General features: G+C 45.8%; 4 protein-coding genes and 1 non-coding gene across 10 annotated transcripts; 2 read left to right on the forward strand and 3 right to left on the reverse strand.

Moving 5' to 3' along the window:
* Window positions 1–5,745: 5,745 nt before the first annotated feature.
* LOC123117696 (putative receptor-like protein kinase At4g00960) lies at window positions 5,746–17,711 on the reverse strand. The gene is made up of 8 exons (XM_044538397.1): window positions 17,120–17,711; window positions 10,956–11,159; window positions 8,938–9,004; window positions 8,462–8,616; window positions 8,104–8,359; window positions 7,165–7,387; window positions 6,945–7,065; window positions 5,746–6,220 (listed from the first exon to the last, which is right to left on the reverse strand). The coding sequence occupies exons 1-8, from the start codon at window positions 17,357–17,359 to the stop codon at window positions 6,059–6,061; spliced, it is 1,428 nt and encodes a 475-aa protein (XP_044394332.1). The 5' UTR covers window positions 17,360–17,711; the 3' UTR covers window positions 5,746–6,058.
* A 7,192-nt stretch (window positions 17,712–24,903) lies between these two features.
* On the reverse strand, window positions 24,904–29,055 carry LOC123114259 (shaggy-related protein kinase kappa-like). 3 transcript variants are annotated; one of them, XM_044535672.1, is made up of 12 exons: window positions 28,765–29,055; window positions 28,285–28,377; window positions 28,136–28,195; window positions 27,776–28,048; window positions 26,883–26,957; window positions 26,652–26,708; window positions 26,332–26,472; window positions 26,213–26,263; window positions 26,032–26,127; window positions 25,715–25,798; window positions 25,516–25,618; window positions 24,904–25,273 (listed from the first exon to the last, which is right to left on the reverse strand). In XM_044535672.1, the coding sequence occupies exons 1-12, from the start codon at window positions 28,921–28,923 to the stop codon at window positions 25,185–25,187; spliced, it is 1,281 nt and encodes a 426-aa protein (XP_044391607.1). In that variant the 5' UTR covers window positions 28,924–29,055; the 3' UTR covers window positions 24,904–25,184. The 3 variants fall into 3 exon arrangements, with proteins under 3 accessions (XP_044391607.1, XP_044391608.1, XP_044391609.1); XM_044535673.1 differs by lacking the exons at window positions 26,883–26,957; window positions 27,776–28,048; window positions 28,136–28,195; window positions 28,285–28,377; window positions 28,765–29,055 and having other exon boundaries at window positions 26,032–26,137; XM_044535674.1 differs by lacking the exons at window positions 26,652–26,708; window positions 26,883–26,957; window positions 27,776–28,048; ... (1 more) ...; window positions 28,285–28,377; window positions 28,765–29,055 and having other exon boundaries at window positions 26,032–26,143.
* Window positions 28,773–41,190, reverse strand: LOC123114258 (prolycopene isomerase, chloroplastic-like). 3 transcript variants are annotated; one of them, XM_044535671.1, is made up of 10 exons: window positions 40,897–41,190; window positions 40,564–40,795; window positions 40,249–40,359; window positions 39,913–39,966; window positions 39,336–39,623; window positions 38,379–38,570; window positions 32,162–32,320; window positions 31,803–32,039; window positions 31,153–31,508; window positions 28,773–29,060 (listed from the first exon to the last, which is right to left on the reverse strand). In XM_044535671.1, exons 1-9 carry the CDS (start codon window positions 41,064–41,066, stop codon window positions 31,194–31,196), a joined length of 1,758 nt encoding a protein of 585 aa, XP_044391606.1. In that variant the 5' UTR covers window positions 41,067–41,190; the 3' UTR covers window positions 28,773–29,060; window positions 31,153–31,193. The 3 variants fall into 3 exon arrangements, with proteins under 3 accessions (XP_044391606.1, XP_044391605.1, XP_044391604.1); XM_044535670.1 differs by lacking the exon at window positions 28,773–29,060 and adding an exon at window positions 30,678–30,773; XM_044535669.1 differs by lacking the exon at window positions 28,773–29,060 and adding an exon at window positions 30,678–30,777.
* Window positions 34,368–38,279, forward strand: LOC123114260 (uncharacterized). Of its 2 annotated transcripts, none has more exons than XM_044535677.1 (7): window positions 34,368–34,615; window positions 35,315–35,874; window positions 35,991–36,392; window positions 36,488–36,520; window positions 37,566–37,634; window positions 37,738–37,818; window positions 37,909–38,279. In XM_044535677.1, the coding sequence occupies exons 2-7, from the start codon at window positions 35,608–35,610 to the stop codon at window positions 38,047–38,049; spliced, it is 993 nt and encodes a 330-aa protein (XP_044391612.1). In that variant the 5' UTR covers window positions 34,368–34,615; window positions 35,315–35,607; the 3' UTR covers window positions 38,050–38,279. The 2 variants fall into 2 exon arrangements, with proteins under 2 accessions (XP_044391612.1, XP_044391611.1); XM_044535676.1 differs by having other exon boundaries at window positions 34,422–34,615; window positions 35,291–35,874.
* On the forward strand, window positions 38,860–38,931 carry TRNAH-GUG (transfer RNA histidin (anticodon GUG)). The gene has a single exon. It is a non-coding gene; the product is annotated as a tRNA-His (tRNA).
* Window positions 41,191–70,493: the final 29,303 nt, after the last annotated feature.

A 70,493-nucleotide genomic window follows, 5' to 3' on the forward strand; every position in this document is an offset into this window, starting at 1 on the left:
CATAATCACACTCTATTGGATATGGTGTGATCTATGATGTCTCTTACCGATTTACCGCTATCATTTTGGGGATACGCTCTAGAGACAGCTACATTCACTTTAAATAGGGCACCGTCTAAATCTGTTGAGACGACACCGTATGAATTATGGTTTGGGAAGATACCTAAGCTGTCGTTTCTAAAAGTTTGGGGATGCGATGCTTATGTCAAGAAACTTCAACCTGAAAAGCTCGAACCCAAGTCGGAAAAATGCGTCTTCATAGGATACCCTAAAGAAACCATTGGGTATACCTTCTACTTAAGATCTGAGGGCAAGATCTTTGTTGCCAAGAACGGATCCTTTCTGGAAAAAGAGTTTCTCTCGAAAGAACTAAGTGGGAGGAAAGTAGAACTCGATGAAGTACTACCTCTTGAACAGGATAGTAGTGTAGCTCAGGAAAATGTTCCTGTGATGCCTACACCAACTGAAGAGGAAAATAATGATGATGATCAAGGTACTTCGGATCAAGTTGCTACTGAACTTCGTAGGTCCACAAGGACACGTTCCGCACCAGAGTGGTACGGCAACCCTGTCCTGGAAATCATGTCGTTGGACAACGGTGAACCTTCGAACTGTGAAGAAGCAATGGCGGGCCCAGATTCCAACAAATGGCTAGAAGCCATGAAATCCGAGATAGAATCCATGTATGAAAACAAAGTATGGACTTTGACTGACTTGCCCGATGGTCAGCGAGCGATAGAAAACAAATGGATCTTTAAGAAGAAGACGGACGCGGATGGTAATGTCACCATCTATAAATCTCGACTTGTCGCTAAGGGTTATCGGCAAGTTCAAGGGATTGACTACGATGAGACTTTCTCTCCCGTAGCGAAGCTTAAGTCCGTCCGAATCATGTTAGCAATTGCCGCATACTATGATTATGAGATATGGCAGATGGACGTCAAAACGGCATTCCTTAACGGGCATCTTAAGGAAGAACTGTATATGATGCAGCCGAAGGGTTTTGTCGATCCTAAGAATGCTAACAAAGTATGCAAGCTCCAGCGATCCATTTATGGGCTGGTGCAAGCATCTCGGAGTTGGAACATTCGCTTTGATGAGATGATCAAAGCGTTTGGGTTTATGCAGACTTACGGAGAAGCCTGCGTTTACAAGAAAGTGAGTGGGAGCTCTGTAGCATTTCTCATATTATATGTAGATGACATACTTTTGATGGGAAATGATATAGAACTTTTGGACAGCATTAAGGCCTACTTGAATAAGTGTTTTTCAATGAAGGACCTTGGAGAAGCTGCTTATATATTAGGCATCAAGATCTATAGAGATAGATCGAGATGCCTCATAGGTCTTTCACAAAGCACATACCTTGATAAGATTTTGAAGAAGTTCAAAATGGATCAGTCCAAGAAGGGGTTCTTGCCTGTATTGCAAGGTGTGAGATTGAGCTCGGCTCAATGCCCGACCACGGCAAAAGATAAAGAAGAGATGAGTGTCATCCCCTATGCTTCAGCCATAGGATCTATTATGTATGCCATGCTATGTACCAGACCTGATGTAAACCTTGCCGTAAGTTTGGTAGGAAGGTACCAAAGTAATCCCGGCAAGGAACACTGGACAGCGGTCAAGAATATCCTGAAGTACCTGAAAAGGACAAAGGACATGTTTCTCGTTTATGGAGGTGACGAAGAGCTCGCCGTAAAGGGTTACGTCGACGCTAGCTTCGACACAGATCTGGATGACTCTAAGTCACAAACTGGATACGTGTATATGTTGAATGGTGGAGCAGTAAGCCGGTGGAGCTGCAAGCAGAGTGTCGTGGCGGGATCTACATGTGAAGCGGAGTACATGGCAGCCTCGAAGACAGCGCATGAAGCAATTTGGGTGAAGGAGTTCATCACCGACCTAGGAGTCATACCCAATGCGTCGGGGCCGATCAAACTCTTTTGTGACAACACTGGAGCTATTGCCCTTGCCAAGGAGCCCAGGTTTCACAAGAAGACCAGGCACATCAAGCGTCGTTTCAACTCCATCCGTGAAAATGTTCAAGATGGAGACATAGATATTTGCAAAGTACATACGGATCTGAATGTCGCAGATCCGTTGACTAAACCTCTCTCGCGAGCAAAACATGATCAACACCAGAACTCTATGGGTGTTCGATTCATCACAATGTAACTAGATTATTGACTCTAGTGCAAGTGGGAGACTGTTGGAAATATGCCCTAGAGGCAATAATAAAAGCATTATTATTATATTTCCTTCTTCATGATAATTGTCTTTTATTCATGCCATAATTGTATTATCCGGAAATCGTAATACACGTGTGAATACATAGACCACAATACGTCCCTAGTAAGCCTCTAGTTGACTAGCTCGTTGGTCAACAGATAGTCATGGTTTCCTGACTATGGACATTAGATGTCATTGACAACGGGATCACGTCATTAGGAGAATGACGTGATGGACAAGACCCAATCCTAAGCATAGCACAAGATCGTGTAGTTCGTTTTGCTAGAGCTTTTCCAATGTCAAGTATCTCTTCCTTAGACCATGAGATCGTGTAACTCCTGGATACCGTAGGAGTGCTTTGGGTGTACCAAACATCACAACGTAACTGGGTGACTATAAAGGTGCACTACAGGTATCTCCGAAAGTGTCTGTTGGGTTGACACGGATCGAGACTGGGATTTGTCACTCCGTATGACGGAGAGGTATCTCTGGGCCCACTCGGTAATGCATCATCATAATGAGCTCAAAGTGACCAAGTGTTTGGTCACGGGATCATGCATTACGGTACGAGTAAAGTGACTTGCTGGTAACGAGACTGAACGAGGTATTGGGATACCGACGATCGAGTCTCGGGCTTGTAACGTACCGATTGACAAAGGGAATAGTATACGGGGTTGCTTGAATCCTCGACATCGTGGTTCATCTGATGACATCATCGAGGAGCATGTGGGAGCCAACATGGGTATCCAGATCCCGCTGTTGGTTATTGACCGGAGAGCCGTCTCAGTCATGTCTGCATGTCTCCCGAACCCGTAGGGTCTACACACTTAAGGTTCGGTGACGCTAGGGTTATTAGGAAGACTTGTATGTGATTACCGAATGTTGTTCGGAGTCCCGGATGAGATCCCGGACGTCATGAGGAGTTCCGGAATGGTCAGGAGGTAAAGATTTATATATGGGAAGTTGTCATGCGGACACCGGAAAGTTTCGGGGGCATATCGGTATTGTACCGGGGCCACCGGAGGGGTTCCGGGGGTCCACCGGGAGGGGCCACCCCTCTTGGTGGGCCACATGGGCCGCGTGGGGCAGGGCACCAGCCCCTGGAGGGCTGGGCACGCCCCCCCCCCTTGGGCCCATGCGCCTAGGGTTGGGGGAAACCCTAAGGGGGGCGTGCCCCCTTTGCTTGGGGGGCAAGCCCCCCCTCCCTGGCCGCCGCCCCCCTCTAGATCCCATCTAGAGGGGCCGGCCCCCCTTGCCCCTTCCCCTATAAATAGAGGGGTGAGGGGAGGGCTGCAACACACAACCAAGGTGCAGCCCCTCCCCTCCCCAACACCTCTCCTCCTCCGTCATGAGCTTGGCGAAGCCCTACCGGAGTACTGGTTCTCCACCAACACCACGCCGTCGTGCTGCCGTTGGAGCTGTCTTCCTCAACCTCTCCTTCCTCCTTGCTGGATCAAGATGGAGGAGACGTCGTCCGTTCCGTATGTGTGTTGAACGCGGAGGTGCTGTCCGTTCGGCACTTGGTCATCGGTGATCTGAATCACGTCGAGTACGACTCCATCATCATCGTTCCCTCGAACGCTTCCGCACGCGATCTACAAGTGGTATGTAGATGCAAACTCACTCCCTTGACTCGTTGCTTAGATGAACTCATAGATGGATCTTGGTGAAACCGTAGGAAATTTTTTTAATTTTCTGCAACGTTCCCCAATAGGTTCCCCCTCAGCGTACGTTTGAAATGTGCATAATTTTTTGTATCGAGAGGTTCACTTTTGTCCCACAAAGAGGTTCACTTTTACTCGGTGCAGTGCACTATTTCGGAGCAGATGACAATGATGTAGAAAAAGAACAAAAAGAACATCCTGCTCACTTCATCAACATTCGGGGTAGTTTGCTTTTGATCGAGAGTGCACTTCTTCGTGTGGGGAAACTTTCTTGCAGCTCACTTGATCGTGTCGAAAAAGTACACTTTCAGTTTAGTGGACTGCACTCAGCCCTTGTCTCTGGTCGACTCTTGTTCATAAAAAAGGTAAGAAAAAGAACAACAAAAACTCATGAGGTTCACTTTGGGTAGTCTCACGGTTCACTTACCCTAGATGTGAAGTGCAGAAAAAATGTTAGATCAGACGTGAAGCATGGTCTACTTCCTCGTCTTGGAAAATTGACTTCCGACAGAAGAAATTATGCAGCTCGCTTGCCCGTCCGATGCAGTGCAGTTTTCATTTATGAAGCAGTGCGGTCGGCCTTATGATGTTGTTCATCACGTAAGTGCAAAAAAAAATGTTACGGAAGCGAAGAAAAGTAATGTGGTTCACTTCGATAGTGTTGTGGTTCATTTACACCCGATGTGAAGTGCACTCTACTTTCACGTCCTTGAAAAAATTGCGTTTGAATAAAAGAAATCATGCAGTTCTCTTACCCGTCCGATGCAGTGCGGTTTTTCATCCGATGAAGTGCGGTAGTCTGTCAGATGAATTACACGCGCCGATTTTGGTGTCGCGAAAAAACAGATTATCCGCATTTTAGTAATTTTAAAACTGCTCTTAAACCGTAAGGAATTAGAGAGCGTGTTCTACATGAAAAAGTTGCGCCTCGTCGATATCTTTCAACGGTGTATAATTCGAATCAGTTTGACCAGCGGTTTGCAAAAATTTCACGAAAAACGGCCGCTGCCTCCCGTCATCAGCAGCACGATTTTCAAAATTAACTAAAAGCTGTAAGGAATCTCAAAAACATTTCAACATACAACAGTTGCGCCTTGTCCATAGCTTTCCAACGGCGTATCATACGTCTCGTTTCAACAAACGGTTAGAAAACTGGAGCGAAAACAGTACGGAAAATTTCAAATTTTTTGAAAAACAGAGTTCCGTGATTTAGTAAATTTGAAACTGCTCTTCAACCGTAACGAATTAGAGAAAGATTTATATATGAAAAATATGCGCCTCGACGATATCTATCCAACGGCGTATTATTTGCTTCATTCCGACACGCGGTTTAGAAAAAACGCGAAAAAACGCTCGCTGCCACTCGTCATCCGCCGCACCATTTTCAAAACTGCTCTTAGACCGTGTGGAATCTCGAAAACTGTTCAACATGTCGAAGTTGCGCCTAATTCATAGCTTTTCAACGGTATATTATACGCCTCGTTCCGATAAACACTCAAAAAATTAGAGCAAAAACAGTACCAGAAAAACACTGCGTACAGTTTTTTCCGACGCGAAGTTCACTAGTCTATATTGCAGTGCTCGTCGTCCAGAAGATGCAGTGCACTTGCGTTTCAGCGTGCAGTGCGGAAGTGATGTGCAGAATAGTTATTCTGCTAATATTAGCAGAATAGACTGTTTTCTAATGATGTCACATCTAGATGTTTTCTAATGATGTCACATCCAATCTCCCACAGATAGCGTAGCAACAAGAAACAAAAAAAAGTTGGGACAAAAAAACGGACCACAAACATAATGAACATCAGGTTAGATGTAATATAACTATGGCACATCTAGATGTGTCCTAAACAGACTCTATATATAATATATAGAAGCTAGACTAGATAGCACCAAACGGACTTGGTGACTAAAACTACTCCTACTCGGTCACGTACATGCAAGTCCTATTAGGTAATGGTCAGTTATCCTATCCGGACACCTGCGTACCCATGTACTGGAGAAGCCCACGTCGGGCTTAAATCCAACATAAACTCCCTATAATGATCTTATATGGTGTGACGGAGGGAGTAGATATGATAGTGTGGAATGCCCACAGATGCACCAAAAAACTGGAGTATACACCAGATATCTATATGTGAACATGATCACATTTTTACAATGAATAACTATGGTGTTGGCTTTTCGAATCCCATCCTCTCTATCTCGTCGAGCTTTTGCATGATCTCACCAATTGTAGGTCTCTCATGTTGGTTAAAAGGCACACATTTTTTGGCTATTCCAATGCAGCTCTGTACCTGTGGGTCATCCACGTCTATAGATGTATCCCACTACAAAGTTCAAACACACAGTAAGCATAACAGTTTCGATATATGTTGAGCATAAAGTAATACATATGTGCCACTTCAGATAGTTCTTTTAATATATTAGTTAACTATTATAACGGTATAAGGGAACTATCATCTAGAGCACGTAGCTGATGAATATGAGTTATACAGTGTCATAACTAAGCAAATTTCGAACATATGTTTATAAGACATGCTGAGTGATGTTTCATATTGACTTTGAAATATAATCCATAAGAAAACATCATGGCTCTTCTAACTTGTGGTAGCAATATTCTGAATGCATTATAAGTGATGAAATACTAATTTTGAGTTATGCATATCTCCGAGTTTTCAATTTTGATAATCAAAGGAAATTCCTGTTATCACATTGTGGACGTGAAAGCAAAATCACATAACGAACATGGAAAGTTCCTTCACAGTTTTATATTTATGATCATGAGTGTCAATGTTTAAAAAAAAATTGCTGTCCACGGTGTATCAAATTATTATACCACCACTACAAAGCGTGAGTGATTCCAATAAAAATGACTTAATTTTCCATGCATATCAAGTTCATGGAGTGCTCTAAAATTTCTTAAAACTATTATCATAATTTCTTAAATAAAACCCACAACGTTATTGTTGCTTGTACTATATAGCATATAACTACAAAATTTTAGTTTATTAAAAATACATTGAATGAAATGGAAAAGTAAAATATTCTTACATTTTCAAAATCAAAGTTATTACGCCCTGTTAATATTTTCATGATTATGATACCCAAATCATACACGTCCGACTTGAAAGTTATTTCTCCACTATCTATGATCTCTGGTGCAATACTCCCCCTGCATGACAATAAAATGGCTAATTTTAATGTATGTGCATAAAGTAAATATGACATACTTATCAATATCAAGAAAAAAATCTTGATAGTCTAAGCTTACGGTGTTCCACGAATGATTTTAGTGTAAACTCTTGATATGCCTTCATCAAAGCATCTTGATAGCCCGAAGTCCGTAATTTTAGGCTCCAAACAAGCATCCAAAATAATATTGTCGGGTTTTAAATCCAAATGAGTAATGCGTTTGTTGTGAAGATAGTCTAAACCGTGACAAATTCCCCTAATCATTTGGTACTGTGTTTTCCACTCATCTTTGTGAGATTTATCTGCAACAACGAAAAATTGATACAAATCTGATGCTTATTTGTCATACATCTCCAACAATTATGAATGGATTAGAGGGAAAATCGACCGCCTTCAACAAAAATGAAAAAAAAACAAGTTCAAGATTGGCAACGTAAAGCAATTTTGTATGTCATTTTATCCAATCAACATCTTCAGATTGTATATTTCCTAACTTGAGATGGTTTTATATATATACACAATTCGTTCTTCATTCTTGTATTTGGATGCTAAAAAATATAAGGGGGTTTAACTACTTCATAGGCTAATGTATGAGTGACTAGAAATGTTCGGAAGATGGTTGTTGGACCGTTCAACTATAATTGGCTGTAAAAAATATCTAAGGATGGTTGATAGACAATAATGTAAACAAGAACTGATTGAAAAATTGGCGTCACAATGATCCGTTGCAATGCCAAAGGAAGCATCTGAAATGTTATGTTTGGGAATTAGTAATCAACATGACATAAATAACCGGTTTAAATTTGTAAAAAAACAAACAACCCCATTTAATTAAATTAAATGACCCAGGTTTAAGTCTACGTATTTAAGAACATGCTTGCATGTTGGAGAAGTGTTTGTAATGGACGCATAGTCCCATTATTTGTATCCAAGTTCTCATAACATGAATTGGTGTTCCTATTTGAAGTCAAATTTTAGTTTGCCTGATAGGAAGCAAAGAAAAAGTTGCAAGCTTTACCTTTGAGATACTTCTGAAGGTTCCCGTTAGGAACATACTCAAAGCATAACATTCTTTGTGGTACCTCTGCCATCACATGGCTTCCGTTGAATGGCACAAATTCTCCGTGTGTATCAGCACAATAACCTAGAAATCTGACAATATTGTTGTGCCTTATCCCCATTAAACAGTTAATCTCGTCCACAAAAGGCTTGTCAGAGAAGCCCTGCAATATGGAAAGCTTTTTCACAGCCACCTTCCAAGTTCCTACATGTCCCTGTTTAGTAATGTATTTTTCACTTATCATTGACACTAAAATTTTCTCCACTATAAACATATATGTACAATTGCCACATGCAACGCAATTAAGAAATCATACCAGATAAACAACTCCAAACCCACCACGGCCGATCTCTTGAGAGAAATTTCCTGTGATGGATCTTATAAATGTATATGATAGCCTTGCCGGCTTTGCATTTGCATCAATCAGTATGTCCTCCAGGGTTTTAAGTTCAATTGCTTGATCACTGATTTCTATAATGCAAAAATTCCTCGAATAAGTCCAACTGTAATTCTTCTGTCTACACAGAGGCTACATGGAACCATGTGTTCTTGGTATGAACTTGTATGGCAAAGCTATTGTCTTGGACTATTATATTGAACTTCTTACAGCTCAAGAAAATTTGGATTGTATATGAATCTTTCTTACAATTTAAATATACCTTGATTTGGCTATCAAACATTTATAATACTGTAACAGAACAAAATGCAGCATTATTATATGAATCCCACTTATAGTTTAAAAGTACTTGGATTTGCCATTCAGAAATTTTAAACCTTTAGGATGGCACTTACCAAAAGAAGACAATAAGGTGCTGATGCTCTCTGAAGTTTGGCTGCTGGATTCTCCATCTTCATAAGACTGACATGAAACAAGGAACATTATGTATTAAACCACCTCACGAACGAAGAAAGTGTTTTCAATAAGGAAATAAAACTCAACACTACTACAATAATGAGTTTTATTGTCAACTTGACTATATGACTCGGTCTGTATGGAGCAGAAGATAATTTGTTTCTAAAATCTAACTAACTTCATCCATCAGAAATATCACTCTTACTGTTAGGAGAAGATATTTTCTCCTTCGAGATATAATATGATACACTCATGTGTATGCATGCAGGATTATGTTTTCTCCCCTCATCTTATAGCCATTTGTGCTCCTTATGGATTATAAAACATGCCTTCAAACAATCCATATTGCAGAGTGATGTCATTTACCTTTGCCATTTCATTTTCGTTTCAGGGATATGGATTTTACTTGCGCACTGCCTTCTAATCGAAAAAAACATCACGTTAGCTTTCCCTTAGAGGTGCCAATTATAATTTGTGTTGAGTTGAAAGACATGAAAGAAGAGAGAGAAGGACCCTTAGAGGTGCAATTATAAAGGACGCATACTATTGCTGGAAGGACGGAGCCTTCACGCAAGGAACATGTGGTGGCTACAACCTCTCCTCGCCTACCTTCCCCTTTGCTCCTCCGCAAGAACAGAGTTTGTAATTCCTGTAATTGCTACCTAAGATCGCTACAGCTGAGAGGAATAGATCCAGTGCCATAGCTTCCCCGTCGCTACTCTAACATGACCCCTACATGTAATTGTATAAAACCCATTGCATCTCCTCGTGCCATCTTGGAGGCACCATTTTGGAGTCCTCTCTCCCATGTTGGTCGTCTCACATCTCCTCGGTGAATCATTCATGGTGGTGGTCTCCGTCGGCTCAAAGTGTTTCTTCTTTGCTAATCTGTAGTGTGCTTGGTAGTCGTTGGGGTGGTGTGTCGGCGCTCGGCACCTTTATACCTCGTCTTGGGGGTGTGTGTTGTGTGTGGTGGTGTGTGTTTGCATCGGTCTGCTCGAATGTATTGCGGTGATGGTTGCTTTATAATATATAAGGCGGATGAAATCCTTTTTCGTCATAAAATCTGTTGCATATATATGGGTATTATTCCAAACAGTTCCTAATGCCCTTCTTCAGTGGCAAGTCATGGCACCTCACAGTCTTATCTCTCCTGGAGCATCAATGATCATAAGCATATATCATATCCTTGTAGATTTAATAGATGAGTTCATTCTTGATGGTTGCCAAGGAAATGCGTGCTTGATTGCTGCTTACCATACACAACAGTGAATGATACAATCTTGATTATTGAACAAATGCACTAGCTACCTCACGTCTAGGATGTGGGTGTGTGTGTTGTGTGTGGTGGTGTGTGTTTTTTGCATCGGTCTGCTCGGACGTATTGCAGTGATGGTTGCTTTATAATATATAAGGCGGATGCAATCCTTTTTCGTCATAAAACCCGTTGCATATATATGGATATTATTCCGAACAGTTCCTAATGCCCTTCTTCAGTGGCAAGTCATGGCACCTCACAGTCTTATCACTCCTGGAGCATCAATGATTATAAGCATATATCATATCCTTGTAGATTTAATAGATGAGTTCATTCTGGATGGTCGCCAAGGAATGCATGCGTGCTTGCCTGCTGCTTACCATACACAACAGTCAATGATACAATCTTGATTATTGAACAAATGCACTAGCTACCTTACGTCTAGGCTGTGGACGTACAGGAAGACTTTAGACGTGCGATCGAGATTAGATCGCAACTATTTTTATATCAAATAATGCGTTGGCCAGGACTTGATCCCGGGACCTTGTGGCTCCGATGTCATATTGAACAGATGCGCTAGCCAAGTTACTTAAATGTCCGAACTGACGAAGAGGACTAGGTAACATATTTTTAACATTAATTATGAAATTAAAGAAGGCCACATGAAGAACATGGGAGGACTAGTCCTTAATTACCTACCTCCTTGCTGCAGGGTTCTTCAGAGAGGTCTTTCTGTTCTTGACAAATCTGGTTGGCGACTTCGATTTCCATTTCCCGCTGGCTCATCTCCAGCACCAGCTCCAGCTGGTATTTCTCGAGCTCCTCCTCCTCCTTCTCCCTCTCCCGCTTCCTTTCCTCCACCTCGCACGACTCCCTTATTATCGCCCAATCCACCGAGGAATGCTGCATACATGTATCATGTGCGTTAAGATTACATGTGCATATTAATATATTCCTTTTCTCAAAAAAAAGATTACATGTGCATGTCCGTGTAGGACTAGAACTAGCAAATTTGCCCGTGCGTTGCAACACTATTAGATTTTTTGAAGGGTAAAACTATTAGATTATACAGGTGTGATAGAATAAAAAAAGTCTGAATCAAATGCCCGGATGAGATAAGGACTTTTAAAATGTCATTTTCACGAACTATATCCGAGTGATGTCATGATGAGATAAGGTACTTTTAAAAAGTCATTTAAAAAAATGTGATGGTCTTATCACGACTTGATCTCCTAAGGCGCCACAACAAAAAAAAATCACTGAGCAAACTACATTGATGGACACTATCTGAGTTAGACTGATGAATGATGTGTCTCTCCCTGACCTAGCGTAATGGTGTTTCTCATAATCAGTATTATCATGCCAGAATAAACATAGTTGTAGTTTTATATAGCTTACAAAAAGTAACCCACAGAAAGTTGTGTCAATTTTGGGGGGCTCAACGTTGTACAAGATATGAAAACCTTTTTTTACCCGACGCAAGGGACTAAATAAAATCATAAAACGACCTCTACAGATGTTCTAATAAAACCTATACGTAAGCGACGGTTCGTTATGTTCATTATTTATGGATCTATTTCAATTTTTTGAACATATTCTAAATTTTATGGACATTTTTTAAACTCCTGAATATGTTTTGAATAATATTATTTTAGAAAGCATGAACATTTCCCATTTCATGACATTTATTTGAAATCGTGATCTTTTTTGTAAAACATGAACAATTTTTTGAAATCATGATCATTTTATGTTTTTTCAAATGTTTTTTGAATTCACAAACAATTTATGATTTCTCAAAAAAATAACTCACAGCTTTTTAAAATTGGTTCTTTTATAAATCAAAAATTAATTTAAAAAAGAAAAAACTAAAACAAAAATGAGAAATTAAAAAGGAAAAAACAAAATAGGAAAACGGTGTGCTACGACCTACAACTGGGCCGGCCCCCCATTAATTGCTGAGTGCGGGGAGGATGCGTGCTTGCGATAGAAAAAAAGGAGAGGGGCGGCGATCAAAGCCACTGAGCCGCTGGGGCGATGCTGTTATTATGAACGTAGCGACTTCTAATAACGTGAAACCGAGCGCGATTTTGAAATAAAAGCGAACCGTTTTTTCAACTTACAGGTGGCATAGTGGGTAATTTATGCCAACTTCAGGGGTAATTCTAATGACGGACGACCAGAAACCCAATTTGCTTTATTATTAGGTAAAGATAAAGATTAGAGACCTACTCGGCTAGCATGTGTTGGCTAAGCTGATATCCTTGATTCTCTATTTCCAATCAAGTTTCTTTTTTGTGGTTTCTAGAGTTTTTTAGTCTAAAACTGATAAATCAGGTGTTCACACGTACAATTACTGGGGGAGATACGGTGGGGTACAATCTTTGCGTGGTCGTTGCATTTTTCGTATATATACCCCCTCCCCTCAAATAAGTGTACATCTAACTTTTTTAATCATGATCGTTGCATTTTCGATCTGTGCCTGTTCTCTGTACTATACATTATTGATGAACAGGACTGAAAAAATTTCTCGCAAAAAATATTTGTGCACTGTTTCAGGGAATATCAGGAATCTAGGAGCAATACACGCACGGGTGCAAAGCTGATGTATGTGCGCTGTTTCCGGGAATACCGATCAAGCTGCTGGCTTGCTTGTAATTTTTATTATTTCTGTTGTTTTTTGTACTGCCATTATTAAAGATTAATAGATTAAAAGTTTATTGAAAAAAAACTAGCTTTGCACCCGTGCGTGTATTGCTCCTAAATTCCTGATAGGAGATAGCATTCTAAAATTATCAATTGGTATCTAGAGCCCCGACGATTGACGATGGTCGACAAGAGCGATGAGTCCGTCAACTCAAAGTCCGGTGAACCACTACTCCATGCAGCTCACTACCTTGGTGGGAGAGATTCGCGTGCTTGGTGCAAATCTCGAGGAAGTCCAGATTGTGAAGAAAAATTTCAGTTTGGTGTCAGAAAAATTCACGTACCGACATCGAGGGCATAACCGTAACGAAGGCGATCAGACGCGTGTGGACATGAGAAGAAAATGTTTGTATCTATCGGAAGGGCAATGGAGGAGATGATAACCATCTCCTATACTCGCATGCAGATTGGCAGCCACAAATAGCAAAGGAAGGCATGACAGTTGTTAACGCTCAAGCAACACAAAGTGCGGCGGACACACCAAAAAAGGAAATCCACAAGGTCATGGTAGGGTCGATCAATCTAACAAGCTAAAGCCATGGGACTTGGATATGTCAAAGGTTAGGTGCTATAACTGCAATGAGATGGGTTACTTTGCGAAAGAACATGCGGAGCCTAACAACAGGAGATCGAGGCAAGTTTAGCAAAACAGGGAGATGACGGTCCAGGTCTTCTAATTGCCAAAGTTTGCGATCTTGTCCAAACGGTGGTTGTGAAACCAAATTGAAAGGTTCTACTTCAGGAGAAGAACATAATACCGAATTTATCTGAAATCAAGAACGTGTCGTGGTATCTAGACACCGGTGCCGGTAATTAAATTATGAGGTGCAAGGAGAAATTCCTCGAGCTACAATACGATGTTGAACTATTCAGTGCTGGTTCAACTATTGATATTTGTGGACATCGTTCTGTCCTCTTCAAGGTTCTCACAGGTAAAAAACGCATACTCCCCGGAGTATACTACATTCCACTGCTTCGCAACAACATCATTTCTGTCGAACAACTTGACGAGAATAAATGCAAGGTGGATATCGAGGATGGAGTGATGATGATCTTCGATAAACTCCAACACATGCTAGTGCATGTAAATCGCACGCGGAACAGTCTTTATATCTTCACTCTTGATCAATCTCAACCAGATTGTTGGCTCGCCAATAGTGATGATGATTTGTGGTTATGGCATTGCTATATTTGGACACGTTAATTTTCACGCTTTGAAGATGTGGAAGATGGTATCTGTGATGCCATTCGTCGACCATATCGATCGAGTATGTGCAGGTTCTTGATTGGAAAATAACACCGGAAAGAATTCCCTGCTCAGTCAACTTACCGTGTAATGGTTGCACTTGTGCTGCTTCATGGTGACCTATATGGTCCGATCACCCAACAACTGACACAGGAAAGACACATTTCTTGTGGTAGATGACTACTCAAAAGACATGTGGATCGTTCTCCTACTTCCTTAATATGAGACGTTTCAAGCTTTCAATAAAGGTGAAGGCAACAGAGATAGAACACAAACTTGAGGTCCGCCTTTACAGACAGGTCGCAACAGAGAATTTACGTCGATCGACTTCAATGACTACTGAGAGAAGATCGGCATAAAAAGTTTCCGCGTGTGACCTTATACACTGTAGCAGAACGGGGTTATTAAAAGGCACAATCGATATGTCGTTGACATGGCAACAAGTTTACTAAAGATCAAGAACATGTAGGGGTCTTTACGGGGAGAAGCTCTCAAGACGGTGGTCTAACTTCTCAACTGGGCTCCACTGAAGTTGGTGATCGACAAGACTCCATATGAAGTGTTTTACAGACATCAGACGAGTGTGTCTCATCTACAGACTTTTAGGTGTGTGGCACATGTGAAGACGACAGAGCCATATCTCTCAAATAATGCCTATCGCAGCAGCAAGATGGTGTTCATCGGATACGAGAGAAATTACGGCACCAAGTCATACCTCTTCTATGACCCACAGACCATGCGTCTATAAATTTCATGCGGCGTTGTGTTTAATGAAAACCATGCATGAAACTGGGGCACGATAGTCGATGATAGTCCAAATGGTAAAAAGTTCACGCTTGAATTCCCAACTAATGATGATGTAAGGAGGGACGTCCGGGCGTATAGCTAAACGCCCAAATCAAGGATACCACGGTGGGAGCAATCACCATAGTGACGACATCAACGACGATGCACATGGGTCGCTAATTGATAGCAACAACGATGAGCACGACATTGGCGGAGGTCTCAATGACGAGAACAACAATGCGGCGCATGGTGATTATGATCACCACACGGTACATATAGATGACGATGTTCACGATGATGGTCATGGTCACGACGACGAGGATGCCAACGAACCGACATCTACCACTCCCAGGACTCTGTTGTCTTCCTCAAGTGCATCGACACCGACGCAATTTATGTCGCCTCCTTCACAAGTGAAAATGGACTCCTCTGGCCTTGTCACTACAAGACCCTCAAGAAATACTACATGTACGCAAAAGCCAGTTACGCCCGAGTACTCCGTACTTGTTTGCTAGGAGTTGAGGAGTTGACTAAATTTGTAAAGACGAGCAGAAGTCGTAGCTGGATGCACACCATAGATGAGGAGATAAAGGTGATTGAAAGCAATTACACATGGTCTTTGGTAACACGACCTTCGAACCATAAGGCCATATGGATTGAAGTGGGTTTATAAGTTAAACAAGGACACAAAGGGTGATGTTGTCAAGTAAAAGATGAGACCCGTCGCAAAGGGATACGTACAAAAGTCAATGAGTTGACTATGAGAAGGTGTCTGCATCGGTTGCTTGACTCGAGACGGTGAGACTGCTCCTAACTATGGTAGCATAAGAGTATTGGTAGGTTCATTATATCTATACCTATACCTACTAATTAAGTGTGGGGCATTTGTTCTCGTCTATCATTAAATTGCCCATGAAATTGGACCTAAAGGCATGTACAATGGTTGATAAGATAGTCTTATTTTAAGTCTTGCATGTAATTTAGAGATGCCAAAAAAATATATCTATAATGGGTCATCTCTTAGTCTTATCATTAATAACTAGCTATTCCTAAAAACGTGATGAGACATATTGTGCTAAGAGATCATCCCTTGTCTTCTCTTAAATAAGAGAAGACAAGCCTTTTTTTATGAATTCTCTTTCCTCCACCTCATCATCTATCCTACGTGGCATTGCTAAGATAGAACCATTTACATGCCCTAAATTGGCCACCAGCCTATCCATAAGTGATAAAAAACGGTTTGTTAAAAACTGGATAAATAGAAACTTACACAACAATGTACGCGCCCTGCACACACGCCTCCTATTGCACCATCGAGATCCAGCCTTGCACGGCATGTCTCGTGCCTAAGTCGACCCCTTTTAATTTTCTTTTATCTGTTAATAAATTAAAAAATATTTTTGTTTCTTAGCGGCCAGCGATGGATAACAGATGTATTTCATTGAATCCATGACTGAGATGGCATGAAGAACGGCGAAAGTAATGCTGATGAGGACTACGAGTACTCATATTTGATATCCAGATAGAAGAAAAAAGCATACCCGGTGCTTGACATCCGTTGGGTTGATGTGAGGAACGAGAGGAGGAGACCGTGGGGATAGAGCGGTTGTGAGGGAGGGGCTTGAATTGGTACGGCCGATGTTCACTTGGCGGTGGCAATCACGGGTAGTTTCAGTCAACTCCCGCTCCTTCGATTTCTGGGAGCTCGAGTAATTCAACTCCGCGACTCCCCTAATTTTACACTCTGCTAATAGCCAGGTTCTTATTCCCATAGCTAAGTTGAGGAGATGAGAAGCAGGAGGGCTAGCTACCGAACACGCCCTGAATCGATCCTATTGTTGTTACTGCGAGCCAGTGCTCGTATGGTACGTACGTCAACCTGGCTAGACGTGTGTGCACTGTTTCAGTGAAGAACGATGAAGCTGCTAGCTTGCTTGCTTCTTTCTAGCTTTACGCTTGTGCGCGTATTGCTCCTGGGAGGATACGAAGGATACGAGCTAACGTTCTAAAACCAACAACACAGCAGTCACTGATACACTCACGATGTAATCTTGATTATGAATACAGAAAAGGCCGAATGAAGAAGATGGGAGGACTGGTACTTAATTCTCAAATCTCAACTACCTACCTCTTTGCTGCGAGGTTCTTCAAAGGGGTCTGTCTGGTTGGCGACCATTTCCCGGTTGCTCATCTCCAGTATCAGCTGCAGCTGAAATTCTTCGAGATCGTCCTCCTCCTTCTCCCTCTTCCGCTTCTCCTCCGCCTCCGCCAGCTCCCTTGTCACCCTATCCTCCACAGCATCCTCCTCCGGCGACCGCCGTCTCTCACTCAGCAGCTCGTCCTCCTGCGAGAGCCTCCTCCGCTCCATTCCCTCCTCCTCGCCCGGCCCCGGTTGCCGTCTCTCGTCCCCCGCTGCCTCAGGGAGGGTCGGGGGCCGCGTCGGGACGGATTCAAGCCAGCTGGACACCACCGAGGGTTGCTGGCTCTGCTCCGCCACCTCGTCCTCTGCCCTCGCGGGGGGGCAGTGGGGCAGGCGACGACGGGCCTTCCCCGGACCCCTCCCCGATGCGGAGCTTCCTAAAGAAGTTCTTCATGCCGCCGGCGAAACGGAAGTCGTCGTTGCCGCTGAAGCAGCAGCTATTGCCTACTGGTGTTGGTGGTTGGAGGGCGGACGTGGATCGTGCATGGCCACTTACGCTGTCCGGAGGGATAACTTCAGCCAACTATCGATCGCCTCGCCTCCTAGATGAAGACTTTTCAAAATGCCCAACGCTAGGCGCCGGTGCGCCGGCCTAAATTTGGGCCGGTCCTGCGCTAGCTGTTGGATGTCATGTCCCTCAGCCATTGGATCTTCTTCTTCCACCTCTCGTTGACCTCTCTGTCGCTGCAAAATACACCCCGCGGGAGTCACGCGCCGCCACCCCCCTCCCCCTGGCCGCACTCGCCGTCCTCCTCCCCCGCCACACCTGTCTCTGGTCGTCCTTGCCGGCCACCGCCCCCTCGCCGGTCGTCCTCACGAGCTGCAAAAAGGCTGTTTGCAGCTCCCTGGAGACATCTTTTCCAGCATGGATGGCCGCCCCTCGTCGCGTTCTATGAACTACCTGTGAGCTTGTAGCACTCGACTCCGCGGTCGCTGCTCGCCGGACCGGTGGTCGCGGTTCATAGCCCTGGCCAGTCACCGGTTGCAGCACCTCAGCTTCGCCCCGTTGTAGCAAATTTTCTTGCCGGTTGTAGCACTTTTGGTCAATGGTTGTACCACACTTGGGGGTCGCCTGCCATGGTCGGGGAGTGGGCGCTGGTTCTAGCAAAACACAAAAGGCTGGTTGTAGCAAAACTGGCGATGGGTTGCAGCTTTGCCGTTGCCTGTTGTAGCTTTTCACGTTGTTTGTAGCTTATGTTGCCTCCGGTTGAAGCCTTTTCTGTTGCCAGTTGAAACTTTTTCCATCAATGGATGTAGCTTTTTTAGACGCCGGTTGCAGCTTCTATGGGGCCGACCCAGCTTTCGTCGTCCCTCCGGTTGAAGCTTTTTTTTTCTCGCTGGTTGCAACACCTGCGGTCGCCTTCACCAGCTCTGGCGGATGCTGGTTGTAGCACCTTCTTCAGGTGCAGCTCCGCCCATGGAGGCAACTTCGCCGGCCACGTCCGTTGCAGCTACAGCCGTCACGGAGCAGTAGTAGATGGAGGTGAGAGAGGGAACAGAGGGGAGGACCCTGGCTCGGGGGTTGGCTTCGAGGGTGCTCGCCGGAGAAGAAGAGGGGGGGGGGGAGAAGATGGCTCGTCGGAGGAGATCGCCGAGCAGGACTTCCATGGCAGCTAGGATGAGGGGAGAGAAAAAAGACCAGGTGAAAGGGAAGGAGAAGGATGCGGGAGATGGGAGGTAGGGAAAAAGATTACGTGGTGGACCTGTCCATCCCCACTTCCCCAGTTTCAGTCGTTGTAGCTACGCGCGCCTGGATGTGACCGGCCGAAGCTTTCGGCCGGTGCGCCGGTAGTAAACGTTTCCCTTTTGAAATAAATGGTATTTAACTCTTTCATGCTTACTTTAACTAGTTATTTCGGTTTTCTACTGACTGCTTTAACTATAACCCCAGCTCTATTTATTGGGTTGAACAAAAATACGCCTTATTTGAATTGACTGAATAACTATAATTCAAAAAAGAAAAATATATTTGGGATTCCTAGCATTCTACAACTCTTTTCCAGACTAATTAGGAATTCTTTCCTTCTTCACTGAGATTCGTGGATAATTTAGAGTACTACTATATTTAGTGATAGATCATACCTTTTCTTTATCCCCTTGAACAAATCGAAATGATTGAAGTTTTTCAATTTGGAATCGTCTTAGGCATAATTCCTATAATTTAGCAGGATTATTCATGACTGCATATTTGCAATACATGCATGGGCATCAGTTGGATCTTTGATTGAGTATGTTTTTTATTGACCTCCTCCAGACCAGTTTAGCGGCCTGTTATAACTAGGGACCTGCTACTGTGAACGTGTGGACACTACTGAAATTTTCCTATACGCTCGGTGCCGATGTCTTCGCGGAGAGCCAAATCACGGCCAGCCGACAAATATACACACGCCGAGTCACACTCGGCAACCATGGCTTCACGGCAACTAGCCAACGTTGTCGACACGGAGTCACGGTGAACTAACAACGCACGGCAAATGGCGCTGACGCAGAGAGCGTTTGCCAGTGGGATTTCTGTTGGTTTTCGTACTATGCGCAATAAAAGTTTCCAAAAAAGGAGAGCTCTAAAAACAGCGTTCTACGGCCACATGGCAAAGAGAAGCCACGTGGCATGCCAACACTGCATCACGGCCTTGTACCGCAACGTGTGTTTGACGTCGGAGAGTATCTTTCGGGCTGATTTCATGAGGGCTTTTGTCGCATTGTCTTTTTCATCATCCACACAAAAAAATACTTCCTACAAGAAAGCATATGCCAGTTAATTACAAGAATTCGGATATGGGACAAAGATACTCACGATAAGTCCAAATTATGAGACCTTTTTCATCGTTATTTTGTGCCTACTAGGTAGGCTTTGTGGAATTTTACCGTGTTCACGCACTTCTTTTTTTTAATAATCCCTCATGTTAAGGTTTATGGAGCAATATTTATTTATTGGAGAAAACCCCTAAAAATGGCAGTGGTATCGCATATTAAAGGTGCTAAACACTTTCCATAAAAGAATCAAGCAAGAAGGTTGAAGAAACCGCCGTCGCCCCGCGTCCAGAATGAACGACGACGTTCCATGCAACCTCAATCGCTCACATGAGCGGTCGTTTGGCTCGCCGCCGCCTCTGGGAGATCAACTATTTTCACCCCGTCGAAGTGGATCGTGGATCATACGTTCAGAGCCTCCAAAAACTCATCCCGAAGGTAGAACCCTAGCCACCAGAGCCCATACGATAAGGGGATCAACAAGGAGAAGGAGGGGGTTCTTATCACCGTGAGGGGAACGCGGTCATCATCTTCATCATCACCGTCTTCATCATCATCATCATCCACATCCTTATCATCTGCAACACCAAGATCCCTAGTGGATCCTTCGGTGTATCGGTTGATATATTCATCCATGTATTCATTTACCATTACCATGATGATTGTTGTTCCCATGTGTGAGTAGACCCTTTGCTCCCGGGGCATGGATGAACCCTAGTGCGTAATAGGATGTATTGATATTAGGATTCAATATCATCTTTGCATGTTTATGTTGATAATCTTCTTGACGTTTGGGTGAAGTCGACGATCCCACGTATGTCGAATCTGGATGGATGGTTATTACTATTGGCTAACTGTGTGGTTGTGGAGTTGGGTGACGTGACATGCCCTTTCTCCCTTTGTAGCGGATAGTTGCAACAGGGGGTTATAACGGAGACCACTTTGGCGGCGTCCACAGGGACCTTTTTCCCCTTAATCACGGTTTGATAACCGGAGTGGGGAAGAAAATGTTGGAAATATGCCCTAGAGGCAATAATAAATTAGTTATTATTATATTTCCTTGTTCATGATAATTGTTTATCATCCATGCTATAATTGTATTGATAGGAAACTCAGATACATGTGTGGATACATAGACAACACCATGTCCCTAGTAAGCCTCTAGTTGACTAGCTCGTTGATCAATAGATGGTTATGGTTTCCTGACCATGGACATTGGATGTCGTTGATAACGGGATCACATCACTAGGAGAATGATGTGATGGACAAGACCCAATCCTAAGCCTAGCACAAAGATCGTAGTTCGTATGCTAAAGCTTTTCTAATGTCAAGTATCATTTCCTTAGACCATGAGATTGTGCAACTCCCGGATACCGTAGGAATGCTTTGGGTGTACCAAACGTCACAACGTAACTGGGTGGCTATAAAGGTGCACTACAGGTATCTCCGAAAGTGTCTGTTGGGTTGGCACGAATCGAGACTGAGATTTGTCACTCCGTGTGACAGAGAGGTATCTCTGGGCCCACTCGGTAGGACATCATCATAATGTGCACAATGTGACCAAGGGGTTGATCACGGGATGATGTGTTACGGAACGAGTAAAGAGACTTGCCGGTAACGAGATTGAACAAGGTATCGGCATACCAACGATCGAATCTCGGGCAAGTACAATACCGCTAGACGAAGGGAATTGTATACGGGATTGATTGAGTCCTTGACATCATGGTTCATCCGATGAGATCATCGTGGAACATGTGGGAGCCAACATGGGTATCCAGATCCCGCTGTTGGTTATTGACCGGAGAACGTCTCGGTCATGTCTGCATGGTTTCCGAACCCGTAGGGTCTACACACTTAAGGTTCGATGACGCTAGGGTTATAAAGGAAGTTTGTATGTGGTTACCGAATGTTGTTCGGAGTCCCGGATGAGATCCTGGACATCACGAGGAGTTCCGGAATGGTCCGGAGGTAAAGAATTATATATGGGAAGTCCTGTTTTGGTCACCGGAAAAGTTTCGGGTTTTATCGGTAACGTACCGAGACCACCGGGAGGGTCCCAGGGGTCCACCAAGTGGGGCCACCATCCCCGGAGGGCTGCATGGGCCAAGTGTGGGAGGGGACCAGCCCCAGGTGGGCTGGTGCGCCCCCCACAAGGGCCCAAGGCGCCTAGGGTTTGGGGAGGGGGTGCTTCCACCTAACTTGGGGGGCAAGTTTCCCCTCTCCCCCCCCCCTGGCCGCCACCCTTAGATGGGATTGGGGCTGCCGCACCCCTTGGGGTGGAAACCCTAGAGGGGGCGCACCCCCCTTCCTCTCCCCTATATATACTTGAGGGTTTTGGGGCTGCCTACACATGAGTTTTGACCTCTCCCTGGCGCAGCCCTGCCTCTCTCTCTTCTCCTCTCCCGCGGTGCTTGGCGAAGCCCTGCAGGATTGCCACGCTCCTCCATCACCACCACGCCGTTGTGCTGCTGCTGGACGGAGTCTTCCTCAACCTCTCCCTCTCTCCTTGCTGGATCAAGGCTTGGGAGACGTCACCGGGTTGTACGTATGTTGAACGCGGAGGTGCCGTCCGTTCGGCACTAGGATCTCCGATGATTTGGATCACGACGAGTACGACTCCTTCAACCCCGTTCTCTTGAACGCTTCCGCTTAGCGATCTACAAGGGTATCTAGATGCACTCTCCTTCCTCTCGTTGCTGGTTTCTCCATAGATAGATCTTGGTGACACGTAGGAAAATTTTGAATTTCTGCTACGTTCCCCAACAGAAAAGTGGTGGCGTATGGGATACGGAGATACCACGAGTATAAACGTATGTGTACCGGCTCCACCCACAAATAGAAACATGTAAAGTGGCTTAGGAATACGAAATAGCTTTGTGTTTAGGCACCGCCGTAGATGCACACTAGGTGAGATTCCGTACCCCTAGGAACTCTTTTAATCATTTGTCTCAAGTCTAGTTATTTTTATCTGTCGTTAATTTCAAGCTTATTTATTCACCTTTACATTGCAACTTTATTATTATTACTATTCTGGATCACTTACAATTTATAGGCACATCATTTGTACCTTGCAAAGGGCTAGAGACTAATTCATGTGCTCCATGTGGGATCAATACTCCTACTTTGAAAAGGCTACAACTAAACCATGTGCACTTGCAGGCTATCAAGCTTTTTTGGCGCCATTGTTGGGGAGCTGAGCACTTCTAGTCTTTGTTCTGAGTTTGGTATAAATACTGTGTACTAAGTTGTTTGCAGGTTCGGAATAATCATGGCTGAGTATGGACACAACTGTCAACTTGCAGCATACGTCTTACATGTCCATCTATTCGAGAAATGTTTACATCGTGGGGTCCTAATCCCATCGGTGTAGCTTATGAGGTGAACCCAAGTGTTCTCGAATTATTGCATGGTAATAGTTTAATGGTGAGTATCATTATCAACATTTGCAATTTTTTGAAGATGTATGTGGGACATTTAAATTGATTGCTTTGAGTCCAGATGACAAGACCCATCCGTTAGCATAGCATATTGATCGTTCAGTTTTATTGCTATTGCTTTCTTCGTGTCAAATACATATTCCTTCGACTACGAGATTATGCAACTCCCGGATACCAGAGGAATGAATTGTGTGCTATCAAACGTCACAACGTAATTGGGTGATTATAAAGATGCTCTACAGGTATCTCTGAAGGTGTTTGTTGGGTTGACATAGATCGCGATTAGGATTTATCACTCCGAGTATCGGAGAGGTATCTCTGGGCCCTCTCGGTAATACACGTCATAAGAAGCCTGGCAAGCAAAGTGACTAATGAGTTAGTTGCAAGATGATGTATTACGGAACGAGTAAAGAGACTTGCCGGTAACGAGATTGAACTAGGTATGAAGATACCGATGATCGAATATCGGGCAAGTAACATACCGATGACAAAGGGAATAACGTATGTTGTCATATCGGTTCGACCGATAAAGATCTTCACAGAATATGTGGGAGCCAATATGAGCATCCAGGTTCCGCTATTGGTTAACGTTCAATGACGATTTTGAATTATATGAGTTATGTGATTTGGTGACCGAATGTTGTTCGGAGTCCCGCATGAGATCACAGACATGACGAGGAGTCTCAGAATGGTCGAGAGGTAAATATTGATATATAGGATGATAGTATTCAGACACAAAGTGTTTCGGGGTGTATCGGGTACTTATCAGAGTACCGGGGGGGGGGGGTTACCGAAACCCCCTGGGGGAATAATGGGCCATATGGGCCATAGGAGGGGAGCACACCATCCCACAAGGGGTGGCGCCCCCCCCCCCCCTGAGGAAGGAGGCCGAATAGGAGAAGGAGGAGGGGTTCGCCCCCCCCCCCCTTTCCTCCCTCTCTTCCCTTTTTTCCCCTTCCGGAAAAAGAGGGGGGGGGGGCGAATTGGAATAGGGCCCCAAATAGGATTCCTCCTACTTGGGGCGCCCAAGGCAGCTCCCCTCCCCCTCCCACCTATATATACATATGGGGAGAGGGCGCCTAGAACACACACCAACATCTGTTAGCCGTGCGCGGTGCCTCCCTCCATAGATTACACCCTCGGTCATATTCTCGCAATGCTTAGGCGAAGCCCTACGGGGATCACTTCACCATCACCGTCATCATGCCGTCGTGCTGACGGAACTCATCTACTTCCTCGACACCTTGCTGGATCAAGAAGGCGAGGTACGTCATCGCGCTGAACGTGTGCAGAACTCAGAGTTGCCATACGTTCCGTACTTGATCGGTCGGAACGAGAAATAGTTCGACTACATCAACCACGTAATCAAACGCTTCCGGTTTCGGTTTACGACGATACGTAGACACACTCTCCCCCTCTCGTTGCTATGCATCTCCTAGGTAGATCTTGCATGAGCATAGAAAATTTTCTGACATTACATGCTACGTTCCCCAACAACATTCCCTTCCATGAAGAGTAAAGTGATGAAGCCTTTAGGCATTGGTCGTAATAACTATGAAAAATAAAGAGGGTAAATATTTCTGAACGATTTTGATTGCATCATCAACTCATCCAAACAAGAAACTTTCAGAAACCGCAAACCATCTATACACACCAACCATCAAGCCTCCAAACCAAACATGCATCCCGGGACAACTCTACTACCAGTGCTTGTCACCCACAGAAAGCTACAGCTCAATTTACAAGCTTCCCTCCAGAGTCCAGACACCAAACAACGCGAAAAACATGGAGAGGACACGCGAAAACTAGGTGCGGAGCGCCATGAACAGGTTCTGCCTTCTCGCATGCTCCGGAACCAGGCGCTCGACGACTTCCGGAGGTATACCGTTTAGCTCTGCGAATGGCACATGAAATGGACAGATTCAGCTGAGAGCAGTTTACTAGATGCAGATAGGTGCATTTCTGAACTAGGAAGACTGAAGGTAAATGTAACTACTGACACACCAAAGGTGTTGGAGAAAGCTTGACAAATGCAGCACGAAGGCAAAGCCTATAGCAACCAAGATTGGCAGGAAGCGAATCGCTGAATGTGAAGGTCTGGCTGCTGCTACTGCTATTTAGATACAGTTACACTACCTTGAGATCTGAAGTTGAAGAGGGGTGGAAGAGGCCGGCCGTTAGGTAGGCGGGTGTTTGGATCTCTCAACTCATCAAAGAACGGGTGCATGCAGGCTTCCATCTGAAGAATGGTTCCATGGTTAGAACATAAACGAGCTCATAGTGCATCAGTCTACAATCTGGAAGGCAACATAAGAAAATGATCCTGTGGCCTTACAGCAGTGCACCGAAGATCTGGTGAGTATTGGAGAAACCTGCTGACAAGGTCCATTGCTTCAGGTGGAAGCTTTTTCTGAAAAACCTGAATAAAAAGAAAATTTTGAGGTAACAGAGGAACCATGAGAAAAATATGTTGATTTAATTTTGCGCCTGAGCGTACAGATGACATCAAAAATGACTTCTGTGTCAATTATTATTTCTCACTATTTAACAGCACGGCAGTCAATGTTTCCAAAAGTATGCACCAAATCGAACAGCTGCTGCGCACACCAAACAGCCACTAATGAAGCATGGCAGACATAATATGCAAATTACCTTGTGCCATGGGTGAGCCTTAATTTGTGGGAACTTGAACTCCGTGTAGTTTGGATTCATGCACTTGATCTCTTCCCTTGTTGGAGTACCCAAGACCTGCAAGGCACTATGACTGAACATGTCATTGTAAAGAATACAGGTCTCAGGACAGAACAGTTTAAGATGTCATATAAGTTTTCACCTTGATAATCTCAACCAGCTGATCAACTCCACTTTCCCCAGGAAAGAGTGGCTGCATGGATGAATATTATGAGAAGAAGGTAGAGAGAAAAAAGAAATGACTATATTCGTGAACAAAACCTGTCCAAGAAGCAGCTCTGCCATCACACAGCCTGTGGACCACAAATCAATGGCTGTAGTATATTCAGTTGCACCAAATATGAGTTCTGGTGCTCGGTAGTATCTTGAGCATATGTAGGAGATATTTGGCTCTCCCTTGACCTGCATATATTCAAAACATTACATCAAAACAATTTAGAAATCACCATGTCCGGGTAGGTTACTGGCGTAAGTGCACACCTTTTTTTATTCCTATTATCAAGAAAGTTTAGCATGCTCTTTTCAAAATCAGCAGGACTCGTGCATTTAAATTTCAAAACCTAATATAGAAGATAACTTACCAAGACCTTTGCACTGCCAAAATCACATATTTTAAGCTGGTGTGTATGTGGGTTAACCTACAGTGGAAAGCTTACTGGGTTAGTAAAAATGTATTAGTGGTTCTTCAAATATAATTAGTAACTGTTCTTCCTGATGTAAAGAAAGCTCAACTGGCCAAACAATTCAGAGGGCGAGGGAAGATATGTATAGCACAACATATTAAAGCATAGAAAAGGAGGTTAAAATCTCACGAGAACGTTCTGTGGTTTGATATCACGGTGGCAGATGCCAACACAGTTATGTATATAAGCAAGTGCTCGGCATATCTGCAAAGTTACGAGATTACAGGAACAATAATTAGACGACTTGTAACTTGTAACAATCACATCTTGAGCCAATATACTAAATATCAAAAGACAACTGAAGGAACAATTCTGTTGCATGGCTGGGACATTATATTCTGACTTGAACAACTACAAAGAGCAAACAGATTACGGATGTATGGCAAAACTCATTAACTAAACGTTTATCTATAGTCTCCAAAATCAGTGGAATTAAGCATTAGTTGAAGAAAGTAAATAATACGGATGCACTAATGTGTGATTCATAGGTTATTGAAGTCCCTAGTAGTAGAGATAACGTTCATACTACCACAAAAATGTGCACAAACTTATCTCAGAAAAAAAGTATCTCATCCTCATCGCCTGTGTGATATACACATAGAAAATAGAACCTTACGATTAAGTAAACATACAAGAAAAAGTGGTAGAACATAAATCCAAAGACTGTAGAACTGACAGGCTGGCTCGGTTGTACGTTTGAATGTCTCAGAAGTTATTTTGGGTTGCTAGTGAAGCCATCAGTGTGAATAACTAATCTGAAACTTGTAGATAGGTCCCAACACAGTACTCAGCTATTGGAACAATAAGTTTCGAGCAGGCATGAGGACAGAAAAATGCTGCAACTAATTAGGGAACATATCATATACCATGAGTTCCACACGACAGCATGTAGATAATTTGGGTAACAAGTATGCCTAGTGCAAAGATTAACCTTAAAATAGTTTTGTAAGAAAATAAAGATGGAGGACAGTTGTGCGAAGCATAACATTGTTCAGAAAAATTACTGCCAGGTCAGGTCAGACCTGATAAGTGTATAGTTTGACATAAATGAGGGGCACTCTTTGATTCATTCTGTTGTATTGTCTTGCCATCCGGTTAACTGTCTCTGGAACGAACTCAAGGACAAGATTAAGATAAAGCTCATTCCTTTCAGTGGTTGAGAAGAAGTAATGCTTAAGACCAACAATGTTCGGATGGTCAAGCATATGCATAATTTGCAATTCCCTGTTTTTGTAACGCTTATCTTGAAGAACCTTTTTGATGGCAACGACTTCTCCCGTTTCTCGACATTTGGCCTGAAGAATTGACAGTAACAGGTTATATGCCTTCAACTATCAGTTGTGCATAGACCAGCCTAGACAACACAAAGGTCAGAAGTTTACCTGAAATACAACTCCAAAAGAACCAGTTCCAACCACATGTTCAGCAATGTAACTGACGGACTGTTTCATTAACCACCATATCAGCAAATTGTGCTTTGATAGCCAAACATTATAGTAGATTGTCAAGATGAATGTAGCATCGCCATTACCTGTTTTGGCAGACCATTTCGACCACGGATTGTGGTTGCAATTATTTGACCAGCTTCAGAACCAGAATCGGCAACCACATCTGGCTCATTGTCCTGAAAAATGAAAAATGGCGTCACTTTATCTAGTAGAACAAGATGCAAAGTTGATCAACAATTTCCATTAGGATTACTGTGAATATATATGAGCCATAACAGAGCGAAACCAGAGCATAAAACCATCCATTCCCAGGATCTAGAACACACCGCAAATATGCAGTACAGCATATACTTAAACTTGCAGCAATGCAGTAATCCATTACTACAGGTAGTACAGACACAAAAACTCAAGCAGAGCCATATAATATGAGGAAGAAGATGGCTTGTGATACGTAACGTGATCGATTAATACAGTGATTACTGACAGATTGCTCATTGTACCTTAAACAGTTCAGTCACAGGTCAATCAAACAGGAGTAGCAGAAACCACTGAACCAAACCTACCCTTTCATCATGAGCATCATCTGGCTTTGCATCTCTGAGCTGCATCCCCACCATTCCCCTTCCCAGGAACTCAACTGAGCTGGCCTGTCCCTTGAAGCCATTCCCCTGCCGCGACGAGCTCCCGGCGGCACCGACATGCCTCTGTCCAGAATACGCCATCTCCCAGCTGATTGGTAAGGACTTAACGGAGATCACCAAGGTCAGCGTCTGCAAACAGCAGGGGGCTCATCTCATTGCTAGCAGAAGGGTCAGCCTACTGCCAATGCAGCTTCCTCCACCACCTCCTTCAACAACAGCTGCCCACCAAAAATAAAATAAAAAAGCGTTCAAGATTAACTCGGAATGGATAAATCCCCCAGAAAATAATCATCAGGAAATAAATTGTTCTTCGGTCAGAGCACACGTCTCCTGAAGAACAAAAAAAAACACATCAGTTGAATTTCTAGCCACCCAGAGACCTAGAAGATCCACTGAATAAAAAAACCAGCGGCCCTCTCCAAATCGCGAGGGACAAACCCCTCACGAAACTGGACCAAGATCCTCCGAGATGATTGGGTCGAACCAGCCGCAAACCGGGCCGGCGCGAGCGATAAAGATGAACTTTTTCAGCGGCGGGATCAGAGAATCCAAGAGCCGGTACCTGAAACCAAAGATCGAAGGCCGAAAATTCTGGAGCAGATCAAGCCGCAGCCCCTCAGCGGTTCCACGCACGGTTCCGCGATTCTCTCCCTGCACGAACTGCTGGTTTCGGGGCGGCGGAGGGGGGAGACGGTCGGCGGGCCGGCCGGCCAGTAGGTAATGGTGACTGACGAGTGAGGGAGGGGGAGTGGGAGTGAGTGGAGGGCAGGGGGCGGCTGCCTCCTCCCCTTCTACCTTCCGAACTTTTCTTTTTCTGGCACTCAACATTATTGGCATGGAGTAAAAAATAGTTGAGGAGGTGGAGGTGATGGTGAGCATGTGAACTGAAACTGAAAGAAATGGAGAAAGAAACAAGTTGGGACTGATACTCTGAAGAACCGTGAAGGCGACACCTTTGTTTACAGTCAATTTGGCAGCGAAAATTTTGTGGATTGACTGATGGATGGATAATACTAGATGGGATATTTATTTACCTGGGAGTGACCTGTGATGTGAAAGGATTATCTTATATAATGTAAAAGTATGTAATTATTGGCAGGTAAACTGATAGTGAAATGCTTAATAATTTGGAAACTACGTCGTCGGTGATGCAACTGGTGTTAATTTTGCAGTTATGACAGAGGAAGATACAGTGAGGTACTACATGGGCGTGCAAAGGGCATTTTCTGAAAGACAAAAAAGACAATTATAGTGTAGCTTTTCTGCTGTGCGGGAGAGATGATGATGCTTCTGTGAAACAAGCTTTCAAAGTTGCACACACATAGACAGAGCATAGTACAATTCTAATAATATTCAACACAAAATCCAACACATTGTGATCGGGACTGGACACAAGGCTGCTTGAGGCGTGGTGTGGTGTGGTGCCACACAACTTTCGGTAGAAACAGAGACAATGGAGAGCTTCAGGTTCAGGAGACCACTCTGTCAGACACGGTATTATTCAGTGCTGAAACTCCATGTCATGTACTCTCTCCGTCCGAAAAAGCTTGTCCCTCAAATGGATGTATCTAGCACTAAGAGTAGTTAGTGCTAGATACATCCATTTGAGGAACAAGCTTGGGACAAGCTTTTTCGGACGGAGGGAGTAAGTAGCATTATTATACCTGACCAATCAGTGATGTTCAGACAGCATCTAACACTTTATATACACTCTCAACCATGTCTTTTTTTTTTTTGCAAACTACTCTCTCCGTATAAAAATATATGACGTTTTTTGACACAGTCACAGTGTCAAACAGGGAGCACACAAGAAAACTCTGCCTGTCTCTTCTGTATGTGCTGATTAAATCTTCTCGTGTGCTTTCTTTTTCTCTCTATCTTATACTGAACAAAATGTTGCATGGTTCTTCTCCACAGCTCTGCTCCCCTGCCTGCCTGCCAGCAATTCAGGGAGAAAAACTTTGATGCAATAAACTGATAATGATACTTGATGCAATGCAAGCAAAGCAAAGTCATGGCAATGCATCTGCACTGCAGCCACACACACAACTTTGCCCAACAAGAATGGCAACAAGAAAGAAACAAGTGGCAGCAGCAACAGAAAGGAGCACTCCAAAAGTTTCATCCTCATCATGCTCATCGTGCTCGCTGACCGGGGTCAATGCCAGCCATGGCAGATATACTACAGTTCTTAGTTACATGCCACTGTAAAGTGCAAAGTGCTGGTGTGTGTGCTGTGAGAAGCTGATTCATCACAGCTGGACTCCAAGCAAAGGTGATGGTAGGTAATCAGGCATGTGCTTAACTCACCACTTTACCAGAACATGTCCTGCACTGAGATGGTTAAATACTCAGATGCCGACGGCGTCGAGGAGCTCCGAGTGCTGCGCCACGGAGACGAGCGTGTTGGCGACGATGGCCCCGCTGGCGGCCACCGCGGGCACGCCGATCCCGGGGAAGGTGGAGTCGCCGCAGCAGAAGAGCTGCGGGACCGGCGTCGCCTGCCCCGGGAACGTCGCCTCCCCGGCCTTTATCGCCGGGCCGTAGGTGCCCCGGTTCCGCCGGAGGAACCGCTTGTGCGTCAGCGGCGTGCCCACCAGCTTCACCTCGCACTTTTCCCGGCTGAACTTCGGGCCCAGCGCCAGCTCCACCGCCTTCCACATCACCTGCAAGCAAAAAGTTTCCCATTACAAAAGTTGGTTAAGACAGACAGCAGGTAACAGCAGCTCATGGCCAGTAAAAAGGAGTGTCTAAACTAACTTTTGCTTAACTTTTGTGAAAGGAGTTTTTTGCTAAACTTTTGACGAAAGGAGCTCCAAAGGATGTTAAAAGTGTTAAAGTGGAGCTATTTGTATCTATCTATGTGCTGATTCCAAGAGACCAAGGGAACAAAGTTACTATGTGGATTACTAGAAGAGTAACAATACTGCATTTCTAGTAGGTAATATGTTGCATATTACCTCGGAACGCTCCTCTTTCAGACTCCGGTATGCCGCGCTCTTCCGGTCGAGCCCCTCCCACAGGCCGAAAGGCTCCGTCCCCGGCGTGTACGCGTGAAGGATGTGCTTCCCCGGCGGCGCCAGGCCCTCGCCGAGAACGCTGGGGACGGATATCAGCACGACATTCTGCTCGCCGTCGACTCCTTTGTCCCAGTCGTTAACCACAATATGATGGATCCCAAGGTCCTCCTTGACACACTATCCAGTTGCATAGATGGTTACAACGCGAAAATGTACCGATGAAGCAAATATATAAATAGACATAAGTATAACTGGATCTAAAGATAATTTGTTATGATGAAGCATATGAGACAACCAACCTCCGCGTCGAAACCCAGGTGGAGGTGCATGAACGAATCGCACTGCGGCGTCGCCTTCACTTGATCTTGGTATGATCTCGGGACGGCGTCTGGTGGGAGAAGACCCAGGGTGTCCCACATGGACGCGTTGCTAACGACCGCTTTCTTCGCACGTACGATCTGCAAAGAGGAAAACATTTCATTCATGACAGGATTTCAGCGGCCGTATCGATGTTTCAAGCATGATGGAAGTCAATATGAGGGAAAAGGTAATCATGCATGGCACTTGGAAACAGATGCATGAGACAAGGAGGTCGCTCGTCTTGGCCTACAAGATTTGCATGGTCTGCCACTAGCTAGTGCAAAAGGTGGCAAAGGCCTGAATCTTAATGGGATGGATATCTAGTGGTAGAGAAGATAGCACTTAGTTTGCTTGGGAGGGATGATACCATATTGTATTGGCTATTGTGGACTTGTACCTTATTAGTATTGAAAGATTTTTGGCACCAATAAGATACTCCCTCCGTCTCATAATATAAGAACATTTTTTACACTAGTGTAATGTTAAAAACATTCTTATATTTTGGGACAGAGGGAGTACTATATAGAGACAGTACTTCATATACTAGTAGAAAAGGGGGCATCAGTCCCGGTTCGTAAGGGCCTAAAGGTCGCGGCCACGTGGAGCTCCACCTAAAGGAAATTTTATGATTTTTTTTTGAATTTTTTTATTTTCAAATTTCTGAATTATTTTAACCTCTAATCTCTAATCACCACCACTCATCACTGCTCAATTTATCCTCTAATCTCTAATCACCCCTCATCATTCCTAATCATCTAATTTCCCGAACGGTCACCCATTCTCCCACTCCCCCAGCCTGAGCACGCTTAACTTCCAGGTTCTATTCTCCCTCGTTTTCAAGTCTGCACTTGTTGTTTTGCTGACAATAGTAAGATGTCAATCCTATTAACCCTCAGGAATTTTGCGTGAGCATGAAGTTACACATTTCACTGTTTGAGTTTGAAACTATTGTTTAAAAAAACAATAATTATTTAGTAACACTAATATTTCTTGAATAATTAGTTTGACCATTGTTTGACCACAGTTTGACCAATTTGACCAAAATTCAAAATAACTGAAATAATTATTTAGTAACACTAATATTCTAGAATAATTAGTTTGACCATTGTTTGACCACAGTTTGAAATTTTTTCGATTTTTTCCACTCTAGATCTTAAAAGCCCCGTAACTTTTTTTCTGTTAGGTTTCTGTTAGATTTTTTCCACTCTAGATCTTAAAAGCCCCGTAACTTTTCGAGTAGATGATTTTTCATATAAAAAACTTTTTCATCCGAGTCAGTATGCAAAAGTTATGCCCATTTTACTAAATTCTAGAGAGATTTTGCAAATAAAGCCGAAATTCATATTTGTAAATTTTCCCAACAACTAGACCACATATCACATGGGAAACTTATTTTCTTTTATTTTTTTTGACATTTTCATCATTTTCTTTTATTTTTTTAAAACTGAAAAGGCGATCCGGGGGGGGTTTAAAATGGGACCTTTAGTACCGGTTCGTGCCATGAACCAACCCTTTAGTCCCGATTGGTGCCACGAACCGGGACTAATGGGCATCGCACCCTTTAGTCCCGGTTCGTTGCACCAACCGGGACTAAAAGGTCCAGACGAATCGGGACAAATGGCCCACGTGGCCCCTGGGCGCACGAACCGGGACTAATGCCCCCATTAGTCCCGGTTCTAAACTGAACCGGGACTAATGGGCTAACCCGAGGTGGACCAAAGCCCTCTTTTCTACTAGTGATAGGTAAAGATATGTCACATGAATCTGAATCAAAGCCTTACTAATCCTTACTAGCAGTATTTTTGGATCGGTTGGCATATCTGGCGAACGTTCGCCACAAGAGATGGCATCTGCCAACGTTCGTCTGACAGTTTCAGTATATTTCAGGGAACTACGTTGCTTTTTTTTGCAAAACTGCCATGGCACTTCTTTTTATTTTGAGTGTAAAAAGGCCATCCAATCTGCACCGTAGGATCAAGATCGTGTGGCAGCTTAGGCGTTCGCTGGCAGTTGCTCCCCGGAGAACGTTCGCGAGTTACTATTTCCGTTATTGGATACGGAGTACTACGTAAAATATTAGTACTCCTAGGATTGATTTTACTGTGGGTCCCCTCCCCTCTGATATCCAACCATGTATTGACACCTCACAATCCCGTCAGAATTCGTCTCTCACGGTCTCACGTCTGTTCTCTATTCGACTGCTTAATTAGGTCGAGCCGCCTCCGCCGTCTTTGGGCCCTTCACCGGCGCCGCCCCCGGCCGCCGGCTCTCCTGGCCACTGCTGTTTTCGTTCTCCGAGTCTCCGACGTCTTCTCGCAACCACTACCGTCCTTGGATTCTCGCGGCAGATTCATCCCCTCGCCCGCTCCTGTGAATCTCCCGTGCTGTACAAGGTATAGCCTGCTTTCTGAATCTCCAACGCCCACACACACACACATGCGTTTAGATCTTGTTACTACTTGAAACCTAGCTCGATTATTTTGCATTCTTAATTTATGGCCCATGTTGCCGCTGACTACATTAGATTCCATCTTATCAGGATCAATTGATGATTCAGTAGCAAGCTACCGGTAATATATAGTAGCCGGGTATCGCCGATAATCCAAGGCCTCGCGCATTGTTTGCTGTTGGCTCTTGCTATGATGCCTTGCTTTCTTATGTAATCTTAGTTCTAAGCAGGCTACTTTTATACAGTTTGCATTCATGCATGATGCTCTCGTTCCAGGAGGCATAAAGAGATCCTTTTATTTGGTGCTGATGTATATAAGTGGAGATGCAACTTGTCATAGCCCTATACCGGCCACTTGATAGTACTATTTATACAGAACGTTAACTGTAATCCAGTCTGTATTTTGAAGAACCTCCATAGAGTTGTTCACTCGTGTCAACGTGTGATCAGAGGCTGTAGGCTGTGCTGTCTAACATTATGGTGATGTGAATCCGAACTCTTAATTAACTATATGTCTAAATCAATCATGTTTCTATGTTCTTCCAATAGCTATGGCCTCTTTTGAGTATTATACTATTTGGAGCTCAGCGATGATGTTCTCTCTTGTTTTGATACCTAGTGTTGCTTCCCGTGTGTTGATCAGAGATGGAGGAGGAAACTTCTGTGGCCGATGATGTGGGCCCTAGTTATCCTGCAAACCTGCCAATTACGGACATTCTTGCTGAATTTCGTGACATCCCCTTCTACACGAATAAATGCAAGTATCCCTGGGAGGAAGATGAGGAGGAGATTAAGGCGAATGAGTACGATGGAATAGATTATAATAAAATGTCGGGCAAACCGTGGTCACCCATGCCACATACTAGATCGAGAAAGGGAAGGAGGCGAAGAGGAATCAATGCTGCTGATCACTAACAATGGGAATGGCATGACAACATGGCATCTACTTTGGATGTGAGTCTCGAGGAGAAGGTGGATTCACCGCAGCCGCTCTTCACCAGTGACGAAGTTCTTCGTGTTCGTTTGGACATGTACCATCTGAATGAGTCTCAAAATTCCGAAGAGGGCCTCTTCAATTGCCAGGCAGCCAAGGAGGAGCTACGTGTCGACTTCACTCTTACCAGGACATACTTCTATCATGCCATCCGTGATGGCATCAAAGCAAAGTCCTATCCGCACTTCTTCCACCAATTTACTGGGGAGGTTGGTACACATCTAGATCTTTCCTCCAACTACCGCTTAATTTCATATATGCATATTGCTTGAATGTAATGTACCGCATCTCGAGTCTTAGCTTTCTATGTTTTTTGTGTTGGCAGTATTCCTCTCCATGTTGTAATTATATTGAACCTACCACCCTGGATGGTGATTTGCAATACATTGAGTTTTTTGACAAGCTCATGGAGTCAGCGAGGTATAGAGAGACCAGGCATGGGGTGCTTGCTAAGGCTATCGTCATGGCAAATAAACATTTCAATAAAATGCTATTTTTCCAAATTAAGATTGCTGTCGATGAGTGCTTAAAACTCATGGAGCATCTGGAGAAGATGGGGCAGAGGCATGAGTTGTATTACTATGTTGTGCATGAAGTTCTCATTGAAAGAAAGGACCGTCAAGCTATTATCGATCAAATCCGGGAAGGAAAAGTTCAATTGGTCTACGATCTTACTGAGTTTGGTGGTCTAGATTTGGAGGATTGTGAATCTACTGTACAAGATACGGTACTGGTTCACATGTATTATTACCATCCATTTAATATTTGTTTACACACAATATTGCAAATTATGGAGTTAATTGTTTTGCATATACTTTTCAGGTTGATCATCTTATTGATCTTACTGGTGCTAAGGTAGCTTTCAAAGCTTATCACTTATTTATTTTCGCAACAAGAGCAAATGACCCTTTTAGTGGACAGCGTTCTTCTGATGTTAGAATTTTGTGTTTCCTCCATAGCATTCAACACTTTGCTCAAACAACTCTTTTGCCATGGTCTCGTGTATTTGCCATGAATTTATCTTGTCAAGCGATTTGAGCTATTTATTCATGAAAATTAAAGCAAAACATGTACTCCTCTCCGTCCCAAAATATAAGAACGTTTTTAACACTAGCATAGTGTCAAAAACGTTCTTATATTCTGGGACAGAGGGAGTATATGTTTGGTTTGCTTGGTGTAGTGCCAACTTTTGCCTTGGCAAGCCAATAATGGTTTCCACTTGGTTTGGCACTAACATTTGGCAATGCCCCAAAAGTTTGGTAAGGCTTGTCTCATGTTGATAGCAAACCAAACGGACCCTATGTTCCTGATGAAGCCTAATTCCTCCATAGAACAAATTTCTAGGCTCTGTTATGTTTAGAAAAAAACCATTTGGCTATCATATCTTCTGATTAATATGACTTTTTCAATTCCTCCAATGTACACAATGCCTTTCCTGAAAACTCCCTATAAGATCAGGCATTGTGTACATATATCATAGCCAAATGGTTTTTTTTTCTAAACATAAGAGTAGCACTTTCTGGCATTTCTATCTTTGAAGTGGCCTTTTGTCAGAGCTATCTTTTGTTGTCATTTAGTTCCTCGCAGCCTATTTATCATTTAATCAGAAGCTAAATTTAAATTGGGATCTAGCTGTACACTTTCAAACTTTTGACGCGTGAGGATTGAAAGTGTACTTAACATAACAAGCTTTTCAGATTATTATTTGGTGGAAATTGAGATATCATATTAATCATTAACCCTACAATTTGACAAATTGGCTTTGAACAAATAATCTTAAATCCATGCATACCTACGCAATTCATCTATTTGCTCAAATTTCTCCGTATTTGCATATTATTGTCTGTTTATGATTTGGAAATATTCTAATTCAATTTTTGTTGCGTATAACAAAACACAGTCACCTCCAAAGAAAAGCATCAAGGACGGTACCTACAAAAGGATTATCTGTAACGAGGTCGATAAGCTGGTAACTAAGTTTTGCTTTGTTAAAATCTCTTGACTTTTTGTAGTGCTATAAGGGTTCATAAGCAGTGCCGTTAATATTTTCTTCCCTCTTTTCCCCATCACAGTTTCCAAGTGATATTGAGCTTTATACACATTTTCTCAAGAAGAAGATGGAAACCGCCGAAGAACACAACGTGATACCCAAGGCAAGCTTATAATTTGGACATAAGAAAGACATTCTTGCTCTTGCTCCACATCTTTTTTCTAACAGTAATTTTTCTTTGCTCGTTTTGAAGGGAACCTGCGAACATCTTGGCGGTTTATGTTCCTTTGACTCGAGAGATAAGAAACTAGGGATAACTAAGTGTATCACCTGCTATTGCTCAGTAAAAGGCTTCGCTTATCCGACTGCTGAACGGGCGCAAAGAAGGATATAGAGGTGATTAGCCGAGTTCTTGGACCTTGACATTGGGGCAAGCTGATGATTTGGTTGTTTGAGGCGAGGACATTTCAATCTATTAAGAATTGGGCCAGTGGCTTAGAACACTTCTATTTATGTAGTTTCCTGCCACTAAAAGGCTGTATTAATTGTTGCATTGTGTACTGCACCTTCTGACTCAAGGAATTTTGGCACCTTGAAGATATTATGAAATATATGTCGTCTGAATCAGAGCCTTACTAATAATTACCAAGCTGTTAATTCCCATGAACTAATATTATAGTTTATATATTTGGCAATAAAATGGTATCCTCTGGAGTGGCATACCTGTCCACTTCGTAGCTTGACGCCAACAGCCCGACCGTTCTCGATCAAAATCTTCTCCACATGAGAATTAAGAGCAAGTCTTCCACCGAACTTTTCGATACCCCGTACGAGGGCATCGATTATGGCTCCACTCCCGCCGAGAGGGTACTCCAGCTTGCATCCTGGCTTGTACCATTCTGCAAACATATAAACCTGACATTGTAGTTAGACCAAATGATGAACATAAATCTTCAGAATTGTATTACTTGAAATATTTAGGCGAGTAGGGAGTGTTTCAAGGGAGTGTGTTCAACAAAGCCGCCAATGATTAACAAGAGGTAAAGATTGATTACAAGTTTTTACAAAAGCCCATGGCTCCAATGCCAAATTCCGGACATGAATTTGTTCATGGAGCAGGGGCCTCTGTCATGATCCATGGACTATGACTGCCATCCACGGCTGTGATATTATGTAGACAACTTAAGGTAATTAGTCGCAAGTTGTGGCTGTAGTTTAGTGGTGAGAATTCCACGTTGTGGCCGTGGAGACCTGGGCTCGAATCCCAGCAGCCACATTATTTCCTTTTTCCTTTTTATTTCTAGTATATAAGATATTAATAAGAAACACAGAATCTGTTTCCTTTTTCTTTCTAAGAAACACACAGATTAAATTACTTTTTAGCGGCTATTTTATTTTTTGACATTATAAAATTACTACTAGTTTAAGGGCCAGGAACAAACAAATAGATACAGATTGTGCACCAAATTGTTTCGTTTATTTGATTCACACAACACACTATGGTTTCTAATTACAGTTCATTGTAAAAATTACTACGGGAGTCCAACAAGATATTGCCCAGTTTTCATGTAAACGAAATGCGGATTGTTTTGGACAATCACTAAAGAGAACAGGACCATTTTTTGTTTTTGCGAATAAAGAGAACAGGATAATTAACCTGGTGGAAATTCATCAGCTTACCATTTCTGCAGAGAGCGCGCTGTCGGATTTGACGCCGGCGAGCAGAAAGCACAGGAGGTCGATCCAGTTCCGGACAAAGGGATTTTTCAGCTCCAGCGAGTCGACAATCTCGGAGAACGGGCGTAGCAGTTTCGTGGCGCCTAGGGCGCCCCGAGGCCCCATTTTTATCAAGGACTGCAACAGAGAAGGTGCGTATCTACCGGCTGCCGTGGAAAGGATGCCCAGATCGCCTCGGATGGAGAGCGGAGGCAGAGCCATCGCAGCTGCAGATATAGGAATGACTGCATCCTGAGATTGTTTTTGATACCGTGTTAGCAGAGGTTTCAAGGGTACTACATAACAGTAACATGGTAAACTAATCACATTTTTTTGGACCTGTTTGTCCTTGCATTTGAATTGTCAGACTTGCTCAACTTTGGATGATAGTTGTGCATGCTATTTAAAACGCAGGAAGAAGCAATACATTTACCATTAGGCATCATTTGTGTTTTTCAGCAGTTCAGTGTGTCTAGGTACAGCTGAAAAAAGTTGTTTTCTACTAAGAAACTGAATATCGGATGCAGGGAAGGGAACTCACTAGAAGCTTTTGCCACTCCCGGGTTGCGTCAAGGCCAACATAAGTCTCAAGGTCCTGCAAGAAGAAAATCACTATTATGACTAGAGCATCCTGGTACAGACAAAGGGTAGTAACCTAGACCATCAAACAGAAGTGCAGCGATACAGCACTACTAAGTTTCATAGGCATAAAGCAACCAATTGCAAGTCATGTTTATTACTGTAGCAAATTTCAGTCTCATCCTGCCCGACCAATCAGATAACATCGTATCGATGAATCCGGAACAACTCACTGCAAATTAACCAAGCAGCGTATGGTATGTGCTACTCCAAGCAGAGTAGTACAAGTTAACTGAACCTTGAGGAAATCAGTCGGCCCTATCCGCGACTCGAACTGTCCTTCGGGGACATGCACCATCCAGGAGTCATACGAGGCGCACGGGACCGATTCGCGTAACGCGTCGAGGACCTGCAAGGTCAGCAGAATCATCATTATATTGCATCAGACAGGCCCCGAGCTCTCACCACAATTTCTGCATTTAGTACAGACAATTCTGTTCTGTTGATTAGTTCAGTTCAGTTCAGACAGTTCATTTCTCTGAAAGAAACTCCCAGTTGAGTTCTGCTCTGTTGGTGTTTGCAGAGGAAGCAATCAATGGAGGTGGAGGGTGACCTGGGCGAGGGGGTTGGCCTGGGGCCCTCTGGACTGGAAGCCGGAGAAGAGCGAGGGGCCGGAGTCGAAGTGGAACCCCTTGACGTCGAACGAGTGGGCCGCGCCGCCGGGCCGGTCGTGGCTCTCCAGCACCACCACGTCCTGCCCGTACCTCGCCAGCAGCCCCGCGCAGCAGAGCCCCCCGAGCCCGCTCCCGATCAGCACCACGTCCGCCTCCGGCCTCCCCGCCACCCTGAACCAAACGACGACGGCCGAATTGATTGCCTGCGAGCTCGGATACGGTTCGAACGGCGAAGAGCCGGTGCGAGTGGTGGGGCAATGATTAATACGTACCCGGGTGACGAGGGGCCGGCGGGTGCGGCCACCGCCCGGCAGCGCGCGGCGGCGCCGACACGGCGCGGCACTGGAGCGGCGGCGGCTGCGGCTGCTGGGCGCGCGCGAGGCTGGCGGTTGCCGCGTGGCGGAGGGCGCGGCGACGGGGAGGCCAGCGCGGAGGAAGCCATCTGGGCCGGCGGTGTCGTGTCGCCGGTGGCGCGCGCGGCAATGTCACGAGTTCGGGTGGGGAAGAGGGAGCTGGAGTGGAGCTCGTGAGTGAGGCAGCGGCTGGTTACACGTGGCGCTTCAGCAGCCTCTCTCCCCTTGCGGCTGAGATCTCTCGCCTCTGCTGCTCCTAGTTGGTTTGCGCAATCTGCCACGAGAAATGAAAAACTATTTTTATTTAAAAATAAATAAAGCTGTTTAACGAGAATAAAGAATGATTTTTTTACAAGAAAACAGTTTAGCAAGCCACCAGAAACAGAAATGGACTGAAGTAACAGTCCGCGGACCTATCAGTTTCTCGCAGTCTACAGAATGGGCACAAATACGATTGAAAATATCCGCCGCAGCATGATGGTTTTTATGAATGCGTACGCGTGTCAGCGACTCAACTAGGAGGGCTGTCGGGAAGCCAAGGCTTGAGTCGGTCGATGATCCTAGCATATCGTAATATCATACAATATGGGTATAGAATTTTGTACGAGTTTTCATTTCTTTGGCTCACTTTCTTGCCATCCAACATATCATTTATCCCGATGCCTTTCATTCTCAGAGCTCTTCACCATGTTCTTGACCGAAACCGCTATTTTGAGCATTAAATGAATATATAACATTGACACACTCTTATAACTAATCTCTAATTTTTGTGATGGGTAACAAAACCTATTGTATTCATGCTAAGGTGTAAGTATGAAGTGTAGAATATGAAATTCATGATTAAACAAGTGGAGTGTTTATATAGGTGAGTGGATGTTGATATGGGTGGGAAAGTGGGTGAAGAAATAATGTAGGCCATGTACCATGCCATAAGCAATAGACCTGAGCCGGACACAACTTATATGTGTAGGTCAGTGATATGAAATTGGTTTATTTCACACATCAGATATAATATATACACGTACACTTGTAGGTTGCCGTGATACTTTTTATCTAAACATTATTGAGAAAATATGTTCTGTTCATAAAGTGCGCATAGTGCAGAGCTCAGGGCTTTCAACCTGCTTTTCGAAAAAAATTATGCATATAAACTCGTCCAATTGCTATGGATGAACAAAAACATACATATCGTATTTAAATATAAGATGCAATTAACAAGAGTTAAAGAAACGAAAACATGTCTGAGTTATAAACTGATTCGCCACTAGAACATGTCTCGAGAAGATAAATTATTGTTGCAGTAAAAGTAGTAATGAACTACATGTGAAAAATGATTTTCCTTGAGACCTAAACAACCAGCTTTTCATGGCATGCACATGTAGTGTTTGAATGGCAACGAGTTGACGATAGTGATTGGGCGACAAGGCTAGGGGTCAGCCATCACCCGGTAGATCGCGACCGCCCTAAGTCTACATCGAAGAGGATGCATTGGCTACTGGGTATGCACGGAGGTTGCTAGTGGTGGTGGCGGTGCCGCATGCTAGCGTAGTTAGTAGAGCAGAGGCCATCTTTGCGGAGGTCTAGTCATCATTGATGTGAAGGTGGCATGCGTTGGAAGGGTTTGAGCATAGCGAAGGAAATATGCCCTAAAGGCAATAATGAAGTTATTATTTTATATTTCCTTATTTCTTGCTAAATGTTTATTATTCATGATAGAATTGTATTAACCGGAAACTTGATACATGTGTGGATACATAGACAAAATACTGTGTCCCTAGTAAGCCTCTACTAGACTAGCTCGTTAATCAAAGATGGTTAAGTTTCCTAACCATAGATATGTGTTGTCATTTGATGAACAAGATCACATCATTAGGAGAATGATGTGATGGACAAGATGTTGGGAAACGTAGCATGCAATTTCAAAAAATATCCTACGCTCACGCAAAATCTATCTAGGAGATGCATAGCAACGAGAAGGGGAGAGTGTGTCCACGTACCCTCGTAGACCGAAAGCGGAAGCGTTAACTTAACGTGGTTGATGTAGTCGAACGTCTTCTCAAATCAACCGATCAAGTACAAAACGTACGTCACCTTCGAGTTCCGCACACGTTTGGCTCGATGACGTCCCTCGAACTCTTGATCCAGCAGTGTCGATGGAGTAGACGAGTTCCGTCAGCACGACGGCGTGGTGACGGTATTGGTGATGTGATCCGTGCATGGCTTCGCCTAAGCACTATGACAATATGACCGGAGGAGTAAACGGTGGAGGGGGGCACCGCACACGTCTAAGAAACAACTGTTGTGCTTTGGGGTGCCCCCCTGGTGCCCCCCTGCCCCCGTATATAAAGGAGGGAGAGGGGAGAGGGCCGGTCTAGGGGGGAGTCCAACTAGGACTCCAAGTCCTAGTCGGCCCCCCTTCCTTTCCAACGGAGGGGGAAAGAGGGAAGTGGAGGGAGAGAGAGGGAGAACGAAAGGGTGGCCGCGCCCCCTCCCCCTTGTCCAATTTGGACTCCATGGCGGAGGGGGACTACCTCCTGCTCTCCCCTATGGCCCAATAAGGCCCATTACTTCCCGCGGGGGGGGGGGGGGGGGTTCTATTAACCCCTCGGTACTCCGAAAAATACCCGAACCATTCCGGTGTCCGAATATAACCTTCCAACATATCAATCTTTACCTCTCGACCATTTCGAGACTCCTCGTCATGTCCGTGATCTCATCCGGGACTCCGAACAACCTTCGGTTACCAAAACACATAACTCATATAATACATATCGTCATCGAACGTTAAGCATGCGGACCCTATGGGTTCGAGAACTATGTAGACATGACCGAGACACGTCTCCGGTCAATAACCAATAGCGGAACCTGGATGCTCATATTGGCTCCCACATATTCTACGAAGATCTTTATCGGTCGAACCGCAATGTCAACATATGTTATTCCCTTTGTCATCGGTATGTTACTTGCCCGAGATTCGATCGTCGGTATCTTCATATCTAGTTCAATCTTGTTACTGGCAAGTCTCTTTACTCGTTCCATAGTGCATCATCCTGCAACTAACTCAATAGTCACATTGCTTGCAAGGCTTCATATGATGTGCATTACCGAGAGGGCCCAGAGATACCTCTCCGATACTCGGAGTGACAAATCATAATCTCGATCTATGCCAACCCAACAAACACCTTCGGAGATACCTGTAGAGCATCTTTATAATCACCCAGTTACGTTGTGACGTTTGCTAGCACACAAGCCATTCCTCCGGTGTTCGGGAGTTGCATAATCTCATAGTCGGAGGAATATATATTTTACACGAAGAAAGCAGTAGCAATAAAACTAAACAATCATTATGCTAAGCTAACGGATGGGTCTTGTCCAAAACTCTATGGGTGTTAGATTCGTTACCATGCAATGCTAGATTATTGACTCTAGTGCAAGTGGGAGACTGTTGGAAATATGCCCTAGAGGCAATAATAAAGTGGTTATTATTATATTTCCTTGTTCATGATAATCGTTTATTATCCATGTTTTAATTGTATTGACCGGAAACTCAAATACATGTGTGGATACATAGACAACAACATGTCCCTAGTAAGCCTCTTCCGGACTAGCTTGTTGATCAAAGATGGCTATGGTTTCCTAGCCATGGACATGAGTTGTCATTTGATAATGGGATCACATCATTAGGAGAATGATGTGATGGACAAGACCCAAACTATGAACGTAGCATATGATCGTATCAAGTTTATTGCTATCGTTTTCTGCATGTCAAGTATATGTTCCTATGACCATGAGATCATGCAACTCACTGACAATGGAGGTGTGCCTTGTGTGTGCCAAACGTTGCAACGTAACCGGGTGACTATAAAGGTGCTCTACAGGTATCTTCGAGGGTGTCTGTTGAGTTTACATCAATCAAGACTGGGATTTGTCACTCCGTATGACAGAGAGGTATCTCAGGGCCCACTCGGTAATACAAGATCACAATAAGCTTGCAAGCCATGTGACCAATGAGTTAGTCACGGGATCTTGTATTACGGAACGAGTAAAGAGACTTGCCGGTAACGAGATTGAACTAGGTATGGAGATACCGGCGATCGAATCTTGGGCAAGTAACATACCGATAGACAAAGGGAACTGCATACAAGATTAGCTGAATCCTTGACATCGAGGTTCGACCGAAAAGATCTTCGTACAATATGTAGGAATCAATATGGGAATCCAGGTCCCTCTATTGGTTATTGACCGTAGAGGTTGTAAGACAAATAATTTGAGGGACTGCTCGACACCTCAAGGGGGTGCGGCTATCTCATTATATATAAGTACCAAAGGGTACAATATACAAGTTGTATATACAAGTCTACGTATACACAAGTTTACGTACATATACAGTCTAACACCCTCCTTCAATCTAAATGTGGCCTGAAGTACAAACTAAGTTAAGATTGCGCCTATAGCCTACAAACTATGGTTGTGGAAGAGGCTTCGTGAACATGTCAGCAAGTTGATCCTTTGATGAGATGAACTTGATGCTAAGTAGCTTCTGTGCAACATGTTCTCGAACGAAGCGATAGTCAACCTCAATATGTTTCGTCCGAGCATGAAACACAGGATTAGATGACAAATATGTAGCACCAATGTTATCACACCAAAGTACCGGAGGATGAGCTGAAGAGACTCTCAACTCACGCAATAAGGACTGAACCCAAATGATCTCAACCGTCGCATCAGCCACTGCTTTGTACTCAGCTTCCCTACTGCCGCGAGACACCGTAGTCTGCTTGCGAGCATTCCAAGCAACCAAGTTAGAACCAAGAAACACTGCATACCCCCCCCCCCCCCCCGTGGATCGCCGGTCATCAGGACTACCAGCCCAGTCTGCATCCGAAAAGGCTGAGATCTCATAAGACGGCGCAGGTTGGAGGAGCAAACCATAAGAAGCAGTGAGACAGACATAACGCAGGATACGCTTCACAGCTGACCAATGAGATGTCCTGGGTGCATGGAGAAACCGACAGACACGGTTGACTGCATAAGAGACATCTGGTCTGGTGATAGTAAGTACTGCAGACCTCCAACAAGACTGCGGTACTCAATAGCATCATCAGGTGAAAGAGGGTCTCTATCAAGAGTAGACAACCGATCAATGGCAGACATCGGAGTACTGGAAGGTTTACACTTCAGCATACCAGCACGACGCAACGGGTCCAGAGAATACTTCTTCTGAGTAAGAGTTAACCCAGCAGAAGACCGTGAAACCTCCAGTCCAAGGAAGAAGTGTAGAGCACCTAGATCCTTGACAGCAAAATCACCACTCAAAGCAGCCACAAGACGATCTGCAGTAGCATCTGAGGCACTGATGAGTATAATATCATCAACATAGACCAACAAATACATCGTAACCTCAGGTCGCTGAAGAAGAAACATCGATGTGTCAGCAGTGGAGGGAATAAACCCAAGCGCCCGCAGAACAGAGCCAAGACGTGCATGCCATGCACGGGGAGCCTGTTTGAGCCCATAGAGCGCCTTGACAAGACGACAAAGATGGTGAGGACGTGCAGGATCCACAAACCCTGGTGGCTGTCGCATATAAACCCCCTCCTCCAGAACTCCATGCAAGAAAGCATTCTGCACATCAAGTTGACGAAGGAACCATCCTTGAGTAACAGCAAGGGACATGAGCAAACGAATAGTAGTGGGCTTGATAACTGGATTGAATGTGTCTTCATAATCAAGACCATACCTCTGTTTGAAACCCTTAGCAACTAGCCTCGCTTTGTAGCGTTCAATGGAGCCATCAGCATGTCTCTTGACTTTAAACACCCATTTAGAATCAATGATGTTGATCCCAGATATTGGAGGAACAAGATGCCAAGTGTCATTCTTCAGCAACGCCTGAAACTCCTGTTCCATCGCAGCACGCCAGTGAGGAATGCTTAGTGCAGCCTGAAAGTGGCGAGGCTCAGCAGTAGGATCCTCAGCAGCATGGGCCATACAAGCAGCGAGCCACGCGACAGTCCCATCAGTACGAATCTTAGGCTGGAACACCCCTGTCTGGCTACGTGTGCGAGCTCGAGGAGCAGTAGCAGGTGGTTGCAACACCGGACTTGACTCGGGCGGCGACAGAGGCGAGGACGAGCCACCCGATGCGGGCGAAGACAGAGGCGAGGCCGAGCCACCCGAGCTCGTGCCAGAGCCCGTTGGTACTGGAGAACCAGGCGGCGTTGGGCCCGGCGAGACCGGCCCATCCGGAGCTAGACCCGGCACCCGCGAGGCAGTGCCTGGGCGAGGCGAGGAGGCGGCCGGCCCGGGAGAGTCCAGCACCGAGGCAGAGGCGGGGGACGCCCACGAGGCGGGCGGGGGCGATGCCCGAGGCGGAGGCAATGCCCGCGAGGCGGCTGCGGGTGCAGCCCCCGCGGGTCGATGGGAACCGCCCGGTATGCATGCCCCATGCAGAAGACCGACGTCCAGGTCCGAGGTTTCCATCAGTGCCTGTTCCTCAAGGAGCTCAAGACGAGCACCACGTCCAACACCTGCAGCATGGTTAGGAAGCAACACAGGAGCATGTGCAACATCTACAAATTGATCAGGCGAAGGTGTGGTAGAAGAAATGTCAGGTAGAGGAGTGATTGAGTTGTTCGGAAGTGCACGAAAGGGGAACACATTCTCATCAAATACAAAGTCACGAGAGATGTAGACACGATTGGTGGGAACATGTAGGCATTTGTACCCTTTGTGAAGGGAACTATACCCAAGAAAAACACACTTTTTCGACCAAAACTCTAGCTTATGTTTGTTATAAGGACGTAAATGAGGCCAACAAGCACACCCAAAAACTTTGAGAAAGGTGTAGTCTGGAATTTCATTGAGCAAGAGTTCAAGTGGAGTTTTCATATTCAGTAGTCATGAGGGCAACCTATTGATCAAAAAACAGGCAGTGGAGAAAGCATCACTCCAGAACCTAAAAGGAACAGAGGCATGAGCTAATAAAGTAATGCCAGTTTCTACAAGATGACGATTCTTACATTCAGCGGTCCCATTTTGCTGATGTGTATGAGGACAAGACACACGATGTGTGATCCCAAGTTTGTTAAAAAATGAGTTGAGGTTGTGATATTCACCCCCAGGTCGGTTTGAACATGAATAATTTTCTCGCTAAGGAGACGCTCAACGTGTGCTTGAAACATAGAAAAACATCAAACACATCAGACTTTTTCTTAATAAGATAAAGCCAAGTAAACCGACTATAAGCATCAATGAAACTGACATAATAATTGTGGCCACTGACAGATGTTTGGGCATGACCCCACACATCGGAAAGCACAAGCTCAAGAGGATGTTTCACAACACGACTAGACTCTGAAAACGGAAGTTGGTGACTCTTGCCCTGCTGACAGGCATCACAAATAGTTTCAGCAGGTTTATTTGACACAACTGGTAGTTCATGGCGATGCAACACATGCCGAACTATAGGAGCAGCAGGATGACCAAGGCGCGCATGCCAATGTGTAGGATTCACACGAACACCACTGAACACCTGAGGAGAAAACTGCGTAGGAGGTGTTGTTGGCGCGTCAAGTGCATACAAGCCACCGCAAAGATGACCGCTAAGCGGAACGACCCTCGTGTCCCGATCCTTGATGAAGAAACAAAAAGGGTGAAACTCAGCAAGGACATTATTATCACGAGTAAGTTGTGGAACAGATAACAAACTACGTGAAGCAGTGGAAATACGAAGAACATAAGCTAGAGTTTTGATCAGGCGAAGGTGTGGTAGAAGAAATGTCAGGTAGAGGAGTGATTGAGTTGTTCGGAAGTGCACGGAAGGGGAACACATTCTCATCAAATACAAAGTCACAAGAGATGTAGACACGATTGGTGGGAACATGTAGGCATTTGTACCCTTTGTGAAGGGAACTATACCCAAGAAAAACACACTTTTTCGACCAAAACTCTAGCTTATGTTTGTTATAAGGACGTAAATGAGGCCAACAAGCACACCCAAAAACTTTGAGAAAGGTGTAGTCTGGAATTTCATTGAGCAAGAGTTCAAGTGGAGTTTTCATATTCAGTAGTCATGAGGGCAACCTATTGATCAAAAAACAGGCAGTGGAGAAAGCATCACTCCAGAACCTAAAAGGAACAGAGGCATGAGCTAATAAAGTAATGCCAGTTTCTACAAGATGACGATTCTTACATTCAGCGGTCCCATTCTGCTGATGTGTATGAGGACAAGACACACGATGTGTGATCCCAAGTTTGTTAAAAAATGAGTTGAGGTTGTGATATTCACCCCCAGGTCGGTTTGAACATGAATAATTTTCTCGCTAAGGAGACGCTCAACGTGTGCTTGAAACATAGAAAAACATCAAACACATCAGACTTTTTCTTAATAAGATAAAGCCAAGTAAACCGACTATAAGCATCAATGAAACTGACATAATAATTGTGGCCACTGACAGATGTTTGGGCATGACCCCACACATCGGAAAGCACAAGCTCAAGAGGATGTTTCACAACACGACTAGACTCTGAAAACGGAAGTTGGTGACTCTTGCCCTGCTGACAGGCATCACAAATAGTTTCAGCAGTTTTATTTGACACAACTGGTAGTTCATGGCGATGCAACACATGCCGAACGATAGGAGCAGCAGGATGACCATGGCGCGCATGCCAATGTGTAGGAGTCACACGAACACCACTGAACACCTGAGGAGAAAACTGCGTAGGAGGTGTTGTTGGCGCGTCAAGTGCATACAAGCCACCGCAAAGACGACCGCTAAGCGGAACGACCCTCGTGTCCCGATCCTTGATGAAGAAACAAAAAGGGTGAAACTCAGCAAGGACATTATTATCACGAGTAAGTTGTGGAACAGATAACAAACTACGTGAAGCAGTGGAAATACGAAGAACATTAGAAAGATGCAGTTTTCGTGAATTGTGTGCAAGAAGTGATGCCTGACCAACATGAGAGATGTGCATACCTGCTCCATTAGCGGTGTGCACCTGATCATGGCCACGATATGTGTCATGGAATTAACACGTCAGATGTCCTCATGAAAGGACTTAGTCGTGGAGCCATCGCTACGGGTTAGCTTGAAGGGGTTAAACCGGACAAGGGACACGAGAGTTTTATACTAGTTCGGCCCCTTCGATAAAGGTAAAAGCGTACGTCTAGTTGTGATGGGATTGATTGGGTTTCGATGATCAGGGAGCAGATATGCTTTGCCTGAGTCTCGAGTTGTTGTCTGTTGTCCCTAAACCGCCGCCGGGTCGTCCCTTTATATACACAGGTTGACGCCCAGCCGGTCTACAGAGTCCAGAGGCCGACTCATACAAGGGTCCGGCTCGGTCTCTCCTTTCCTAACTTACAACACAAGTTTACGTAAGTATGGCGGTTTGCTATCATGGGCCCTAATCCGCCATTGGGCTCTGGGACTCTAAGCTTCATAATAAGACGCCATCTTCTGAGTCTTCATGGGCTTCAATATGGCTGAGGGTAAACCGGCCCCTCCTGGGCGGTTTATACTCAATAGTTATATCCCCAACATTAGGCCCCAGAGTGATTTGAACCTGTTCATGTCAATCTTCAGTACTTAGAAAAATCCTGAAAACATCTTCCTTCGTTTCTCGTAAACCGCCGTGACGTCATCTTCCGGATACAGCAATGGATCATCATGACGTCATCTCTGTAAAAAAACAAATAAAAAGATTCCCTTCATTGAATGTTATCCCGGAAATCGAGGCGATAGCTATGCTCTCGTTCGCCGCTTCAGACTCCTCGATCTCTGTGCCTGCCACTTATCGATTTTCCTTATAAATAGACTCGGGGGCCCTTTCTTTTCTTCCCCTTCTGTACTTCTTCTTCTTCCTCGCGACGCCCCAGCTCTGAAGCTCCGCCGCTGCCCTCGACCTTCGAACGCTGCGTCAACAAAGGCCACTGCATCAACCTGGTTATACCATAGATCTTTGGTGTTCCTCCTCTATCCTGCGCATTCGGTAAGCTTCTCCCTCATAACCCTAGATCTGCATTTTAGGGCTCCTGCTTTCATCTGCGTTCATAGGTGTTCATCCCTAGTTTCTTCGTATTCGCTTCTGTCATAGCTTCTTTGATTCAACTGTAGCATAAATCTCGTGCGGTAGTTGCTCCGCATCCAGTTTAGTACTTAGTAGGTCTTCCTTTTTGTACAGAATCCCTTGATAGAATGTACGAACTTCTCTGCCCTGTTTAACGCCTTTATAGATCGCAGAAATTTTTTCTTACTGAAGCTTTGGTAGATCCAAATTAATTCCATCGTTGTGTGAAACCTGTTTCTGTCAACACTTAGCAGATTTTGAACCCAGGCCCTTCTGCCTGCGGGCGGTTTAACCTTTAATAACCAATCAGCCATATACCATTAGCCCTCTCTTAAACCGCCAACTGACTTTGAACAACAACTCTCCGGTTTAACACTGAATAATGCACTTAAACTGTTAATTGTAAACCGCCTTTTTATTTTTCCTTTCAGTTTCCTTCCGAGATGACCAAACAATTCTCTGCTTGCAATTGGGTTCCATCCCGGATTACGGAGACACAAATCAATGGATATGTCACCATCGATGCTTTGGCTTCAAAGAGGGTCCTTCACTAGCGAGTTCCGGGCTCTGAATGCCCACATGTACCTCAAGATGGAGAAGTGATTGTATTTATGCAACACTTAGACCGGGGATTCAGGCCGCCCAGATCAAAAAATTTCCGGGATGTCCTCGCAAGCTTCCAGCTCCATCCACAAGACATTGGACCGAACCCGTGTCCAATATATGCAACTTTCAAGTATTCTGCGAAGTTTACCTTCAAGAAGAGCCATCTGTGGAGTTGTTCCGGGATTTTTTCCACTTGAACCGCCGTATAGAGTTCTCTGATGGTCCCAACACAGAGCTTGGTGGCGTTTCAATTCAGAAGAGGAAAGAAGTTGACTTCCCACATGCAAAACATCATAGCCATCCTAAAGATTGGAACCAGACTTGGTTTTATTGCCGGAACACTGCCCCTGATGGAGAAAATCCTCTGCCGGGTTACCGCCCCATCGGCTTAGCAATGGTCACCCATTACCTTCACGCTTGTCTACCGCGGAACAAAAAAACTTTGCACCTCAAATCGCCAAGCTCCGAGCTCTCATGGCCAACGGTTTGACTGGCACTGACCTTGTCCGCTGCTGGGTATCTTGGGGCATTTTGCCTTTAAGCTGCCACCCTGGATTGATGCATGAATATACTGGCAACGTCAAAGACCCTCAACGCTATCATGAAGTAGTAATGACGGACCTTGAAGTTACTGAGTCTGTGAAGAAGATGCTCGATGAAACAATCTCTTTATGCAGTCAAACCGGGTTGCCGCCTTTTTGCGTCTCCAATCCTCCGCTACGGTAAAGTTTATCTTAATATTTACTGATTCGCCTCCGCTTTAACTATGTGCTAACATTTCTTCGCTTTAATGTCACAGGCCAACAGCTCCTTCTGGAAACGGACTAAACCGGCCAGGGCTCCTCGTGCAAAGACTAAGGCCACCAAGAAGATTTCCAAGAAGAAAACCGCCGAGTCTTCTGATCCGCCAGAAGATGAGGAATCAGACGCAGAGGTAGAACTTGACCCACTTGGTTCCTTATGCGCTGAGGCCAGCCACGCAGACCATGTTAAGGTAATCACTCTTTCTTCCGATTCAGATCTTGTGCCGGTTCAAAGAGTTTGCCGCACAGATCGAAAAGTAAAACACTCTCACCCCCTTGCTCATTTGGATCCAATTTTTTTTTGAAGACACAACAAGCTGCAGAACATTGCACAACCCGGCACAGTGGCCAGCAGATCACCTCGTCCGTTTTACTAGATACACCAACCCAGAAACGTCGTCCAGAGGTGACTTGTTCTCCTGAAAAACTTTATCCTTTGAAGGGTTTCTTCCGATGCCCACTCAATCCGTCTGATCTGAATTATCAGGCATCTTCCAACTCATCTGGCGGTTCATCAACCACTCAGCTGCCTCCCCTCAAGACCGTCGCTGGGTAAGTACACTGTTCCTCAAGTTGTTCCTTCCTGCGTCGGTTTATCATATTCTAACTTTGGATGTTGTAGCGCCAAGGCTCGATTGAGTAAGAAAGCCAAGACCAGCGGCCATACCGATGATGTTGATCCGGAGAAGACCCTAGAGAATGAGGGCGAAAATCCTGAGATTGCCACAGATCACTCTGCTCCGGAAAACCCAGGAGCTGATGCTAATCCGCCAGAAGCTGAACCGAAGGCACATGTTGATACATCAAATCCCGACGCCAACCCTCCAAGTCCAACTGTTGATCCGCCAAGCCCTGTTACCAAACCGCCGAGCCCTGTTGCCAAAGCGCCAAGCCCTGTTAAGGAGAATGTCAATCCATCAAGCCCCGCCAAGGATGATGATGTTGTTTTTACTGGCAGGTCATATACCACCCCAGGCAATCCAGTTGCTTTATCTAAGCATTCCGCCAAAGATGAATTTGCGTTTATGAACAAGGGGAAAAGCAAAACCGACTTGTCAGACTATGCTGATTTATCTGCTCAGGACCTTCATTCCGGTTTCTTAAACCGTCTCTTCACCAGCTGAGACTATGAGGCCGGTTTGGTAAATTTGATGAAGGAACGCTATGAGGTAAACCGTTTGATCCTTTATTCTGCACCTTCATTGCATTGTAGCCCCCAAGGGCCGGTTTGTCGTACAAAGTCAAACCGGGACTTTATATATTCCATACTGTACTTTGTTGATTTTCCTTGTGTATGTTTGATCAAACACACATTAGCCCCCAAGTGCCATGATTAAAACTTGTAGTAATCCGTGGGACTTCAATAATCAGTAAAAAAAGTGATCCACATTAGCCCCCAAGTGCCAAATGTATAACTGGTTATATGCTTGGGACTTTCAAAAAGGTATTGAAATGCTCGTCTGACTGTTGTAGAGTGAGATAAATCAACAAGTCTCTCAAATTGCCGATCTTCAAGGAAATTTGAAAACCCAACAAGCAGAAACCACCAAAGCCCGGGATGAATTGAAAACCGCCTTAACCACCATGGAGCAGCTCAAAGAGTGGTTCAAATCTGAGCGGGCAAACTGGGATACCAAAAAGGCTGGATTGCTGAAGCAAGCGGAAGACGCTGAATCAGCTCTTAAACCGGTGACGGAAGAGCTTACTGGACTAAAGCGCCAAGTCAATGCCATGACTTCTGCAATATTTGGTAAGTACCGTTTGCTAATGCTTTATGAATATTCTGCTTTGACATTTTGCCGGTTTAACGTGAAATCTTTAAACCACTGTAGGTAGCTGCATTGCTCATCTGGGCTCTGATATGCGGATGAAGCTCAAGGCCGCCTATACGCTGATTGAACAACTGTATACCGGTGCCCAACAGGTTATCTGCGCAACTTCTTATGACAATGCGGCCCCGACACTGATCAAGGACACTCTGGCTAGGTTATCTATGACGCCAGCACAGATAGAAGAGGTGAAGCGATCCGCTGCCAGGGCTGGCGCTTTGTTAGCACTCACCCGAGCCATGGCATGGATAGCTGACCTTGATCCGGTCGATATTGCCAAGGGCTTTCCCAGTGAACAAGAAAACGGGGCAGTGTTTGATAACGACGCCCTCAAACATGTGACAAGGGAGATGCGTCCTCTGGCGAGTCAGTTGGCAGAAGAAGCAAACTTGACGGTTCACCGGTCCTTCTATGATGCTAATAACAAACGGGTTGAGGCTGTTATTCCGGAAGTGCAAAATCTTATCCCGCCAACCCGTAAGCACACTTACGCCCCTGATGTTGATCCGGCTGAACTTATAAGTGAAGAGGATGTCTTTCAGGCCTTAACCCAGATTGACTGGACCACCACTGATTTCCAGCCATTGGATGGGGAGGAGGAGGTTGAACCGACGCCAGATGACCCATCCATTTCGCGTCAACATGGCGATGAAGCTTGATCCGGCAATCCGGTGGATATTGCAGAAACTGTCCGGTTTAAGACAATTCCATATTTTGGGCCGTGAAGCGCCTTGTAATAGGGTAGCAAAAATACTTTGATCTGCTGCCATCGTGCAGTGGGAAATACTTTATGTGATCCATCATGAATAGTTCAATGTTGCCTCATATATCATAGTATGCAATTCCTATGTCTGCATAAAAAGAATTGTCCTGGCGGTTTACCGCCGGACGGGTCATAATGCCCAAGATAAAGCCTGATTGATAATCAAACCTTGAGAAATATGAAATAACTCATACCTGTGATGTGATATCTCATTAGTTGGTTTACCAACTTTGATTGTAATATGGGTGAAGACCCAAATCTGGAATTTTGAATAACTCCATCATGTATTGATGGCGTATAATAAGTCATGCAGGGTTATAATGAACCTCAGATGATCAAAACTGGTGACAAGTAGTCAAAGCCAGGCCGGGTTATAAAACTCCGGTTTGATAATAAGGTCTGTCAACTTGTAGTTGAAAACCAAGCCGGTTTAAGGAACACTGGGCTAATAAGATGACTGAAAAGCCATACCAGGTCATACACACCGGTTTAACATAGAATTTATCAAAAGAAAAATGACAAACGCAAATAAAATCGTGTAGTCGAGGCTTTTCAAGGGCTGCCAGGCCCAAATTTGAGGCTTTTCATGGGCTGCCAGGCCGCTGAGTTAAACCATTTGACAAAGCCTTTTAAGAAGGGCCTCCAACTAACCAATCACCATTTTAACTTTGACAAGTTCAGGGTCTTAATGAGAGTAACTGTCAAACGTTCGGAGGGTCATGCCAGGATTACCTGGATAGGAGTGGCTTACTTGATGAAGGCAGGTTAACCCGGGGTTTTAGGTAAATATACCAGGCTTCCAAGCCGTGGGTCGATACCCAGCTACAAGGGTCCTTCCAAACTCCTTGGTATTTGACACAAGGAGCCCCCAAGTAACATGATGAGCTGTGCTCATTGGGTGCCTATGTTTGAGCTGTGCATAGCATCCAGACTCTCTTTGGCCCCTTGGGTGTGAAGCTCCCAAGCTGTATTGTGGCATGATAGCCGGTTTAACAGGTAGTACTCCGCTTTGTCAGCTGAAGCCCCCATGTAACTCAAAGGATATTTGAGAAAAAACAGCAGAGGCCCTGCTTATAGCAAGGATGCTAGTTTACTTTATTGATCCTAATATATACATCGTTGAAATATGTACATAAGAAAAGCCTATGGCTCAAGTGTAATAAGGCCGTAAGAGAGCTATGTTCCACGGCCGCCGGGTCTCCTTCTTAGAGCTACGTGACTTGTCTCAAACGTCAATGAGGTAGTATGATCCGTTGTGCAGATTTTTTCTGACCACAAAGGGCCCTTCCCAACATGGGGATAACTTGTGCATGGCGGTCTAATCCTGGATGAGCCGGAGCACCAAGTCGCCTTCTTGAAAGGTTCTTGTCCTAACCCGGCGGCTGTGATAACGCCGCAGGTCTTGTTGATAAACCGCCGATCAAGCCAAAGCCATGTCCCGTTTCTTATCTAACAGGTCCAGCGCCTCTTGGCGTGCCTGCTCGTTGTCCTCTTCAACATAATTAGCAACCCGGGGCGAGTCATGACGAATATCACTTGGAAGGACCGCCTCTGCCCCGTACACCATGAAGAAAGGTGTGTATCCAGTTGATCGATTGGGGGTGGTGTTGATGCTCCATAAGACAGAAGGCAACTCTTCCACCCAACAACCCAGCGTCTGTTTCAAAGGAATCATGAGCCAGGGTTTAATACCCTTCAAGATTTCTTGGTTGGCTCTCTCTGCTTGACCGTTGGACCGAGGGTGCACCACAGATGCTAAGTCAAGCCGGATGTGCTCTCTCTGACAGAAATCTTCCATCTCCTCTTTAGAAAGGTTAGTGCCATTATCCGTGATGATGCTGTGTGGAAAACCAAAGCCGAAGATAATCTTTTTGAGAAACTGAACCGCCGTAGCCGCATTACACTTGCTGACAGGCTCCGCTTCAACCCACTTGGTGAATTTATCAACCGCCACCAGCAGGTGGGTCTTTTTATCCTTGGAACGCTTAAAGGGTCCCACCATATCAAGCCCCCAAGTGACAAAAGGCCAAGTGATAGGAATCATCCGTAGTTCTTGATCCGGAACATGAGCTCTGCGTGAAAACTTTTGACAAGCATCACATCGTTTTACCAGATCCTCCGCATCAGCATGAGCTGTCAGCCAGTAAAAACCATGTCGAAAAGCTTTTGCAACCAGGGACTTTGAACCAACATGATGACCGCAATCCCCTTCATGAATTTCCCTAGGATCGCTTGGCCTTCTTCCGGAGAAACACAACGCTTAAATACGCCTGAAACGCTACAGCAGTGCAATTCGCCATTATGAATAATCATGGACTTGGATCGCCGGACTATCTGCCGAGCCAGAACTTCATCATCTGGTAACTCGCCCCGGTTCATATATGCCAGATATGGAACCGTCCAATCCGGCACAACGTGTAAAGCGGCCACCAATTGAGCCTCCGGATCAGGAACAGCCAAATCCTCTTCTGCAGGCAACTTAATAGACGGGTTATGCAAGATATCTAAAAAGGTATTAGGAGGTACCGGTTTGCGCTGAGATCCAAGCCGGCTTAAAGCGTCTGCTGCTTTGTTTTTGCGTTGATCGATATGCTCAACCTGATACCCTTTAAAGTGACCCGCCACAATATCCACCTCACGTCTGTAAGCCGCCATGAGTGGATCCTTAGAATCCCAAGTACCAGAAACTTGCCGAGCCACCAGATCAGAATCTCCAAAACAACGAACTCGACTTAAGTTCATCTCTTTAGCCACCCGGAGACCATGGAGTAAAGCTTCGTACTCAGCTGCATTGTTAGTACAGGGAAACATCAAGCGGAGAACATAGCAAATTTTATCACCTCGAGGGGAAGTAAGGACAACTCCAGCCCCCGAGCCCTCCAATTGCCTGGATCCATCAAAATGAATAGTCCAGTATGTATTATCCGGTTTGTCCTCTGGTGCTTGCAACTCAGTCCAATCATTGATAAAATCCACAAGTGCTTGGGATTTGATGGCTGTTCGAGGCACATACTTCAAACCGTGTGGACCAAGCTCAATTGCCCACTTTGCAACTCGGCCAGTGGCTTCCCTGTTTTGAATTATGTCACCCAAAGGAGCAGAACTAACCACTGTGATGGGATGGCCTTGAAAGTATTGCTTGATCTTTCGACTTGCCATAAAAACTCCATACACTAACTTCTGCCAATGTGGATAGCGTTGTTTCAACTCAATCAGGACTTCACTGATGTAATGCACGGGTCGTTGAACCGGATACTCCTTCCCAGCCTCCTTACGTTCAACCACAATTGCCACACTGACCGCTCATGCATTGGCAGCCACATATAATAGCAAGGGCTCATTATCAACCGGAGCTACAAGAACCGGCGGTTCAACCAACTGCCGCTTTAACTCCTCAAAGGCCGCATTAGCTGCGTCACTCCAGACGAAATCGTCCGTCTTTCTCAACATCTAATACAAAGGAATTGCTTTCTCTCCCAAACGGCTGATAAACCGACTAAGGGCTGCAATCCGACCTGCTAGACGGTGAACATCATTGATACACTTCGGTTTAGCCAGGGATGTAATTTCTTTGATTTTCTCCGGATTAGCCTCAATGCCTCTGTTGGATACCAGAAAGCCCAAGAGCTTGCCTGCCGGAACACCAAAAACACATTTATCCAGACTGAGCATCATTTTGTAAACCCGAAGATTGTCAAACATCTCCTTGAGGTCATCTATCAGTGTTTCCTTCTTCCTGGATTTGACCACAATGTCATCCACATAGGCATGAACATTACGCCCAATCTGCGTATGGAGACAATTCAGCACACAACGCTGATAAGTTGCCTGGGCACTCTTGAGCCCAAAGGGCATAGAAACATAGCAGAAGGCTCCAAAGGGAGTAATGAAGGCTGTCTTCTCCTGGTCCTTAACTGCCATCTTGATCTGATGATAACCTGAATAAGCATCCAGGAAACTCAGGCGCTCACAACCCGCCATCGCATCAATAATCTGATCAATACGCGGGAGAGCAAAGGGATCGGCCGGACAAGCTTTATTCAAATCGGTGTAGTCCACACACATACGCCAAGTGCCGTTTTTCTTGAGAACAAGCACCGGATTAGCCAACAATTCAGGGTGAAACACTTCAACGATAAACCCTGCAGCCAATAGCCGGGCTACCTCTTCACCAATTGCCTTGCGTCTTTCCTCATTAAAGCGACAAAGAAATTGCTTGACCGATTTAAACTTGGGATCAATATTAAGAGTGTGCTCAGCGAGTTCCCTCGGTACACCTGGCATGTCAGAAGGCTTCCATGCAAAAATGTCCCGGTTCTCACGGATGAACTCGATGAGCGCGCTTTCCTATTTGGGATCCAGATTTATGCTGATGCTGAACTTCTTGGACGAATCGCCAGGAACGAAGTCAACAAGTTTATTCTCATCAGCCGGTTTAAAATGTAGGGTTGGGTCATGCTCGGTGGTGGGCTTCTTCAGAGGGGTCATGTCTGCCGGATCAACATTTTCCTTATAAAACTTCAGCTCCTCTGTAGCACAATCTGACTCAGCATAGGCCGCATCACTTTCCTTGCAATCCAAAGCGATTTTACGACTTCCGTGAACCGTGATGGTCCCCTTGTGACCTGGCATCTTGAGCTGTAAGTAAATATAACATGGCCTCGCCATGAACTTTGCATAAGCCGGCTGCCCAAACAGTGCATGGTACGGGCTCTGGATCCTCACCACTTCAAAGGTCAATGTCTCAGACCGGGAATCATGCTCGTCACCAAACACGACCTCCAAAGCGATCTTACCAACAGGATATGCTGATTTACCTGGTACCACACCATGAAAAACAGTGTTGTACGGTTTAAGACTCTTGTCTGTCAACCCCATGCGGCGGAAGGTCTCATAATACAGAATATTGATACTACTTCCTCCATCCATGAGCACCTTGGTGAACTTATAACCTCCCACCTGAGGTGCCACCACCAAAGCCAGGTGACCCGGATTGTCAACCCGGGGCGGATGATCCTCCCTACTCCACACAATAGGTTGTTCGGACCACCGCAGATAACGTGGTACTGCCGGTTCAACAGCATTAACTGCCCTCTTGTGAAGCTTCTGATCACGCTTGCACAAACTAGTGGTAAACACATGATACTGCCCACCATTCAACTGCTTTGGGTGACTCTGGTAACCCGACTGTTGCTGATTTCCTTGATTATTCTGCTGGTTGTTACCACCTTGGTTATTCTGGATGCCCTGATTATTCTGAAATCCAGAGCTTGAACCGCCGCCACCTTGAAAACCTGGACCTGAACCGCCTAATGGACCCGTTATTCCCATGGCCTCCTTGGTTGTGCTGCTGTCCCTTGGCACCGCCGTTCTTCTTTCCCTTCTCCGGTTTCTCTTCATCAGAATCGGGATCCTTGGTATTATCAGAATTAGCATATTTGACCAAGGCGACCATGAGGGTGCCCAAGTCATCGCAATGGCGCTTGAGCTGTCCCAACTTCATCTTTAGTGACATAAACTGGCAATTGCGTTCCAGAGTGATGATTGCCTGACCAGCGTTAATCCGGTCTGAAGAATGCAAAACTTCCGAAACCCGGCGCACCCAATGAGTGGTTGACTCGTTCTCCCCTTGAACACAGGCATCAGATCCACAATAGACAAGGGCTGTTTGCAGGTGTCTTTGAAATTGGTTATAAACCGGGCCTTCAATTGATCCCATGATTCGATGGAGTTAGCTGGTAAAATTTTCAACCAAGTACGGGCTGTCCTTTCCAACATCATCGTGAAATACTTTGCACAAGCCGCTTCATCCACGTCCAGCATCTCCATTGCCATCTCATAATTTTCAATCCACGCTTCTGGTGGTTGATCCACCGTGTAATTCAGCACCTTACGTGGACCCTTGAAATCTTTAGGCAGTCGCACATTGCGTAGAGCCGGAATGAGACAAGGCACTCCGCAGGAGCTAAAGGCTAACCCGGTACCACAACCTACTGATGCCGCAGGTTGAACCGGGGCGGGTTGATAACGACCCGCATGTTGTGCTGCCAAAGCAGCCTCCCTTTGTGCCCTGCCATTATCCACCAAATCCTGAGCATTTACTTCACCACGTGCCAGATTGGGCCTTTGGGGAACATTCTCGTGCCGTGCACTGCTAAGCACTTCCGATTCATCCATGTGCCTGGTGTAACTTTTGCTCGGATGAAGAGTGGAATGAATTCTATCCCGACTGTAAGAATAAGCCTGCTGCTGCACCACTGCGGTTTGAAGAAGATCTCTGGCCCACCGAGTCTCAATCACTGCCAGTGAATCGCTCTCCATCGGAATAGCTGCCAAGCGAGATGCTGCGGCAATCATATTATCCAAAGGACTTGAGAAGTGACCCGGTGAAGTACGCACGTATTGCGGTGGGTTATCTGTCCGTCAAGGCGGTTCCATCGTCCGTGGTTGATCCGGTGCTTCCCTCGGCGCGTCAGTCCGGTTTGTGGCTACCGGATTACTTGGCCCAACCCCCGGCGTGTTGAAAAGATTCATTCCCTCGTAGACTGATGGCAAACTTGACCGATACTTTCTCCGCATTACGTCATGTGTTACATTCTGATCCAACAGGAGTCGGTAGTTCTGTGCCTGTATTTGCTGTGACTGGGCATCCAAAGCGGCCCGTTCTTCGGCCAACCTAGCGTCCTCCGTTGCTAGATCCTCCTTGGCCTGTGTTATCTGGTCCTTCAGCTTCACAATATTCGCATTATGCTGATCCTGCGTCTCCGGGGTAACTGCCGTGGTCAACAAGGTAGCCCAGGCGTCCATCAAACCGGAGAGGACTTGAGCCGGTCGGCGCGCCGGGCCTCCTGCCACGGCTGCTGATCCGGTATTCATTGTTGCATTGGACGAAGACTACAGAGTGGGCTGTGTTCCGGCCATGAAAACAGCAACCCGACTTGGCGGTTCAAGGAGGTCCGGAATACTGTTACCATCGGAATATCCTTCGAACACACCATCCTGAACTTGATACAGAGACTCGGTTTCACCAGTGGACGACTCGTCATCAGAATAAATAACTGTCTCACCTTCAGACACCGCTTAAGATCCGATCCCATGGACACATCCGACGAATGCACGCTTCATGGCGGGTTTCACCTGGGCAGGGCTTGCACGCTGAGCCGTCTCAACGAGGTCGGTGTAGATGTCCGGCTCAGGGCCCGGTTCACCGATCTTGCCGATGAAGACGTGAATTCCGCTAAAGGGGACCCGGTACCCGTACTCGATTGAGCCGGCCTCGGGGTCCCATCCTTCATCGTCGATGTAAAGCTTGCCGCGACAACTTTTGGTCATCCGGCCGACCACGTACCCCTTAAGCCCTTCAGAGCAGCCCTTCAAGAACTCGACACCATCGTGCGATAGGCCCACGGTGGGCACCAACTGTCATGGAATTAACACGTCAGATGTCCTCATGAAAGGACTTAGTCATGGAGCCATCGCTACGGGTTAGCTTGAAGGGATTAAACCGGACAAGGGACATGGGAGTTTTATACTAGTTCGTCCCCTTCGATGAAGGTAAAAGCCTACGTCTAGTTGTGATGGGATTGATTGGGTTTCGATGATCAGGGAGCAGATATGCTTTGCCTGAGTCTTGAGTTGTTGTCTGTTGTCCCTGAACCACCGCCGGGTCGTCCCTTTATATACACAGGTTGACGCCCGGCCGGTCTACAAAGTCCCGAGGCCGACTCATACAAGTGTCCGGCTCGGTCTCTCCTTTCCTAACTTACAACACAAGTTTACGTAAGTATGGCAGTTTGCTATCATGGGCCCTAATCCGCCACTGGGCTCTGGGCCTCTAAGCTTCATAATAAAACGCCATCTTCTGAGTCTTCATGGGCTTCAATATGGTTGAGGGTAAACCGGCCTCTCCTGGGCGGTTTATACTCAATAGTTATATCCCCAACAACATGGCTCCTGAGTGGCGTGCTTGCCCATGTCATTGGTGAGGTGGTTCGTAGCTCCCGTGTCCATGTACCATGTTGGATCAATGGAGTAAGACGGAGTGCGGCCATGGTCATGACTCGTCACTACGGCGGCAGCCTGCTTGTCATTCCCTTTGCCATTGTTGCCGAGGCCTAGGAAGTCTTGCTTCTAACGACGATGACAGCAAGACGCAATGTGGCGCTCAATGCCACATAGCTGACAGGCCTGCGGAGCCACGCAAGAAGAACATCACGCCACCGGCCGGTTACCACCCGTGATGGTCGGAGCATTGCCCCGCGAGGCCGGTTGTGAAGATGGCGCCGGTCTGCCCCCCGAAGATGATGCCCGCGGGGGTTTGCCACGAGCCGTAGCATAGGCGGAGGCGAAACCGGGGGAGGCGCGGCGTGCCTTAATGCACTGTTCACGACCAAGGAGTCGTGCATAGAGCTCCCGAGGTGGGAGCGGATCATCACGACCATGGACATTCTCAACGAGGTTGTCATAGTCATCATCAAGCCCGTTAAGCACGAAGGTGGTGAACTCCTCATCCTGCAATGACTGGCCAACTGAGGCCAACTTGTCGGCGAGACCCTGCATCTTGTTGAAGTAGTCCGTGATGCTGAGGTCACCAAGCTTAGTCTCACCTAGCTCAGTGCGTATAGAGGGAGCACGCGCCTGACTGAGAGGCGAAACTGGTGTGAATAGCCGCCCATGCCTCCCGGGAAGTAGCGGCGAAGATGACCATCGAAGAGATGCTCGGGGTGAGCGAGGACTGGATGGTGGAGAGAATGGCCTGATCCTGGGCCACCCAGGTGTGATACGCCGGGTGATGAGGGGGCGGACACGGGATGGATCCGTCAACATAGCCTTCCAGATAGCGGCTCCGCAGAAGAGGCAGCACCTTGGCACGCCAGGACAAGTAGTTGTCCGGCGTTAGCTTCACTGGTAACAGATGCGAGAAGTAGAACGGTACCGGCATCACGGTCAGATCGGCGTGAGCATGTAGCGGTGCATAAGGACCCATCGACGAGGCTGCCCCAGGATGCATCGCAGACACCGAGTAGGGCGGATAGTATCCTGGGGGACCAGCCACCAGGGGGGCGTAGGGAGCTATGCCCGGAGCCCCATACGGCGAGGCAGCCGCAGCCCCTTGCGACGCCGGGTAGGGGTTCGTCGGGGGTGCCGAGTAGGGTGGCGGCGGCGACGCACCGCAGAGGTGCGGCGGAGGTGCACCGTAGGGGTTGGGCGTCGGGGCGCCGTAGCCTGGCGGCGGGGCGTCGTAGGGTTGCTGCGGCGGTGGTGCACCGTAGTGCGGCGCCGACCAGGAAGACGACGGCGACGGCCCGCCGTTGACAGGGGCAGCGACGCCACCCGCAAAGGGATCCACACCGGTCGCCTGGGGACGAAGACGACACAGAAGCACCGTAGGCCATCGCGAGAGGCCGGGAGGCAAGGAACGATGAGGCAGGAGCAAGGGCCGGTGCCGGGGCGGTGGGAGCGGCGACAGCGGAAGACATAGGGTACAGCGGAAGACATTTGATACCATGTAAGACAATAATTTGGGGGACTGCTCGAGACCTCAAAAGGGTGCGGCTATCTCATTATATATAAGTATCATAGGGTACAATATACATGGTGTATATACAAGTCTACGTATACACAAGTCTACGTACATATATAGTCTAACAGAGGTGTCTCGGTCATGTCTGCATAGTTCTCGAACCCGTAGGGTCTACACACTTAACATTTGGTGACGGTATAAGTATAGTTGAGTCATTATGGTGGTTACCGAAGGTTGTTCGGATTCCCGGATGAGATCCCATACGTGAAAAGGAATTCCGAAATGGTTTGGAGGTGAAGATCGATATATTGGACGAAGGATATTGGAGTCCGGAATTGTTCCGGAGGTACCGGGTGATGACCAGCATCACCGAAAGGGGTTTCGGGGGGCCCCGACAAGTGTTGGGGGCCCCATGGGCCAAGGGTAGGGGGCAAACCAGCCCACTAAGGGGCTGAGCACCCCCCTCACCCCATCTCACGTAACCAGGAGGGTTGGGGTGCCCCCTAGGGCTTCCCATCTCCCCGCTTGGGGGGCAAGTCACCCTAGGGGAGATCCCATCTACCCTGGCCGCCGCCCCCCTAGGGGAAACCCTAGGGGCGCCACCCCCTCCTCCCTTCCCCTATATATAGAGAGGTAGAGAGAGGGTGGCCGCACCTCGAAGAATTATCTCCAAGCCACGTCGCTGCCTCTCCTCTCCCTCGCATCCCTGTTCCTCTTCGTAGCGCTTAGCGAAGCTCTGCTGAGATTCTCCCACCACCACCGCCACCACGCCGTCCTGCTGCCGGAGGGATCGAGCTACTACTTCACCATCGCTTGCTGGATCGAGGAGGCGAAGGCTTCATCAAGCCGTATGTGTGTTGAATGCGGAGATGTCGTCCGTTCGGCACTTGGATCGGAGTTCGCGGAACAGATCGTGATTGGACCGTAAAGACGTTCGACTACATCAATTGCGTTTCTTAACGCTTCTGCTTAGTGATCTACAAGGATATGTAGATGCAATCTCTCCCCTCGTAGATGTTCATCTCCTAGATTGATCTTGGTGAGCGTAGGAAATTTTTTCTTTCCCATGCAACGTTCCCCAACACAGACAACATCAATTGTTATCCATGTGCGGCGCCCCCCTCCACTGTTTACACCCCCGATCATATTCTCGCGGTGCTTAGGCAAAGCCCTGTGCGGATCACTTCACCATCACTGTCATCAGGCCGTCGTGCTGATGGAACTCATCTACTTCCTCGACACCTTGCTGGATCAAGAGGATGAGGGATGTCATCGAGCTGAACGCGTGAAGAACTCGGAGGTGTCGTATGTTAGGTACTTGAACGGTCGGAGCTAGAAGAAGTTTGAATACATCAACCGCGTTGTCAAACGCTTCCGCTTTCAGTCTACGAGGGTACGTAGACACACTCTCCCCCTCTCGTTGCTATGCATCTCCTAGATAGATCTTGCGTGAGCATAGGAATTTTTTTGAAATTGCATGCTACGTTCCCCATAGTGGCATCCGAGCGAGGTCTGTGCGTAGATGATATGCACAAGTAAAACACAAAGAGTTGTGGGCGGTGATCGTCATACTGCTTACCACCAATGTCTTATTTTGATTCGGTGGTATTGTTGGATGAAGCGGCCTAAACCAACCTTACATGACCACGTTCATGAGACCGGTTCCACCGACAGACATGCAACTAGTTTTGCATAAAGGTGTCTAACGGGTGTCTGTTTCTCCTACTTTAGTTGAATCGAATTAGACTGCGGCCGGTCCTTGTTGAAAGTTAAAACAAGACTACTAGAAAAACATCCATAGCCAATATGAACACTAATGGCGCACTATACATGTGGTGCGCCATTACTAAATAGTAATGACGCACCATGTGTAGGTACGCCATTAGTAACCAAAACAGTAATGATGCACCAGGTGAAAAGTGCGTCATTACTAAGTTTGACTAAGGTTTCACCCAATCATACACATAGTAATGGCGCACTTTGTATAGTTGCACCATTACTAAGTTGACATAGTAATAGCGCATCTTTACAAAGTGCGCCATAACTATGTGTATGACTAGGTCAAACTTGGTTAAAGTTAGTAATGACGCACTTTGCATAGGTTCTTGCTAGAAGCCCATAGCAGCCACGTAAAACTTGCAACAACAAAGTAGAGGACGTCTGAGGGAGTCCCGGACTAGGGGGTGTCCGGATAGCCAAACTATCATCATCGGCCGGACTCCAGGACTATGAAGATAGAAGATTGAAGACTTCGTCCCGTGTCCGGATGGGACTTTCCTTGGCGTGGAAGGCAAGCTTGGCGATATGGATATGTAGATCTCCTACCATTGTAACCGACTTTGTGTAACCCTAGCCCTCTCCGGTGTCTATATAAACCGGATGGCTTTAGTCCATAGGATGGACAACAATCATACCATTGGCTAGCTTCTAGGGTTTAGCCTCCTTGATCTCGTGGTAGATCCACTCTTGTAACACACATCATCAATATTAATCAAGCAGGACGTAGGGTTTTACCTCCATCAAGAGGGCCCGAACCTGGGTAAAACATCGTGTCCCTCGTCTCCTGTTACCATCCGCCTAGACGCATAGTTCGGGACCCCCTATCCGAGATCCGCCGGTTTTGACACCGACATTGGTGCTTTCATTGAGAGTTCCTCTGTGCCGTCACCATTAGGAAGGATGCCTTTTCCCGTCTTTAAAGACGGCACCATCGTCAAGGGCGCTTTGGCCGCTGGACAGACTATCCAGCTAGGCGGTTTTCTTATGACCGCCTGTTCGGCCATCGCTCCGACAATGACCTCTCAAGTCATTAAAAGCGATCTTCACGTCAGCTCAGAATTCGCCGAGCAGCTAGATCCGATTGAGCTCTCCTCCGTAAACGAGCTCTTGGATCGCATCGCCGCCCTGAGAGTCGCTACCGACTACAATCAGATTGGGCTTAAAACCGATCTAAGAGAAATCAACTCTCCCCAGGTTACCCACCACGTTGTCGTGGTAGAGGAACAATGCGGCGACTCTTCTTCTATGAACGTTAATCAAATACTGAACCTAAAGTCAGGCATCGGACCAGATTTGTGGGAAAGCATCCAGCAAACCAAGCTTCCGAATCCGGAAGCTTCGTGGCCTTTGAGCCTCAGATTGGATGGGGTTCCGAACTTGATTCCGCCCGCCCACCCAAACATAAGTGATCTATCTCAAATACGGCAAGAGCCTGATGAAACAATACATCATTACTGGGCCATATTCCTCCTGGTTATGGACAAGATAAAGGACTGCCGTGAAGAAAGCGCGATTTCAATCTTCTGCAACAATTGCACGAACAAGGGAATCATAAACGCCATCAGTCGTCGCGAAGTTACACGCTTCGCCGACCTAACGACCATTGTACAAAAATACTGCGCGATGGAAAGTGCCTGGAAAACCGAAACTAGGTTTTGGGAAAATCCGGCCCTGAATACAACCCCAGTCCGAAATAAAAGGGTGCGTCATACTCAAGCACCTGGGTTAAAAACCAAAAAGCAAAAACCCCATAAAAGGTACGGAACCGTACTGGAGGGATGGCTCAACGGACCTTGCAAAATCCACAGTACGGAGGGCACCACTCCAACACATAGCCTTCGAGCATGTTGGATATTACGGCAGGTGGCCAAAAGTGGCAAAGGCTTTTTAGCCCTGGGCAACCAGCCCAGCAGCACCAGCACGGTATTAACAGTCTTCGAGACTTTCGCATCAAATAACATGCGGAAACGAACAATCCGCAGTCTTGCCGAAGTCTACCAAGTAGCAATAACAAATCCATGGAGCGACACGGCTATCACCTTCAATGCCAGCGACGAACCTAAATTCCAAACAGCTAGAGCTCCAGCCGCATTGGTCCTCAGTCCGATAGTGGACGGCTTTCGTCTTACCAAGGTACTCATGGATGGCGGCAGCGGATTAAACCTCATCTACGAGGAAACCCTTCAAAAAATGGAAATTGACTGGAGCCGCATTGAGCGAAGCAGCACAACCTTCAGGGGAATAATCCCTAGTCGAGAAGTACGCTGCACAGGAAAAATCACACTAGATGTAGTGTTCGGCTCGCCAGACAATTATAGGTCCGAGGAGGTCACGTTCCAAGTGGCCCCATTCGGCAAAGGATATCACGCTTTGTTAGGGCGAGAGGCATTCACAATCTTCCAAGCTATACCCCATTATGGGTACATGAAGCTCAAAATGCCCAGACCCAATGGAATAATCACTCTCGCCAGTGATCCAGATACAGCACTCCGCGCTGAAAATAAGACAATCGCACTGGCCTAGAGGCATTATCTGAAGCCCTAGCGGCAGAGGAATTAACTGCGCGGCGCTCCACGGTGGATAGGGACGATGTGATACTCGATAAAAGGCCCAAGTCCACCTCTTTTAAACCAGTAGACGAAATAGTCAAATTTCAGGTCCATCCAACGGACCCCACAAAGACGGCATCCATTGGGGCACAATTAAATCCTGATGTAGAAGCCGCACTACGAGAATTCCTTCGGGAAAATTGGGACATTTTTGCCTGGCACCCTTCAGACATGCCAGGAATCCCACGCAGGCTGGCAGAGCACAGCCTAAATATCCTAAAAGGATTCAAGCCAGTTAAACAAGCTCTTCGGCGATTTTCCGAACCTAAAAGACAGGCAATGGGAGAGGAGCTAGCCAAACTCTTAGAAGCCGGATTCATCAGAGATATCAAACATCCGGACTGGCTAGCCAACCTGGTAATGGTACCAAAAAAGGACAAATCCTGGCGCCTCTGCGTCGATTTCAAAGACCTTAACAAGGCCTGTCCAAAGGACCCTTTCCCTCTCCCTCGCATCGACCAAATCATCGATGCTACCGCAGGGCACGATTCATTGTGCTTCCTCGATGCATACTCTGGATACCATCAAATCAAGATGGCGGAAAAAGACCAGGCCGCAACGGCATTCATTACTCCATATGGGCCATTCTGCTTCAACACAATGCCCATCGGACTCAAAAACGCTGGCGCAACATATCAGCGCATGATTCAGACATGTCTGGCTACCCAGATAGGCAAAACAGTAGAGGCATACGTAGACGATGTGGTCGTCAAGACCAAACACGTCGAAACTCTTGTAGACGACTTGAGGGTGACATTTGACAACCTTCGAGCATATGAAATTAAGCTCAACCCGGAAAAGTGTGTCTTCGGAGTACCAGCCGTAAAGCTTTTGGGCTTTATTGTATCCGGTAGAGGAATTGAAGCAAAGCCAGCCAAGATCCGAGCTCTGTCACAATTGGATATCCCAAAAGACCTCAAGCAAATACAAAAATTAACTGGGTGCATAGCGGCTCTAAGCCGCTTCATCTCCCGTTTGGGAGAAAAGTCTCTGCCCCTCTATCGCCTCCTCCGGCGCACCGAACACTTTGAATGGACGGATGCCGCCACGGCCGGACTCAAAGAAATCAAGACCATACTGGCAACAAATCCGGTCCTGGCCGCACCCAACTTGGGTGAACCTATGTTATTATATATCGCAGCAACACATCAAGTTGTCAGCGCGGTACTCGTCGTCGAACGAGAAACTGAAGGGCACAAATTCCCTCTTCAAAAACCAGTGTACTACGTATCCACTGTCTTAACTCCATGCAAGTCCCGGTACCCACATTATCAAAAGATAGCGTATGCGGTGTTCATGGCATCCCGGAAGCTGCAACACTACTTTCAAGAGTGTTCCATAACGGTGGCCTCCGAAGTACCTCTCAATGATATTATAAACAATCGCGACGCAACAGGCAGGATTGCAAAATGGGCCATTGAGCTCTTACCATTTGACATAACCTACAAACCTCGGCGAGCTATAAAGTCGCAAGTCCTGGCTGACTTCATCGCCGAATGGACCAAAGCCGAACTCCCTAAAGAGTACGGC

This window comes from Triticum aestivum, chromosome 5B, assembly GCF_018294505.1.
Source record: "Triticum aestivum cultivar Chinese Spring chromosome 5B, IWGSC CS RefSeq v2.1, whole genome shotgun sequence".
NCBI lineage: Eukaryota > Viridiplantae > Streptophyta > Magnoliopsida > Poales > Poaceae > Triticum > Triticum aestivum.

Coding starts and splice junctions, on each gene's coding strand:
- LOC123117696 (XM_044538397.1), bottom strand. CDS start 17,359: ATGGAGCGGAGGAGGCTCTCGCAGGAGGACGAGCTGCTGAGTGAGAGA. Junction 8,360..8,461: donor GGTTTGGAGTTGTTTATCTG/GTATGATTTCTT, acceptor ATTACTAAACAG/GGACATGTAGGAACTTGGAA. Junction 7,388..8,103: donor CCTTCAGAAGTATCTCAAAG/GTAAAGCTTGCA, acceptor TCGTTGTTGCAG/ATAAATCTCACAAAGATGAG.
- LOC123114259 (XM_044535672.1), bottom strand. CDS start 28,923: ATGGCGTATTCTGGACAGAGGCATGTCGGTGCCGCCGGGAGCTCGTCG. Junction 26,473..26,651: donor TTGGCAGTGCAAAGGTCTTG/GTAAGTTATCTT, acceptor GAATATATGCAG/GTCAAGGGAGAGCCAAATAT. Junction 26,128..26,212: donor AGCTGGTTGAGATTATCAAG/GTGAAAACTTAT, acceptor AGTGCCTTGCAG/GTCTTGGGTACTCCAACAAG.
- LOC123114258 (XM_044535671.1), bottom strand. CDS start 41,066: ATGGCTTCCTCCGCGCTGGCCTCCCCGTCGCCGCGCCCTCCGCCACGC. Junction 32,321..38,378: donor TCAAGCTACGAAGTGGACAG/GTATGCCACTCC, acceptor TCCTCTTTGCAG/ATCGTACGTGCGAAGAAAGC. Junction 32,040..32,161: donor ACCTGGGTTTCGACGCGGAG/GTTGGTTGTCTC, acceptor GCAACTGGATAG/TGTGTCAAGGAGGACCTTGG.
- LOC123114260 (XM_044535677.1), top strand. CDS start 35,608: ATGGCATCTACTTTGGATGTGAGTCTCGAGGAGAAGGTGGATTCACCG. Junction 37,635..37,737: donor GTAACGAGGTCGATAAGCTG/GTAACTAAGTTT, acceptor TCCCCATCACAG/TTTCCAAGTGATATTGAGCT. Junction 37,819..37,908: donor AACACAACGTGATACCCAAG/GCAAGCTTATAA, acceptor CTCGTTTTGAAG/GGAACCTGCGAACATCTTGG.